The following is a 72,089-nucleotide window of genomic DNA, read 5'->3' on the forward strand; positions in this document are numbered from 1 at the left end:
GGAGGTATGCATGGTATATATTAAACTTCTGATTGTTTTCTCCAGTTCGTCTCTTTTTCATTACAAGGCAGATCTCAATAAAGAACATAGAAGGGTAGAGGGAAAATTATTTTTCCTCTCACATACATGCAATGCAATAGTATTCAGAGATATAAAGGAATGGACCATCAACCCGTGCAAAAAAAAAAAAAAAAAATAGATACATCTAACACTTACATTGCTAAATGAAAGAATACAGTCTGAAGTGTTACACACTGTATGACCTCATTTGTACGACATTCGAGAAAAGGCAAAACTGACATGGTAAACAGTTTACGGAATATGTGGTTGAAATAGTCCATATGATAACTTAGTGGTGAATACCTGTCACTATGCATTTGTCTACACCCACAAATTTTTACAACCCAACAAGTAATTTACCATCTATTCAAACTTAGCTACTTAGGATATGGGAGTGTCAAAGACTGGAATACAGAATGTAGCAAAGAATCTAACTGATTCAGAAATGTATGAAAAAACTCACTGTTGATAGTGGGACAAATGGGCTGACCTAAGTTAACTTTGGAAATGTACAGAATCTGTAGGCCAAAGACAAAATGTGCCATACATACACAGTGGACTCTGTGTTCTTTCCCATGAAGGGTAGTAGCTAACAGTACTGAAACTACTATATCAGTAATCAAATGGAACAAGCTCTGAATTTAATAAATGACAAATGGTGGAAGCCAGGTTTCTTACCACTGGAGTGGTATGTTACAGTCAAACAAAGGGAGAAGGTTACAATATCCATGTCATAACAGATCCGGTTGGAGATATCAGTATAAACTATCTTTAGCCTATACATAGTTCCACATGGAAATCTTTATAATTATGTGTATATGCGTAGGCTGCGATACATGCATATATTTCTATGCACTGTCAGCTGAGCATATTTAACTCCCACATGTAAGTTTTTAATACCATTCTCTAATAAAAGGAACAAGGGCTCTTTGAAGAAAGGGCTGATGCTAGGACTGAGACAGTAAATCTATGAAGCAGGATAATCTTAAAATATCAGAAAGTAAAGAAGTACCAAAAAATTTAAAAACCCACAAAAGAAAAATTATGTAAAATGAAAACAGGAGCAAATGGAAAAAGCTCTCAACAGCCAAAGCAAAAATTAACTAAGCAGTCTAATAATGTAGTGCTGGATTATAACCAAAAGATTACAATAATTATTCATGTGTCCAAACTGGTAAAAATAAATTACACAGTTTTTGATGAATGGTGTTAAATAGAAATCTCCTATGCAGAAAGCTTCTAAACAATGTATATAGCCACTCAGCTGTCCATCAAGGATGTGAAGCTAAGCCCTCTCTCCTCAAGTGTGGGTTCTGCATTATGACTTCCTCCTAAATAAGACACACAGGATGGACATGGGAAAAAATTAACCTCACTGTGGGAAAACTTGACAAACACTACTTCAGCTAGGTGACCAAAGTTAAGAATATAAGTGAGAAGTTTCCTTAAGAACCTGTCCTCTTGATATATAGTGAAGAGGAAGCACTTCACCTCTGTGGTCTGCTTTTTCAAAGCCAAGTCTAACCATGACAAAACCACCAAGCAAATCCCAGTGCCCGGCAGTCTATAAAATACCTGACCAGTCCTCCTCCACACTGTCAAGGTCATGGAAACAAGGAGAGTCTGAGCAACTGTCAAAGCCCAGAAGAGACTAAACAGACATGATGACCCCATGTCCTTTGAGATCCTGGAACAAGGAAAGGTATAACAAAGGGAACATGAATAGGGACTTCAGTTAATAATAAAGTATCAATATTTGTTCATTATTTGTCATGATTCTGTGTAAAATTAGACAGGAAAAATTAAATGTCAAATAAGAGAAACCTACAGTAACAAACTGGAAATCTAGAGGAAACGGGTGATTTCTTTGTAAAAACACATTACCAAAATGAACCCTAAATTAAGGAAAATACAAAAAGACCAATTAATCACTGAGGAACCTCTTCCCCATACTGGTTATCCTATCACTGTTCCAGGGTTTCCCTCTACCAGGACAGGGAAGGAACAGGGACAGAGCTGTTTGGCAGCTCCACTAACATCTGATCCCACCCAGAATCTTCATCTCCCCCAGCCATGCCTACCCAGTGAGGACACCTGAGGAAGGATCAGGGATTATTGATTCAGATGTATCAACTAGGACTTTTTCTTTTCCCAGCGACTGGACACACTCACTGAAGTAAAATAAATTAGTATTTCTCGTAAGGATAGAAATAAATTAATACTTGCAAGTGGCAAGTTGAAGAATGGATTTGGACCTGGCAGGTCCAGTGGCTCACACTTATCTCAGTGTGACCTTGCTTCTGCCAAAACTTTGTCCTGCTCAGTGCCTTTGGGGGACCCCATTCACAGGCACAGGCTCTCTCACTGTCCTTGGGCCAACAGCAATTCTAAGCTGACAACCACTTACCATCCATTTTCCGAGAAAGAGTTTCTCCTTTTCTTAGATTCCAAGAAAGTCATGGTTTTAAATGCCTTTGATCTGGCTTGGGTTGCATTCTCATCCTTGGCCCATCACCAGAAGACGGAAAATGGGACTGGCTAGATGTGGGTTGTAAACCCATCTTCGAGCTGAGTGGAACATGGGGTCATCCTTCTGCAACTGTTTGGACTGGAAGCAGGTGAGACACTTGGGCATGAGAACAGACGCTGGCTGGGAGAAAGCAACAGATTCTAAGTCAACGACAGCTCACTGCACAGCATAGAATCTGACACAAAAGGAAGAAAGAGGTTCACTTAGGGTCAGGGGCTGCAGCTACTCATCCAGTGTTCTTACTGTCCCTCCCAAGACTGCAAGAAGTTCTTTCACTTGCTGAAAACTCAGGATCATTGGTGGTGGTAAACTCAAGTCTCTTTCCTTGGGCATCAGGTCCTCACATCTCAGAGGCTGGCCCAGAACAGCCCATGTGCCCTCAGAAGACACACAGGCCTCATTCCTGCCCCTGAGAGGTGGGAGCCCTTGAGTTATGCCATTTCCCTGGCCATATTAATTGCCCATCCCTGAAAAACAATACTGCTCCTTTTCCAGTTTCTTCTCTCTCCTTTACTAAGTGAAGAAACCAAATGCTAGGGTGGTAAGGAAACTCTTGTGCAATGAAGTAATGGGAGACTCAAGAATTATTCCATGCCATGGAACCCATAATTGGCAGGCTTTCCAGAGGCCACATGGATGCATATGGCTCTCCAAGACAATGCAGTGTCACTGTGAACCTTCCATTGGGAGGTCCAGTTGCTCCCATATCTTTGATTCTTAATGAATATGAATGTCAAAAGTTTCTAACGACTGAAAGGACAAAGGATCGCAGGGCCATGGTCTGCTGTATGGTTGTTGTGTCAGGGACACACTCCAATGTTTAGAGGATTATTACTTCTCTTGGCAGCCTATGAGGCTGTGAGGGGGAGGCCTTTTTCTCAACCACATGCATGTTGGTAGTTGAAATTTCTCAAAGGAATGTCTACCCTGCCCAGGTAGCTGTTGAATTGTCTGGCATCCTGGTCAGCTCTGTAACTGTACATGAGGGCCTGACAATGCCCAGGCTGGACTGAGCTAGAGGAACACAGATGCCTGCCTGGATAGTCAGAGGTCAAGGGCTGTCCTGCCTGAGACTTGATCATCTATTCATTCCCACTCAGATGGGACAAAGGATGCCTCCAGTGCCAGGAGGGCCCCACCAGCCCTTAAGAAGGCAGCATCTGGGGGCTGGCAGGTCACTGCACCCAGTCCTGTATAAATCCACACATGTCCACTGAGTGCCCTCCTGTCTGCACTGGGCTGGAACCTGGGGCTGCCCAGGCAGAGTAGGGCCAGCATCACCCTTCCCAGGTAGGAGGGCAGAAGGAAACCATGCATGACTTCTGACACCCTCCCCAATCCTTGACAGAGGTTGAGTTGGGTAAGAAACAGTCCGAGACAAGAACAGACATTTCATTCTTCTCTCAGAGCCCAGGACTGAGGGAAGGGAGGCCAGAAAAACAGTTACTGACCTCAGCTCCCTGACTCCTGTTTGACCTTGGGCAAGTCCTATCTATTCTGGAGGCTTCAGAGAGAAGGAGAGGGGAAGGCAATGAGGGCCAATTGTGCTTAAACCTAACTCTAACCTTTACCCTAAGAACCCTAACCTCTAACCTTAACCCCCTAACAACCCTAACCCCAGACCGCTAGACCCTCGCCCCTGACCCCTAAACTCTACTCCCCGACCCTGACCCTTTAACCACAGCCCTCTACCATGACTCTCCAACAATGACCCGTAACCCTAAACACATGACCCCTGAACCATGACCCCTGAACCCTCACACTGACTCAACCCCAGGCCTAAAGCCTGGCCTAGTGGGTACCGAGGGATGACTGTATGAACTCTCAAATAAACCAAGGAATTAAATCTTCCTGACCATGAATTTAGCAATGGTTTCTTAGATTTGACAGTAAAGCATAAGAAATGAAAGGAAAAAATAGACAAATTGGATTTCCTCAAAATTACAAACCTTTGTGCATCAAAAGAGGCTATCCAGAAAGTAAAAAAACAGCCCACAGAATGGAAGACAATACTGGCACATTATATATCTGATAAGACTCTTTACCTAGAATATACCCAGGACTTTTCCCACTCATCAACAAAAAGACAAACAATAAAACTTTTGAAACAGACAAATGACTTGCATGGACTGCTCTCCAGGCAAGATATACAAATGGTCAACAAGGACATGAAAATATGTCAAACATCAGTAGTTATGATGAAAATGCAAATTAAAGCCACAGTGTGGTGCCCCTTCACACACACTAGAATAAAAATAAACTTTAAAATAAATTTTTAAATATATAAATAAAAATAATAAATGTTGGCAACAATGTAGAGAAATTGGAACCCTTAAAAGTTACTTGTGGAGATGTACAATGGTACAGTCTATGTGTACAAAACTTTAGCATTTACTCAAGAATATAAAATATAATTACCATGTGGTTCAACAACTCCACTCCTGGATATATACCCAAAAAATGGAAAACAGGTGTTCAAACAAAAACTTGTACACCAATTATTCATAGCAGCACTGTTCACAATAGCCCAAGGTAGAAAAGATTTGAATGTCCATCAGCAGGTAAATGGATAAGCAAAATAAGGTAGATCCATAAGCTGCATTATTCTGTCATATAAAGGAATAAAGTAAAATTATACAGCCGCTGTGGAAAACTGTATGGTGGCTCCTGAAAAACATGGAAAATGTATGATCCCTTGATTCCGCTCCAGGGTGTACACCCAAAATATTAGAAAGCAAGGACTGGAACAGGTATTTGTACCCCATATTCATAGCAACATTATTCACAATAGCCAAAAGGTGGAAGCAACACAACACATCCTTCAACAGATGAATGGATAAGTACAGTGTAGCATATACACAATGGAATATGATTCAACCTTTAAAACTAAGGTAATTCTCACACATGCTACAATGTGGGTGAACCTTGAAGTCATTATGCTAAGTGAAACAAGCCAGACACAAAAAAGGACAAACGTTCTATGATTCCACTAGTATGAGGTATCCAGATAAGTCAAATTCAAAGACAAAGTAGAATCAGGTTGCCAGGGGTTGAGGTGAGTTAGTGTTTAATGGCTACGGTTTCACATGGGGAAAATAAAGTTCTGGAGATGGATGGAGAGGATATTTTTACAACAATGTGAATGTAGTTAATGCCATAGAACTGTATACTTAAAAATGGTTTAAATGGGGCTTCCCTCGTGGCACAGTGGTTAAGAATCCACCTGCCAGTGCAGGGGACACGGGTTCAAGCGCTGGTCCTGGAAGATCCCACATGCCGCGGAGCAACTAAGCCCGTGCGCCACAACTAGTGAGCCTGTGCTCTAGAGCCTGCGAACCACAACTTCTGAAACCTGTGCGCCTAGAGCCCGTGCTCCGCAACTAGAGAAGACTGCACACGGCAACGAAGAGTAGATCCCCTCGCTGCAACTAGAGAAAGCCTGCGCGCAGCAACAAAGACCCGACACAGCCAAAAAAATAAAAAATAAAATAAAATAATTTTCTTTTAAAGCTTTAAAAAATGGCTTAAATGGTAAATGTTATGTGTTTTTAATCACAATGGAAAAAAATGAATGAAATAATGATCAATGTTACAATGTGGATAAACACTGAAAACATCCTAAGTGAAAGAAGCCATACAGAAAAACCACCCAGATCATGCTCATCTTGTACACTTTAAATCCAACAAGGTTTTTAAAGTGAGGAAAAGCCCCAGTGATGGTTCCAAGAAAGAAAAACTGGATTCGAATGGGAAAATACATTTCCACAAAGCTGGGGCAGCTGGTGAAATTTGAAGCAGGTCTGTGGATAGGATTATAATGTGGAAACCATAATTATTCCTCATTTTGGAGTTATGTGCTGGTTCCCTGGGAGAGTGGCCCTCCCACTCTCACAGGGTAAAACAAACTGGAGCATTTTGTGAATGTGGAAAACTTTATACTGCTATTTAAAGTTATTTATACACTTGAAATTTACTAGAAAATAAAGTACTTATCAAAACAACCATGTCGTACCAAGCCAGAAATACAGACATCAAACTCTGTTATAGAGGCCAAGCCCTACCCAGATCCAGTTCACCCACAGTGGTGATGCCAATCACCCTTGTAGGCGTCCACATACTACAAGAGGCACCATGGGAAGATTATATTGGGAGCCACTATGTCTTGGGTGCTGTGGATGACCTGGATGCAGTTGAAACAGTGGGATTTCTGAATTCTAGTTTTCCACATTCAACAACCAAAAAACTGTTACAACTAAAAAATGAATTCAGTAAAGCTGCAGGATACAAAAAAAAAAGAAAAATCAATGCACAAAAATCATTTGTGATTCTATACACTGATAATGAACCATCAGAAAAAGAATTTTTTTTTTAAAATCCCACTTACAATTACATCCAAAAAGATAACTAGGAGTAAATTTAACCAAGGACGTGAAGGACCTGCACACTGAAAACTGGAAGACACTGATAAAGGAAAATGAACAGCCAAAAATAAATGGAAAGATACCCCGTGCTCATGGGTAAAAAGAATATTGTGAAAATATGCATTCTAAGGTGGTACTTTCCTAGCCGTCCAGGGGTTGGGACTCTGAGCTCCCACTGCAGGGGGCGCAGGTTCGATCCCTGGTTGGGGAACTAAGATTCTGCATCCTGCATGTCACGTGGTGTGGTCCCCAATTTTTTTTAAGTAAAAAAAAATGTGGCACATTTATACAATGGAATATTACTCAGCCATAAAAAGAAACGAAATGGAGTTATTTGTAGTGAGGTGGATGGAGTTACAGTCTGTCATACAGAGTGAAGTAAGTCAGAAAGAGAAAAACAAATACAGTATGCTAACACATATATATGGAATCTAAGGGGAAAAAAAAAGGTCATGAAGAATCTAGTGGCAAGACAGGAATAAAGACACAGACTTACTAGAGAATGGACTTGAGGATATGGGGAGGGGGAAGGGTAAGTTGTGACAAAGTGAGAGAGTAGCATGGACATATATACACTACCAAACGTAAAATAGATAGCTAGTGGGAAGCAACTGCATAACACAGGGAGATCAGTTCTGCGCTTTGTGACCACCTAGAAGGGTGGGATAGGGAGGGTGGGAGGGAGGGATATGCAAGAGGGAAGAGATATGGGAACATATATATATGTATAACTGATTCACTTTGTTATAAAGCAGAAACTAACACACCATTGTAGAGCAATTATACTCCAATAAATTTGTTTAAAAAAAAGAAAAAAAATATGCATTCTAGACAAATTAATGTACACATTCAATGCAATCCCTACCAAAAGTCTAATGACATTTTCCATAGAAACAGAACAAACAATCTTAAGATGTGTGTGGAACCACAAAGGACCCAGAAGAGCCAAAGCCACCCTGAAGAAGGAGAACGGGCTGGAGGCATCTCGCTCCCTGACTTCACACTTCATGATGAAGCTACAGTCCCCAAAAAGTGTGGAATTGGCACAAAAACAGGCGCACAGACCAGAGGAACAGAGCAGAGAACCCAGGAATCAACCTACAGGTATGTGATCAGTTAATTCACAAGAAAGGAGCCAAGAACATACACCAGGGAAAGGACAGTCCCCTCAATAAACGGTGCTGGGAAAACCAGATGCCACACGCCAAAGAACAACACTGAACTCTGTCTACACCACACACAAAAGGGGCCAAAAACCCAATTTTCCACATCAAGCCCTTCCTCTCCTGGGTCCTCTGAAGACAGACACCCGCAGCGGTCAGCCACGCACAGGAACCTTCTGCCCACTTTTCCTCACCTTTTCCCTCAGCGGCGTCACCTCCCGGCAGGTCCTGAGGAGACCAGGGTCCTGTCAGCATGAACTGGACCCCACAGTGTCCCAAAGCTGAAGCCCCAGAGGGTCCTGAGGAGACCCGGCTTCTGTTAGTGTGGACTTGACCCCGGCTTGTCCCGAAGACCGGCCGTCAGCGTGGACTCAGCCCAGAGTGTTCCAGAAGCCAAAGCCCCAGCGGGTCCTGAGGAGACAGGGCTCCTCTCAGCATGAACATGAACAGCATGATCTGAACAGACATCCCGCCAAAAAAGATATACAGATAGTAAAAGTCATACAGAAACAAGCTCAACATCATATACCATTAGGGAATTACAAATTAAAATCATGAGATATCACAGCACACCTATTAGCACTGCTGAACTCCAAAAATATGACAATACCAAATGCTAGAGGGTGAGGAACAACAGGAACTCTCCCTCATGGCTGGGGGGATGCATGTGCAGCCACTTTGTAAGACAATTTGGCAGTTTTTTCCAAAGCTAAACAAGTCTCACGTTGGGATCCAACAATCATGCTTCCAGTATTCAGGCAACTGCTTTGAAAATCTATGTCCAAATGCAAACAAGGATGCAATTATGCACAGCAGCACTTTCATAATGGCTAAAAACTTGAAGCAATCAGGATATCCTTCAAAAGATGAATGCATAAGCAAATTAGGGTACATCCATGTCAAGGCGAGTAAAATATGCCACCCCAAAATAGGTCTCTCTGGCATAAGGATTATTGGTCTGCTTTAAAAAAAAGGGGGGGGGGCTTCCTTGGTGGCTCAGTGGTTAAGAGTCTGCCTGCCAATGCAGGGAACATGGGTTTGAGCCCTTGTCCGGGAAGATCCCACATGCCGCAGAGCAACTAAGCCTGTGCACCACAACTACTGAGCCTGCACTCTAGAGCCCACGAGCCACAACTATTGAGCCGGTGTGCCACAACTACTGAAGCCTGCACGCCTAGAGCCTGTGCTCCATGACAAGAAAAGCCACCACAATGAGAAGCTCACGCACCACAATGAAGAGTAGCCCCTGCTCTCCACAACCAGAGAAAAGCCTGCACGCAGCAACGAAGACCAAATGCGGCCAAAAATAAAACAATCAATTTATTTTAAAAAAACTCAGAAAACTGAGATTGCCGTTTTATGAAGGACATTTACAATAGAGAAATCTCCATTTATAAGGGTATGTCCCTCTTTGCACCAAAAACAGAAGAATAATTAAATCTTAAGTGACTCTTTTCAATGGAGAAGTCCTGACTTAAATGTGCAAACAATCATACCCTTGTTTACTGTGCTTTGATTGATAACCTGCCATAACTGGTCTTCCCTCCTTCCCCAGAATCTTTCTTCTGCTTTTAGCTGAAGACGGTATTTAAGGGGATGGTTTTGGTCATTTCAGGGAGTGACTCAGTTTTCCGTGGTATCCCCCCTGTATTCACAAGGTATACATGTTATTAAACATCTGCTTTTCTCCTGGTAATCTGTCTTTTATTATAGGGGCAGGGGGGCCTCAACCAAGAACCTAGAAAAGTAGAGGGAAAATTGTTTTTCCTCCCATACGCATGCAGTGGAATACTACTGAGCAAAAAGGAATGCACCATCAGCCTATGGAAAGACATGGATAAATCCTCAGTATATACTGCTACGTGAAAGCATCCAGGCTGAGGAGGCTGCACACGGTATGACCCCATTGGTGACACTCTGGGAAAGGCAAAGCTACACAGATGATAAGAAGATCATGGGGTGGGGGCTTTGAAGTGTTCCATGTGACACTCTAGGATGGATACCTGTCACTATGCATTTGTCTAAACCCATAGATGTGTGTAGCCCAAGGGGCCAAACATAATCTATTCAAATTTAGTTATTTAGAATGTAGGAGTGTTGCAGGATGGAATACATAATGTGACAGAATCTAACTGTATTAGAAATATATGGAAACAACTCATTGTAGGGGATGGGGTAAAAGGTGTTGACCTAAGTTACCTTTGGAAATGAATGGAATCTGTAGACTAAAGGCAAAATGGACCGTATATAAACAGTGGGCTTTATATTATGAAGTTCTTTCCAGGGTGTAGTAACTAACAACTCTGAAACCTCTGCACATGTAACCTGGAAAGGAGCAATGCATACATAAATGGCAGATGGTGGGAGCCAGGCTCCTTGCTGTGGGAGTGGGAAGTTACAGATAAGCAAGGGGAGAGCCTCTGCCCTCATAATCCTGCACCTGGGCTTCCTGGGCGGATGTTGACTGGCCGGGGGAAACACACAGATCTTCACGCTGGGAAGACCCTGCAGACATAGGAACTTCACGCCCCATCTTTCCACCCATACCTGCTGGAAACACTCAGCCCTCCATCATCAGTCAATTGCAGCGTTTAAGACATTCTCGCCCCCAGGCAGATAAAGGAACATGAGGGTCTTGCTTATCCCTAAGCTGTCCCAGAATCCAGGCCCTGGGGGTGGAGCCAGGTTGGGGGTTGCTGGGCCTCTGACCAGCAGGTGAGAGGAAGGAGGAAGACCAGTCCTGAGGACAGAGGTTCGCTCAAGTCTGTGAGCCCAGGAGTCCCGATGGGATTCATTCCCAGTGCGGACATGGGCAGGGCCTGCCGTGGTTCTGTGTTCCCCCTGGGCCCCTTTGATGAGGCCATGGCAGCACTGGGCCCAGACATCTACTAGCAGTGTCTCAAACTCTGACACAGTGGTTTTACAAAGGAACAAGGGAATGGAGCTGAGCCCCTGACGGCCACTCCTTTCTGGCTCTGAGTTGCTTCCACCAGGACCGCAGTCACCTGCAAGTAGTCTGCTGTGACCCATCTGTCCCCACTTTGCCTTTTCTCTTCCTCCCTGCGATGATTCCAGTGACATTTCCAGCCTGGACCCCTCTCCCAGGCCAGACGCCTCTGTCCAGCCACTGCACTCCCATCTCACCTTGGGGGCTAAAAGGCCTCTCAGAGGACCGGGATCCTGCAGCACCCCACACCCAGGAGCAGCCCCACCTTCCCTGGTTGCCGAGCCCAGGCACCGGGTGTAACAGAGCAGGACCCTACGGGGCCTTCCCAGGACAGACCCCTCCCCCACATGCTCTGCTGGAGCTCCTATCTGAAGTACCTGGATAACAGCATCTGATGCATGCTTCCTCCACCACCAAGTGGAAGAAATTAGCTACTTGATGATCATGAACAGGTAGCCCCGGAGCTTCTGGGGCCTAAGAATTTAGAGTGTTAACCGCCTGTTACCTCACCATCAACCAGAGAATTGTGCACCAGCTGATCGCATACCCTGCGACCCCCCTCCTTCAACTGGCCTTTAAAATTGCTGTGCTGAAATCCTTCAGGGAGTTCGGGGATTTAGAGCACAAGCCACCTGGCCTCCTTGTATTGGCACTTGTACAATTAAAGCTGCACTTTCCTTCACCACACCCGGTGTCAGTAGAATGGCTTTACTGCACTCGGGCAAGCGGACCCAAGTTTTGTTTGGTAACACTGGGGTCTCCCAGACTCCCAGTCTCCTTGTGCCCCATTGACTGTCATCTGCTCCTCCAGAGTCTTGTTGCAGCAAAAATAGAAATGAAGTTTTCCCTCCCCTGAGAACAAGGAAAACAAAGGGAATAGCGAACAGGCTAGAGAAGAAACATAACCTGGCCTGAAAGAGTTCATCACTCCTTGTTTTACTTTGTCACTCATTTGTAGTAACTAGATTTGTACTTTACAATACTAACCTCACTCCCTGACACTATGTAATTTAGCTTTGGCACCCAACACCCCTAACTCTGTGTGAGTTACATCCCCTGCCTCTCACTCCCTAACCTTATTATGTCCAGCACTTACATTCTATATGTCCCTCATAACAAATCACCCCCTATAGTTTTTCATTTCAGAAACAAGGTCACCGGCCGATAAACCAGAGGCAAACGGATGCAATTCTCAGACTGCCGGACCCCAATTACCGGGCGGCCTGATGCCAACTATGACTGTTTTGAAATAATGCAAAGAAAAGGAGGAATGCAAAACCTTCACTACTTTGATCCTCATCCTATACCCCGGACTGCGAGAGCCCCACGTATAAAACCTTCCCTGATTCCCAAGGAGGGGGTGCCCAGTTCTTGAGGCGCCAGCCGGCTGTGTCTTCCCTGCTGCCTGGCAGAAAAATAAAGCCATATCTCTCTTCCTCCAAAATCCCTGTCTCCGTATTTCTGTTCGGCCTCGGTGCACAGGGAAGCCGAGATTTCAACAACAGTCTGTGGCCAGTTCCCACACTAATTCCCCTCTTCGCCCACAGCCCTGGCCCAAGCCCAATCCTGTGCCTGGCTCCTCCATCAGGCCCTGGCAAAGCTCCCTGCCCACACGGTGCACCTCACATCCCACCCCAACATGGTCTTTCTGAAGCATAAACGAGACTGTGACTCTCCCCCCACTGTAATCCCCCAAATGTTTCCCCGCTTTCGCTAGGGTATCTGCTGGGAGAGACATGTGCCAAGGCCCTGAGAGTCCCCAGCATCCCCACGAGGCTGCTGGCTCCTGGGTTCCCTGACAATGAGCACCTCAGCCGGCCAGGCGACACGGCAGGAAACCCCAGAACCGCTCACCTCAGGAGGGGACTGGCACTGCCACGGCCTGATCAGAGAGAGCAGAGAAGGGCTCCCCAGCTGGGACATAAACTCTGCACGAGTGGCCTCTCCCTGAGCCATTACATCACCTCGTGTGACTTGAGGGAAGGAAGGACCGAGGCACACTTGGTTCCTAAGGAGGATGGGATAGGCTCAGCCATGTCCCCCCAAATTCACATGCTGAATCCCTAACCCCCAGGACACCAGGATGTGGCGGTATTTGGAGATGGGATTTTTAAAGAGGTGATCAAGGTAAAAATGAGGTCACTAGGGTGGATCCTAATCCAATAGGATTGAGGTCCCACAAGAAGAGATTAGGACACAGATAGGCAAAGGGGGAGACCACGTGAGGACCTGGGGAGAAGATGGCTGTCTAAGCACCAAGGAGAGAGGCCTCAGGAGAAACCAGCCTGCATACACCTTGATCTCAGACAGCATCCAGGACTGGGAGATGATAGGTCTGTTATTCAAGCGGCCCAGTCTGTGGTATTTGTTATGGCGGTCCTGGGCATACCCACACGCAGGGTAACTCAGGGCTCAGACTGGACAGAGCCCACTCTCCATCCCCCTGTACGTGAGTTACAGGATCCTCAGGAACTGAGGAGGGGGTTCCTGAGGAGAGGCACAAGATAGAATATGCTAGGCCTTAACATGACTGCACTCATGTTAAACGTGCCTGAAGTCCATTCACACGAGATGGTTTTGTCCTGTATGTACGCCCACATCGGCACCTTCAGTCTGAACTGCGGATCTTTGGCTTCACCACCTCCACTGAGAGCATTAGCTTCACCTGCTGTGGACCGTCTCCTACAGAATTTCCAGAACCACAAAGCATCGAAGCTTCACAGGACCCAGAGTCTGTGCGCTAGGATCCAGGTGACCCTCACAGCAGAGCCGCGCAGCGGCCCATCAGAACCCATTTCCCTTTTTCCTGTTCACAGCTACCCTGCACCTCCCAGCCTTCCCACCCCTTACAAACAACTGGGGCGTAGTGTCTCGTGTTACCAAGGTGAAGGGGTGGAGGTGGTGAGGGCCTTGACCAGCCTGCATCCTAGGACTGAGGGCAGGATGCCCACCTGGTCACCCCACCCTGCTGGTTGGAGCCCTCACCTGGAAGCAGGGAGGAGAAACAAGGGGGATAGAGCCTGGGCCCTGACACGCACCTGCCCTGGACTCTCACAAGAAGGGGACAGAGACATCTTGAGCTTCAGCCCAGTTTTGGGAGACACTTTGTGCAACAAACTTTGCTTTAAAAGCCAAGGTGCTTTACAAACCCCTCCCCAGCTGTCACAGAAAGTCAGGCTCAATCTCATCACACTTTTCTCAAACCCCAGCTCACGCTGAGACCACCTCTCAGGTGATGGTGCTTCAGAGCAGCCCCTTTACAAGATCCCTGGAGTTCAGCTCTCCCAGCCCTGCCTTCAGTTTAAGGGAGAAGTTTCGTTGACAAACCTGCTCAGTTTCCTTGACAACCAAGCTTCGCCATCTCCCAAATTCTTCTCCTTCAAACACTCCTATTCTAGGCTTGATGAGCCTAAAGTGACAGTGCTGTCATCATGTGCCAGAGAGTGACTCCTCCAAGCCCATAGTTATTGGTTACATGATGCTACTGATGATGAAATCCCAGAAGAGCCAGCTTTGCAATATAACCATTTCTGGACTCGGCACTGGCTCCCTTTCCACGGACAGAGTAGAGTGGCTGTTTCCATGGACCACGTGGTGGAAGAGCCCACCTAATGCAGCCAGGACTTCATCCCTTCCAGGCGATTCCAGGGTCCTCATTCTTCCCAGACCCCCACCCACATGGCTGCTCTCTATGCCAGTCTATACGGGACCTTGGTAATCTCCTAAAAGAAGGTTATTTTATACACAGGTAATGGGTTGAATGCTGGCCCCAAAAGATGTGCCCCCCCAGAACACGTGAACAGGACCCTACCTGGGAAAAGCGTCTTTGTATATGCAGTTCAGTATCTCAAGGTGAGGTCATCTTGGGTTAGGGTGGCCCTCAATCCAATTGAGAGAGTCCTTATGAGAGACAAAAGAGGAGAAACACAGACATAGAGGAGAAGCCACGTGAAGACAGAGGCAGAGATGGGAGGGATACAGCCACAGGCCTGGGGACTCCTGAGCCCCCAGAAGCTGGAAAAGGCAGGAAGAACCCTATCCTGGAGCCTCTGGAGAGACTTCCATCCTGCAACACCTTGATCTCAGATGTCTGGTCTCCAGGACTGGGGGAGGATGAATTCTTGCTGTTTTAAACCACCCAGCTTGTGGTCATTTGTTACACAAGCCACAGAATGGTCACACAGACCCTACTCTGTAGGATCCTGGAAGTGCGGGTCTCATTAAAGGCCAACAGAGGCTGGATTGCAGAGCCCTGAGAGTCAGCATTGGGCCCCAGAGATCCTAAAGCAGTGGCTGGACACCAGAACGTTGAGGGGTCAGTCGGAAGCCCATCCCTAAGGGTGCCGGCTGCACATGGCCTCCCCAGGTTTTTACGCCTGTACATGTTAGGGATAAGTATTTCCATCCTGATTCAGGACTTCTGATGTCACCGTTCACGTTGCTCATTAAGAACCCACTAGTTACAAAGATGAAAACCCTACCAGGACACTTGCTCCAGTGGTAAACAATTCTGAAGTTGGTCACAGGTGGGGAATCATCTCCCATGCAGCCAGCAGCCCCCCCGCCCCGCAAGGAGCGTCCTCATTGCAAGGCTGGGGGACCGTGCCGAGGCATCTCTGAGTAAACGTGAGCTGACCTCCCGGCCAGCTGCTCCTGAACTTTTTCCACCCTTCCCAGATAAAACACCTGAATATGTACAAAGACTTTAAAGCCCAGAGGAAAGGTCTTGGAGTCACACCAGCGACAGCACGCAGGCCGAATTGGTGCCTGCAGGCCAGGCAGGATGGTCCTGGCCCCAGGCACTCTTCTGGAAGCTTTCCATTTCCCTACCTGAGGTGCCCCTCCTCGCCTGGCCCCCACTGCTTTTTTCTTTCCTCACCTCTACCAGGGAGAAATTCCAACGGCAGGTATTGGTGACACATCCTCTTCTTTAGCAAGTGGCAGCACAGCAACTCCTGCAGAAAGTCCAGCAGAGCCCCACTCACACCGGGCCACCCACAGAGCCGTGGGCCCTACTCCCTCCCACCAGCCCATCCCCGAGACTGCTGACGGGGCAGAGAATATGGCGTCAGGCACAGCTGCAGGGGCTCTTGCTGCCTGGAGGGGTGTTTATATAGACCTCAACCCAGGCACACCTTGGGAGGGCTGGCCGGCCGGGTCAGGCTGCCCAGGTCAGCCAATCCTTGCCCCTCAGGGGCTCAGAGTTGCAGAAAATGGGCCTTGCTGCACCGGCCAGGTCCAAGGAACAGGTGTAGGGTCCCGAGAGTCAGGATAGACAAGGGGCGGCAGCCCTGGCTTGTTTTCTAATCATTTTGTCTGGTCCATGAGTGGGAGACAACTTCAAGAAGACCCTCTCCTAATGAGAGGGACCAAGGAGTCAGGGAGAAGAGGGGTGGTGGGTGGAGACAGAGGCCTGGTGCCCCGGCTGCAGTGGAAGCCTCTGGAAGACCCGGTGGAAGGAGGCCACACACAGTGAAGCCCAGGGCCACAGACCTGTCGGAGCTGCTGTTTGTTAGTTCAAGCCCTGCTCTGAGGTGCTCTGTGTCAGTTCTGAGCGACAGGTGGTCTGGGGGTGCTCTGCAATGAGGGCTATGTGCACGGTTCCTGTGTGCCCAGCCCTGCTGGGGTACCTGCCCAGGGGAGCTCCATACCCAGGGAGGGGCCTGACCATGAGAGCCCTGTGGGCTGCTGGGTGCTGGCCCAGGTGAGCTCCATATCCGGGGAGGGGCTCGATCACGGGAGCCCCATGGGCTGCTAGGTGCCTGCCCAGGTGAGCTCCATATCCTGGGAGGGGCCTGACCACGGGAGCTCCATGGGCTGCTGGGTGCCTGCCCAGCTGAACTCCATATCCTGGGAACGACCTGACCACAAGAGCCCCGTGGGCTGCTGGGTACCTGCTCAGGTGAGCTCCATATCCTGGAAGGGGCTTGACCACGAGAGCCACGTGTGCTGGGAGGGGGGCGTGTGTATGAGTGTCCTCTCTGTGCAGCCGGCACAGAGTTGCTTAGCAACTTCACTGTGGGCAGCGCTGGGATGAAATGAGAACCAGGAGATGCCACAGATTCCCTGAACCCCTGTCCATCTAGAGTGATGCGGTCAGTAGGCGGGTGCTGGCCACTGTGCTGCGTGAGGGAGGCCCCATGGGTACCTCTTGTGTCGTCCACCTGACACCACGGAGGCCTCCCCAGGACAGAGCAGACAGCCTGACTGGGGCAGGTGGCAGCTCCTGGTGACCCTGCAGGGGACATGAGAGGGATGGACCAGGCAGGAGAGGGTGGGAGCCCAGGCAGAGCCACGGGTCTCGGGGCCAAGGGGGCCTTTCTAGGTCTGAGCTGGGAGTGGACGTGCAGGTAGTAAGTGTGATCCAGGAAAGCTGCCCTGGTGACATGAAGCTGAACCTGCTTCAGAGTGACACGCCTTCCAGATGATCCCAAAACAGGATAGTGAGACGGATCCTGTTAGAAGAAGGTAAGTGAATCCCCCCAAGAGGAGGCTCTGTGAGCTGGTCCCGGGAGGGGGGCGAAGGGAACAGGTGTGGAAGCTGTGGGGAGTGGGCAGTCCCCCTGGGCGGGCGGCAGGTGCAGACCCCACTCCGTGGTCCCACAGCTTGCTTCCGGCTGGATTACTTGGCCTCTCGGAGCCTCAGCTTCCTAGTCTGCTCGTGGGGTGATGGTAGCGTGGACTGACTAGTAATTTGCTCAGAACGGGGTAGAAAGGGGTCTAGTGGAAATTCTACGGAACACCATAAGTATGGGAATCGCAGGTCCTGTTTCCCGCAGGTCTGTCTTCAGGATCAGGAGAGCAAATCCGAGCAGACTTGCAGCAGAGCCTGGGGATGGGCTCCGTTTGGTGGGTCCCCCGGTTTCCTGAATCTCGGAAAGAGCAGCTCCAGTGGGCAGTGGCAGGTTCATCCCACACCTGGAAGCATCCAGACCTCAAGGCCCAGCCGCCCCCGAGCCCTGTGTCTGGGCCCCCGGGAGGCAGATGGGACAGGCCGGCCTCCTCCTCAGCCCTCTTCCTGCCCAGAGCAGTTGAGGTCCAGGCCATCATTAGGGAGAAGCGGGGATGGGGGTGTCCCACGTGGGAAGAGGACACGGAGCAGCTTGTGTACGTGGACGTCCACACCAGGAATGCGGGTCGGTGGGACGCGGGCACCGGGAGGGGCAGACGGTGGGCTGAGGAAGCAGGGCGGGGCCGGGGGTCCCGAGGAGGGGGTGCGACAAGCTTTGCCTGTGCCGGGCCTCAGACTCCACGGGGCTTCCCTCCCCTGATCACTGGGGAGGAGGAGCCGAGCAGCGTTGGTGGGGTGACCACTCGCGTCCCCAGGCCCTGCCAGCATCAGACCTTCAGGCTCGGGGTTGGGGAGCCTGAGGAGCGCAGGTCCAGCCGTGCCCGCCAGGGAGGCCTGGAGGGGTCGGGCGGGAAGCACTGGTGTAGTCATCCCCTGTGCGGAAGCTTCCAAGCCAGTGTCCAGTGGGAGCTCTCACCTCGCACGTGGGTTTCACGTCCACAGCTCAGATCACCTTCTAGCCGCTTGGTTTGTTTTCTAGACACAAAGTCCTAATATCTCCCATGTCCCCTGCCCGTGAAAAGGCACGTCTGATCTGGCCCCAGGTGCTGCCTCTGGTCCCTCCTGACTGGACGCCCAGCAGCCAGTGTCACCGCGTCATGATTGTCAGGGGGTGTCAGGCGTGGGGGGACGACAGCACACGGTCCAGGCCCATGAGGGGCCGTGCCGTCCACGGAACTGGTGCTGTGGCTCCAGGTGTTCCCTCCCCCCACCCCACGGGCAGAGACCGCCGTCCCTTTACAGACTGTTACCAAGTGAAGTCACATGGACCCTGCTCGGGCCCTAGCCTGGCGAGGCGCTCTGCCTCAGCGGGGAACGTTTCCTTTTTCCATGTGGGTTCAAATAGGCAAATAACAAAACCAAAGCTGAGACCAACACAGCACAGGCTCTGTTCAGTGGCCAAAGAATGGAGAAGTGGGAACTCAGTTCACAGATCAACTTCTCGCCCTCCTGGAGAGAGTGGTTTAATTTTAAAGAGTAAAGACAAAGGGAGGAGGAGTGAGGCTAATGATGGGGATGAAGAGGCCTGCCGGGGAAGGGGCAGGGCTTTTTCCAAGGGGGTGGGGTACCACCTCCTTTTACCCGTTTTTGGTCATTCATGTCCAGTCATGGCCACCGGTAGGTGTGTCACTTAATATGCTGATACAGTAAATTCAACATATGATGAGACTCAGGGTCTGTTGGAGGTCACATTCGTTGCCATCTTGGTCCCAGCTGGTTCCATCTGTTTGTTTGTTTGTAGCTTCCTTTCTTATTTCTGGACCCTTTAACTTAAATACTTAGGTGAACTGCTGAAGTTGGGGGGTGGAGGACAGCCCTGTTAATGGTGGGTCCACGGGTTTTGAGCAAGGGCCTGGAGCAGCTCTGACAACAAGAGGAGGAGGCTGAGACAGGCGGTCAGTCTGACGCCTGCACTGGGGCCTGTGGTCGGCATGCGGAGGTGGTCAGCTGGGGGCACGTGTCAGGGAAGGTTCTCGGTGTTTACACAGAAGATGTGAATGTGGGTCCAGAAGCAGAGCTGCCTGCAGACGCTGCTACAGAACCCCCTGATTCTTTCCTGAGAAAACTGGCGGGGGTGGGGGGGGCATTCAGTCAACAGGGCAAACAGCTTGCTCTGGATGTTCTTGTGGGAAAATGGGGACATAGACACAGGGGCTCAGCCTACATAACCCCAGAAGCCCTCCCAGAACAGCCCCAGAACCGCTTCTGGAATGGCAAGGAGAAGTGGGTCTTCCACCTACTAGACGTGGAGGAAAGGGCTGGGGTCTGCAGGGCCGCCCTCACCTTCAGGGACTGGCTGGGAGGCTCACAGGACCCAGCACATGCTTGTGGCTTGTGTGCTCACAGCTGAGATGGGTCACAGCACGCAGTAGGGATGCCCGGGAGGGAGGGCCCCTGCTGCGGTCACCTCATGACCCTTCATGCCCCCTCCTTCCCTCGAGGGTCTCTAGGGTGTCTCTTCCCCCAGCGACGAAGGGCAGAACCATGACAGTTACCCACACCGCCGTCCTCCCAGGGAAGCTCATTAGAGACTTGGCACCTGGCTGGGGACTGGTCACGTGGTGTTGTCTGCCCTCACCCTCCAAAATGCCAGTGCCCAGAAGGGGAGCCGGGGCTCAGCATGAACCACATAGTTTGTGCAAACAGCCCAGGCGCAGGGGGCTGCCCCTAACGGGAGGAGGGAGGGTTTAGATCAGCTCAGGGAGCTGCTCACCAGCTGCATTAGCTTCCCAGGGCAGCTGTGACAAACGACCGCAAATGGAGGCCCAGAGTAACAGAAACCTGTCCTCTCTCAGTCCTGGAGACCAGACGTCTGAGGTCAAGGTGTCCCAGGGCCGCGCTCCCTCCGGAGGCTCCAGGGGAAGGTCCTGCCTGCCTCTTCCAGCTTCTGGGGGCTCCAGGCATCCCTGGGCTTGTGGCCGCATTCCTCCCGTCTCTACCTCTGTCTTCACATGGTATCTCCTGTGTGTCTGTGTCTCTCCGCTTGTCTCTTAGAAGGACACTGTCCCTGATTTAGGGCCACCCGGATCCAGGATGACCTCATCTCCAGATCCGTAACTAATTATACCTGCAAAGACCCTACTTCCAAATAAGGTTCCATTCTCAGATTCTGGTGGGCATGACTTGGACATAACTTTTGGGGGGACCCCCCATTCAACCCACTATAGCACCCAGTTCCCTGATGCCAGCCGACCTTCCTCAGGACAGCATCAGGCTGGTGATGTTCTGTCTTTCTGCACGGAGTTGCCTCTTGTTTCTTGTGGTAACAGTGAAGTTGGGTGGGGGGCGCTTCTGGCCGACCTCCGGTCATTCCAGGGACCATGCTGACGTGTCCTTCCTGGGAGGGTGCGAGCACGGCCAGGGCTCCCTGGGAATACTCTACATTGACCGCTCGGTGGTCAGACACCTGCATGGGCTGGACCGGTCCCCGGACCTCTGCACCTTCTACCACATCCACAGCCTGGTGGACTCTGTGCGGGCCTATGACCAGGAGGTGGGGACCGGCAGGATGGGTGGGAGCCCTCCTGCCTGCCACGTGGCCTCCAGCCCACCACAGACCCTCCGGTCCTGCCATGGACACCCCCATCCCATTAACCCCCAAGAGGGCTTCTGGGAGGGGTGAGAACTTGGCCATGAAGAAGACAGGGCAGGCCCTAACTGCAGCAGGTGTAGGCAAGTACTGGGGGTGCTTGGTTATTTGTCCCTCAAAGACCCCGAATGTGGGCTCTGACTTGATGGGTCCACCTCCACCTCAGCTCACCTGGGGGGTCGCTGCAGGGAGAGCATGTCCTTGGGTGATTTTCCAACTCTCCCCACCCCAGCTTCACCCTCTGGGTCCCCCTGGCCCCATTAATAGTCTTTAAATAGTGTCTCTCACCCAACAGGCCTGCGAGGGAGATTTTAATATTGTGTGGGAGTCCAGCACCCAGCGCCCATGTGTCCTGTGTGTCTTGGGAGGGGAAGGAGCCTCGCTCTCACATTCTTGCCCCAGTGCACATGGGGTCGGGGGCAGCAGACCCAGGCTTTGTTCTGGCAGAAGCTCCCTTTCTGTGAACAAGTCTTCCCCCACTCCCCTTATCCTCACTGGAGGCTCAGGAGGCCACAGCATCGGGGCACCTCCAGCACCAGGACTCCACCCTAGGGAATTTCTCAAGAGCAGAGACCAGGCCTGGAGGTGGAGGGGAGGAGGGAGCCAGCTTCTTCAGGATCCCTGGGGCTAGGATGCCTCCTACGCTGGAGGGCCTTGGACTCAGCTTAACTACCACCCAGGGTCTCCTACCCCTCCCCTGGTAGAGGGGCCCTTCAGATTCCAGGGCCCCAAGATCCTCCCCACCGACTTCTGACCCCAACTGCAGAGTTGGGAACTCAGAGACCCCCTCCACAGCTTCTTTTTTCTTGGAGGCTCCCAGAATTCCCTGAAGCTGTTATACCCAGGGTTTATTATAGTGAAGGATGCAAGATAAAATCAGCGAGGACACAAGTGACGAGCAGGGTCCAGCATCCTCGGCTGTGGCAGCCCAGGAAATCCCACCTGAATTCTGAAGTGCAGGGTTTATTGGGGTCTGTCATGTCAATGTGGGGACCACCATGTGCCTGACCTTGGCCTCCAGCCCCCGGAGGGGGGACTCAGGAAGCCCCACCGTGCATCGTGCCATCAGCACAGACCAGCCTGGACTGAGGCCCATGGAGCACGGACACTCCTGTCACACTCAAGGTGACCTCCTAGAGCCAGGACAGAGGCCCGGCCTCTCTGTGGGCAGGTGAACCTACACCGCACAGGCCCTGGTGCAGTGCCTGTTCCATGTGGTCAGCATGGGTGCACACGGGTCAGCCAGTGTCTGTGTGTCTCAGCCTGTAACCACAGACCACACTGTCCTGCTCTGCTCACAAGAGCGAGGCCAATGGAGGGACAACGGGTGTGGGAATAAAGCCGGGTCATGGTCCGGCTGGGTGAGAAAGGGTCCAAGGAGCGAGAACCCGGCTGCCCTTGCCTGGTGAGTCGAGAGCTGATGTCCACCCTGTGGGCAGCCCCTCTCCCCACATCCCGAGGTAAGGCTGCCTTTCCTTCACCCTGGGGCAGGGTCATGTCTGTGTATACAGCAGGACGCACAGCAGTGCACGCAACAAGCCTGATGCCTGCCCTTGCCATGTACTTGGGGGCTTGGTGAGGGTGGAACATCCGGACAGGACGTGGGCCGACCCCGGGGAGGATGTATGGGTGAAGTGTTTGGGAGCCTCTGGAGGGGATCCTCACCTGTCTGCACAGGTGAACTGAGGACACAGACCAAGGGTGGGCAGGTGGGGAACCCAGTCCTGGGTCATCCCTGAGGCTGGAGGAGGGATGTGGAGCTGGGGTTGATGGCGGTGGGGACGAGGGGCTGATCACAGGACAGTGAGGAGACAGATCATTTGAGGCAGCAGGGAAGGTGGAATACTGTGCCTGATGGGAGGACGGAGAGACCAGCGGGCGGCGCTGCAGGCGCAGGGTAGCAGGCCTGCTCCCTGCAGGGCGGTGCCAGAGCCCCGCACCGCTGGAAACCCCGCGGTGTCCGGACAGAACCCAGAGGATGGGGGGTCGAATGGGCGAGAAGAGTTTGGAAAAGTCACCTTATCTCCACATGTCCTGGGGGAGGGGTTCCCTGCTCCAGCCTCTTTCCTTAGAGTCTCCCCACCTGGGGAAGTCAGCACCCTCAACAGCCGGTCGTGCATGGCTTGCAATTTGTCAGGAGGATGAAAGGGAAGGTGGGGGAAGGAATGAGAAACAAGCTCTACGTGTTTGGACAACACATGCCACTCTAATTTCCAATCAGGAAGAGGAATTTCCCAAAGGCTCAGGCTGGCCCTGTAACCAGAATGGGGCTTGAAGCAATCCTGCCACTTTGTGGCCCGTTCCAGAAACAAGTTGAAGACAGTTGCTCAGGGGCACTGCAATCCACAACGCCTGCAGGGTTGTAAATGACAACTATGGTGGGAAAATGTCTTGGGGTAAGTAACTGAAAAGGACTTGAAAACAAGGCAGGATTGCAGGAACCGGATTGCAAGAGGTAGATTGGACTCGCTGTTAAAGCACATGAAAGCTGCTCAACATTGCCTATGATTCAGCTGGCCAAAAAGGGTGTACAGGTTGAAACCCATACGAACTTTGTGGCCAACCAAACATGCGGGAAATACAAATCAACACTACAAGATGTAGCACTTTTCCCCAGTCAGAATGGCCATCCTCACAAAGTGTAAAAACAAGAAATGGAGGAGAGGACGTGGAGAAAATGGAACCCTGCTATGCTGATGGTGGGAATGTCAATTGCTAACAGCCACACTGGAGAAGGGTATGATGTTTCCTAAAAATTCTAAAAAATAGAGCTACAGAGACTTCCTGGTGGCACAGAGGTTAAGAATCCAACTGCCAAGGCAGAGGACACAGGTTCGAGCCCTGATCCAGAAAGATAACACATTCTGCGGAGCAACTAAGCCTGTGCGCCACAACTACTGAGCCTGTGCTCTACAGCCCGTGAGCCACAACTACAGAGCCCGTGTGCCACAACTACTGAAGCCTGACACCTAGAGCCCAGGCTCCAAAAGAAGACAAGACACTGCAATGAGAAGACCACGCACTTCAACGAAGAGTAGCCCCAACTTCCTGCAACTAGAGAAACCCCACGTGCAATAACGAAGACCCAACACAGGCAAAAAAGATTAATTAATTAATTAAAAAACAATAGAGCTACAGAGCATACAGCACTTCCACTCCTGGGCGTATATCTCAGGATAACCATAAATCAATAGGACAGAGGCACTTCAAATATTAGTGCAGCACTTTTGCAGGAGCCTCAACTTGAAAACAATATAAATGTCCTTAGAAGGAAAAAATGGATAAAGAAGATATGGTACTTATGTACAATGGAATAGTACTCAGCCATGAAATCAATGAAATAAGGCCAGTTGCAGCAACTCGGGTGGACTTAGGTACAATCATTCTAAGTGACATAAGTCAGACACAAAAAGACACTTAACATAAGGTATCATTTATAGGTGGAATCTAAAAATGGCTACACATGAACTAAATTACAAAACAGAAACAGAGTCACACATTTAGAAAACACACTTATGACTGCTAAAGGGGAAAGGTGGGGTGGGGTGAGACATAAACCAGAAGGTGGAAATTAGCACAGATACCGATCCAAAGACCAAATAGGTAATCGACAAGACCTACTCTATAGCTCAAGAACTGCACTCAGCACACTCTAGTCACCAGAAAAGAATATATACGACTGGTAAGAATCTGAAAAAGAATTTATGGATGTCTCTCTGTAAGTGAAACAAGTGGATGTGCAGTAGCAAGAAAGACAGAATTGAAAAGCAGCTACACCCCATTATAAGAATAAATTGCAAAAAAACTAAAAAAAAGACAGAGAGAAAATGTTACAAAATACGCTCAGGGGCTGTGATGCAACCTGGATTGACCACATCTAGACGCACAGTTAGATGGGCCCTAAGGCTGGACACTCGTGGGGCTGAGAGGCATGGTGAGGATGAGTCAGCAAATGCGACGCCTTTAGAGTAATACTTCCTGGTCCCTATTCCATGGATCCCAAATCTCCAGGTGCAGGGGACCCTTCGTACAGCTAAAACATGCATGGGACACACTGATAATGGTACAATATTGCATCGGGAAGAGTTTAAGAAAAGGCACATCATCTCCTCATCTCCGGGTGCTCGGGTTCCCCCCTCCAGACTCTTTCCTAACAATCTCCCCACTAGGGGAAGTCAGCACCTTCAATATCCTGTTTCGCACAGTCTGGAATTTGTCCGGAGGATGAACTGGAATGGGGGGAAACAATGAGAGACAAGCCCTAGGTGTTTGGACAGGCACATGCCACTCTAATTTCCAATGAGGAAGACGAAATGACCAAAGGCTCACCTTGCCCTGGGAACCGGAATAGGGCTTGAAGCAATCCTGCTGTTTTGTGGCCAGTTCCCAAAGACACAAGTTGAAAAGTGGACCTCGGGGGCACTGCAATTCTCAATCCTGCAGGATTGTAAAAGATACCTAACGTGGAAAAATGCCTTGAGGTAACTGACCAAAAAGGACTTGAAAGCAAGGCAGAATTTTGGGAACGGGATTTCAGGAGGGAGATTGGTCTCACCTCGAAAGCACATGGAAAGGGGCAGAACTTCTTCAACGATGTCGTTGGCCAAAAAGGGCGTATGCATTTTACATGAATATATTCACAAAAAAACGCATATGCCCTTTTTGGCCAAGCAAGCAGGCGCGCGGTGCAAATCAACACTACAAAGAAATATCACTTCGCATCAGTCCCAAGGGGCATCCTCAGAAAGAGTAAAAACCAGAAATGCAGGATAGGGCGTGGAGAAAAGGGAGCCTTTTTAAGCTGATTGTGGGAAGGTAAATTGCCAACGGCACTCTGGAGAAGTGTATTGTGTTTCCCAAAAAAATCTAAGAAACAAAGCTATAGAGCATATGGCACTTCCACTCATGGGTGTATATCTTAGGAAAACAAAAACTCAACAGGACACAGGCACCACAACGTGTAGTGCTGGTCTGTTACAAGAGCCTCGACTTGGATACAACTGAAATTTCCATGGAAGGAAAACATGGATAAAGAAGATGTCATATGCATGTACAATGGAATATAACTCATCCATGAAATCAATGAAATAAGGCCAGTTGCAGCCACTCGAGTGTACGTAGGTATGATCATTCTCAGTGACATAAGTAAGACAGAAAGAGACTTATCATAAGATATCAGTTATAGGTGGAATATCACAATTGCTACACATGAACTGAATGATAAAATAGACACAGAATCACACATTTAGAAAACTCACTTATGACTGCAAGAGTGCAAAGGTCGGTTGACGTGACACATAAACCAGGAGTTTGAAATGAACACACATACCGTTCCATAGACCAAATAGAGAATCAACAAGACTTACTCTAAACCTCAAAGGACTGGACTCAGCTCACTCTACACACCGGAAAAGATTATATACGACTGGTAAGAATCTGAAAAAGAATTTATCGATGTATCTCCGTACGTGAATCAAGTGGGTGTACAGCAGCAAGAATCACAGCACTGAAAATCAGTTACTCCCCATTATAAAAATAAATTACAAAAAAAAAAAAAAAGACACTGAGTGAAAGGTAAATTCTTATACAATTCGTTCAGGGTCTGCAAGGCAACCTGGATTGACCATATCTAAACACACAGCTGGATGGGACCTAAGGCTGGACACTCGTGGGGCTGAGAGGCTTGGTGAGCATGAGTTAGCAAAGGCAGCCCCTTAGAGTAATACTGCCTGGTCCTGATTCCATGGGTCCCAAATCTCCAGATGCAGGCGACCCTTCGTACAGCTAAAACATTCGTGAGCCACCCTGAGGATGGTACAGCATCAGAAAGGGAAGAGTTTGGAAAAACCACCTCAATTCCTGGCGTTCGGCTTCCCACCTCCAGCCACTATCCTAAAAAACTCCCCACTTGGAGAAGTCTGCACCTATAAAACCCTCTTTCACACAGTTTGGAATTTGTCCAGAGGATGAAATGGAATGGGGGGAACAATGAGACACAATGGCAAGGTGTTTGGACAGGCGCATGCCACTCTAATTTCCAATGAGGAAGAAGAATTGACCAAAGGCTCACCTTGCCCTCTGAACCGGAATAGGGCTTGAAGCAATCCTGCTGTTTTGTGTCCAGTTCCCAAAGAAACAAGTTGAAAAGTGGAGCTCAAGGGCACTGCAATTCACAATCATACAGGATTCTAAAAGATACCAAACGTGGAAAAATGCCTTGAGGTAAGTCACGAAAAAGGACTTGAAAGCAAGGCAGAATTGTAGGAACGGGATTTCAAGAGGGAGATTGGTCTCGCCTCGAATGCACATAGAAAGGGATAGAACTTCTTCAATGATGCCATTGGCCAAAAAGGGCATATGCGTTTTTCCTGAATATATTCAGGAAGAACGCATATGCCCTTTTTGGCCAACCAAGCCGGCCCGCGGTGCAAATAAACACTACCAAGAGGTATCACTTCCCATCAGTCCGAAGGGCCACCCTCACAAAGTGTAAAAACCAGAAATTCAGGATAGGGCGTGGAGAAAAGAAAGCCTTTTTACACTGTTTGTGGGAAGGTACATTACCAACAGCACTCTGGAGAAGTGTATTGTGTTTCCCAAAAAAATATAAGAAACAAAGCTACAGAGCATACAGCACTTCCACTCGTGGGCATATATCTTGGGAATACCAAAACTTGACAGGACACAGGCACCACAATTTTTAGTGCTGGTCTGTTTACAAGAGCCGCTACTTGGATACAACCGAAATTTCCTTGCAAGGAAAACATGGATACAGAGGATGTGATGCTTAGGTACAAGGGAAAATAACTCAGCCATGAAATCAATGAAATAAGGCCAGTTGCAGCAACTCTGGTGTACTTATGTACGATCATTCTCAGTGACATAAGTCAGACAGAAAAAGAGACTTATCATACGATATCAGTTATAGGTGCAATATCAAAATTGCTACACATGAACTAAATGACAAAAGAGACACAGAATCACACATTTAGAAAACACACTTATGACTGCTAGAGTGCAAAGGTCAGTTGAGGTGAGGCATAAACCAGGAGTTTCAAATGAGCACACGTGCCGTTCCATAGACCAAATAGGGAATCAACAAGACTTACTCTAAACCTCAAAGGACTGGACTCAGCAAACTCTACACACTGGAAAAGATTATATACGACTGGTTAGAATCTGAAAAAGAATTTATCGGTGCCTCTCTGTAAGTTAATGAAGTGGATGTACTGCAGCAAGGAATACAGCACTGAAAATCAGCTACACCCCATTATAAAAATAAATTACAAAAAAAAAAAAAAGACACTGAGTGAGACATAAATTCTTACAGAATTCTTTCAGAGGCTGCGATGCAACCTGGATTGACCATATCTAAACACACAGTTGGTTGGGACCTAAGGATGGAAACTCGTGGGGCTGAGTTGCTTGGTGAGCATGAGTCAGCAAACGCAGTCCCTTTAGAGTAATACTGCCTGGTCCTGATCCCATGGGTCCCAAATCTCCACATGCAGGCAACCCTTCGTACAGCTACAACATGCATGGGACACCCAGAGGATGGTACACCATCAGATCGGGAAGAGTTTGGAAAAACCACCTCAATTCCTGGCGCTCTGGTTCCCACCTCCAGCATCTTTCCTAAACATCTCCCCAGGTGGGTAAGCCAGCACCTTTAACACTCTCTTTCACACAGTTTGGAATTTGTCTGGAGGATGAAATGGAATGAGGGGGAAAATGAGAGACAACCCTTAGGTGTTTGGACAGACGCATGCCACTCTAATTTCCAATGAGAAAGAGGAATTGATCAAAGGATGAGCTTGCCCTCGGAACCGGTATAGGGCTTGAAGCAATCCTGCTGTTTTGTGGCCAGTTCCGAAGGAAACAAGTTGAAAAATGGAGCTCAGAGGCACTGCAATTCACAATCATGTAGGATTGTAAAAGATACCTAACGTGGAAAAATGTCTTGAGGTAAGTCACAAAAAAGGACTTGAAACAAGGCAGAATTGCCAAAACGGGATTTCAAAGGGAGATTGGTCTCTCCTCGAAAGCACATGGAAAGGGGCAGAACTTCTTCAACAATAACCTTGGCCAAAAAGGGCGTATGCTTTTTTCCTGAATATATTCAGGAAAAAAGCATACGCCCTTCTTGGCCAACCAAGCAGGCGGGTGGTGCAAATCAACACTACAAAGAGGTATCATTTCCCATCAGTCCGAAGGGCCATCCTCACAAAGAGTAAAAACCAGAAATTCACGGTAGGGCGTGGAGAAAAGGTAGCCTTTTTCCGCTGATTCTGGGAGGTAAATTGTCAACGGCACTCTGGAGAAGTGTATTGTGTTTCCCAACAAAATCTAAGAAACAAACCTACAGAACATACAGCACTTCCACTTACGGGCGTATATCTAGGGAAAACAAAAACTCGACAGGACACAGGCACCACAACGTTTAGTTCTGGTCTGTTTACAAGAAACTTGTCTTGGATACAACCACAATTTCCTTGGAAGGAAAACATGGATAAAGAAGATGTCATACGTATTTACAATGGAATATAACTCATCATGAAATCAATGAAATAAGGCCAGTTGCAACCACTTGAGTGTACTTCGGTACAATCATTCTCAGTGACATATGTCAGACAGAGAAAGATACTTTTCATAAGATATCAGTTATAGGTGGAATATCACAATTGCTACACATGAACTGAATGACAAAATAAACACAGAATCACACATTTAGAAAACTCACTTATGACTGCAAGAGTGCAAAGGTCGGTTGACGTGACACGTAAACCAGGAGTTTGAAATGAACACACATACCATTCCATAGACCAAATAGAGAATCAACAAGACTTATTCTAAACCTCAAAGGACTGCACTCAGCACACTCTACACACCGGAACAGATTATATATGACTTGTAAGAATCGGAAAAATAATTTATCGATGTCTCTCTGTAAGTGAATCAAGTGGATGTACAGCAGCAAGAAACACAGCACTGAGTATCAGCTACATCCCATTATAAAAATAAATCACACACACACACAAAAAAACACTGAGTGAAAGGTAAAATCTTACACAATTCGTTCAGGGTTTGCAAGGCAACCTTGATTGACCATATCTATACACACAGCTGGATGGGAACTAAGGCTGGACACTCGTGGGGCTTAGAGTCTTGGTGAGCAGAAGTCAGCAAAGGCAACACCTTTAGAGTAATACTGCCTGGTCCTGATTCCATGGGTCCCAAATCTCCAGATCCAGGCGACCCTTCGTACAGCTAAATCATGCATGGAACACACAGAGGATGGTACCCCATCGGATCGGGGAGAGTTTGGAAAAACAAGCTCATCTCCTCATCTCCTGGTGCTCAGGTTCCCACCTCCAGCCTCTTTCCTTACAATCTCCCCCCTTGGGGAGATCAGCACGTTCAACACCCTTTTTCGCACAGTTTGGAATTTGTCTGGAGGATGAACTGGACGGGGGTAACAATGAGAAACAACGCCTAGGTGTTTGGACAGGCGCATGCCACTCTAATTTCCAATGAGGAAGAGGAATTGACCAAAGGCTCAGCTTGCCCTCCGGAACCAGAATAGGCCTTGAAGCAATCCTGCTGTTTTGTGGCCAGATGCCAAAGAAACAAATTGAAAATTGGGGCTCAGGGGCACTGCAATTCACAATCCTGCAGGATTGTAAATGATACCTAACATGGAAAAATGCCTTGAGGTAAGTCATGAGAAAGAACTTGAAAGCAAGGCAGAATTGCGGGAACGGGATTTCAATAGGGCGTTTTGTCTCGCCTCGAAAGCACATGGACAGGGGCAGAACTTCTTCAAAGATGTCATTGGCCAAAGTGGGTGTATGCGTTTTTCCTGAATATATTCAGGAAAAACGCGTATGCCCTTTTGGCCAACCAAGCAGTTTTGTGGTGCAAATCAACACAACACAGAGATATCACTTTGCATCAGTCAGAAGGGGCATCCTCACAAAGTGTAAAAACCAGAAATGCAGGATAGGGTGTGGAGAAAAGGGAGCCTTTTTACGCTGATTGTGGGAAGGTAAATTGCCAACAGCACTCTGGAGTAGTGTATTGTATTTCCCAAAAAAATCTAAGCAACAAAGCTACAGAGCATATGGCACTTCCACTCATGGGCATATATCTTGGGAAAACCAAAACTTGACAGGACACAGGCACCACAACGTTTAGTGCTGGTCTGTTTACAAGAGCCTCGACTTGGATACAACCGGAATTTCCCTGGAAGGAAAACATGGATAAAGAAGATGTGATACTTATTTACAATGGAATATAACTCAGCCATGATATCAATGAAATAAGGCCAGTTGCAGCAACTCTGGTGTACTTAGGTACGATCATTCTCAGTGACATAAGTCAGACAGAAAAAGAGACTTATATCAGTTATAGGTGTAATATCAAAATTGCGACACATGAACTAAATGACAAAAGAGACACAGAATTACACTTTTAGAAAACTCACTTATAACTGCTAGAGTGCAAAGGTCGCTTGAGGTGAGGCATAAACCTGGAGTTTGAGATGAGCACACATACCGTTCCATAGACCAAATAGGGAATCAACAAGAGTTACTCTATACCTCAAAGGACTGGACTCAGCACAGTCTACACACCGGAAAAGATTATATACGACTGGTAAGAATCTGGAAAAGAATTTTTCGATGTCTCTCTGTTAGTGAATCAAGTGGATGTACAGCAGCAAGAAACACAGCACTGAAAATCAGCTACATCCCAGTATAAAAGTAAATTACAAAAAAAAAAGAAAAAAAAAGACACTGAGTGAGAGATAAATTCTTACAGAATTCGTTCAGGGGCTGCGATGCAACCTGGATTGACTATCTAAACACACAGCTGTATGGGTCCTAAGGCTGGACACTCGTTGGGCTGAGAGGCTTGGTGAGCATGAGTCAGCAAAGGCACCCCCTTTAGAGTAATATTGCCTGGTCCTGATGCCATGGGTCCCAAATCTCCAGATGCAGGCGACAGTGTCCATATATAACAAGGGCTACCGCAGGTCATCATCTATTCGTCCACTGGAAATCAGTGTCCACAAAATACACAGGCACCCACCGCACAACAGCTATCAGTCACACTGGAAATCAGTGTCCACATATAACAAGGGCAACCACATATCAACTGCTACAATTCCCAATGAAATCATTGGCCACCTATAAAATCTGATATCACAGGTCACCTGCTATCAGTCTCACAGGAAATCAGTGTCCACATATAACACGGGCAGCCACAGCATCAATAGCTATCGGTCTTATTGAAATCACTTTCCCCATATATCAGGGGCAGACACAGCATAAACAGCTACCAGTCACACAGTAAACCAGGGTCCACATATAAGACCGGCAACCACAGCATCAACAGCTATCATTTTCACTGGTAACGAGTGTCTACATAACACAAGGGTAACCACAGTTCACATATTATCATGTCCACTAAAATCAGTGTCCACGTATAGCAAGGGAAACCACAGATCAACAGCTATCTGTCACACTTGAAATCAGTGTCCGAAAATAACAAGGGCTACCGCAGGTCAACATCTTTTGTCCACTGGAAATCAGTGTCCACATATTAAAGGACACCCACAGCATAAACAGCTATCAGTCTCACTGGAAATCAGTCCACATATAACAAGGGAAACCGCAAGTCAACCTCTATTTGTCCACTGGAAATCATTGTCTACATGTTATATGGGCACACACAGCATCAACAAATATCAGTCTCACTGGAAATCAATGTCCACATATATAAAGGGCAATCACAAGTCAATGGCTCTCAGTCTTTCTGCAATTCAGTGTCCAATATAACATGGGCAACTTCAGCATCAATGGCTATCAGTCTCACTGGAAACCAGGGTCCACATATAATAAGGCAATCACAGATGAATGGCTATCAATCTCACTGGAAAGCAGTGTCCACATTTAACAAGGCAAGCCCAGTTCAACGGCTATTAGTATCACTGGAAATCACCGTCCACCTCTCATAAGGGCAAATAAAGCATCAAAATTTATCAACCTCACTGGAAATCAGTGTCCACATATAAGAAGGACAACCACAGGTTAACGGCTATCTGTCTCATTGGAAATCAGCGTCCACATATATAAAAGGCAACCACAAGTCAACAGCTCTCAGTCTCACTGGAATTCAGTGTCCAATATAACATGGGCAGCCTCAGCATCAATGGCTAACAGTGTCAATTGGAACAAGGGTCCACAAATAATAAGGTGGCCACACATCAATGGCTATCAGCCTCACTGGATATCAATGTCCATATATAATAAGTGGAAATGAAGGTCAACCTATATCTCACTGGAAAACAGTGTTCACATATAACAAAGTCAACCACAACAACAAAGGCTATCAGACTCATGGAAACAGGGTCCGTATATACATAGGGCAACCACAGAATCAATGGATATCAGTCTCATTGGAAATCAGTGGCCAGATATAACAAGTGCAACCACAGTATCAACAGTTCTGAGTCCCACTGAAATCACTGTCCAAGTATATCAAGGGTAATCACAGTTCAAAAGCTATCAATCCCACTGTAAATCAGTGTCAACATATAAAAGGGCAACCACAGCATCAGCAGATATTAGTCACACTGGAAATCAGTGTCCACATATAACAAGGAAAACCAGAGCATAAAATGTTATCAGTCTCACTGGAATTCAGTGTCTACATATAACAAGGGGAACTACAGATAAAATTTTATCATTCTCACTGGAAATTATGTCCACATATAAAAAGGGCAAGCAGAGCATAAACGTCTATCAGTCACACTGGAAATCAGTGTCCGCATATAACAAGTGCAACCAGAGCATGAACGGCTTCTAATCTCACCGGAAAAAGCTGTCCACATTTAACAATGGGAAGCACAGTTCAATGGCTTTAGTCTCATTGGAAATCAATGCCCACCTACAATAAGGGCAACCAAATCATCAACGGCTACCAGCCTCACTGGAAATCAGTGTCCACATATAATAAGGGCAACCACAATTAAACGACTCTCAGTCTCACTGGAATTCAGTGTCCAATATAACATGGGCAATCTCAGCATCAGCGGCTCTCAGTTTCATTGGAAACGAGCGTCAACATATAATAAGACAGCCACGGGTTAACCGCTATCTGTCTCACTGGAAATCAGTATCCAAATATATCAAGGGCAAACACAGGTCGATGGCTATGAGTCTCACTGGAAATCCGTGTCTACATATAACAAGAGCAGCCACAGTAAAACGTCTATCAATCTCAATGGACATCTGTGTCCACTTATAAATAGGGAAAGCATAGCATCAATGGCTAATAGTCTCAGGGAAATCAGTGTCCACCTCTAAAGAGGACCGCCACAGGTCAACAGGTATCAGCCTCACTGGGAATCAGTGTCCTCATATAGAAAGGGCAACCACAGCATCAACGGATATCAGTCTCAATGTTAATCAGTGTCCACATATAAAATGGGCAGCCACAGCAACAACAACTATGTGTCCCACTGGTATCAGTGTCCACATATAACAAGGGCAGCCACAGCATCAACTGATATCAGTCTTAGAGGAAATCATGGTTCACATAAAACTAGAGCATTCCCAGCCTCAACAGCTATCGGTCCCACTGAAAATCAGTGAACACATTTAAACATGTACCCACAGAATCAGCCCCTGTAAGCTCACTGTAAATATCTGTCCACATATAACAAGGGCAAAAACAACTCAACAGCTATCAGTCTCACTGGAAATCAGTGTCCATATATATTAAGTGCAAACACAGGTCAATGTCTAAGCATCACATTGGAAATCAGTGTACCCATATAACACGGAACCACAGATCTACAGCTATGTCTCACTGGAAATCAGTGTCCACATGTAACAAAGGCAACCACATATCAACAGCTATCAGCGCCAATTAAATAATTGGCCACGTATAAAAATTGAAACCACAGGTCACCTGCTATCAGGCTCACAGGAAATCAATGTTCACATATAATACAGGCAGCCACAGCATCAACTGCTCTCAGTCTCATAGAAATCAGTTTCCCCATATATCAGGGGCAGCCACAGCATCAACGGCTACCCCTCACACAGAAAACGAGGGTCCACATATAAGAATGGCAACCACAGCATCAACAGCTATCATTTTCACTGGTAACGAGGGTCCCCATAACACAAGGGCAACCACAGGTCACTTGCTATCACATCCACTGAAAATCAGTGTCCACATATAACAAGGGAAACCACAGGTCAACAGCTATCTGTCACACTGGAAATCAGTGTCCAGATATAACAAGCACAACTGTAGGCAATATGTATTTGTCCACTGGAAATCAGTGTCCACATATTACAAGGGCATTCACAGCATCAACAGCTATCAGTCTCACTGGAAATCAGTGTCCAATATAACATGGGCAACCACAGCATCAACGGCTATCAGTCTCACTGGAAACCATCGTTCACATATAATAAGGCAGCCACAGATGAACGACTATCAGTCCCACTGGAAATCAGTGTCCACATATAAAATGTACTACCAGATCATGAACGGCTATGAGTCTCACTGGAAAACAGTGTCCACATTAAACGAGGGTAAGCACAGTTCAATGGCTATTTGTCTCAGTGGAAATCAGTGTCCACTTATAATAAGGGCAACCAAAGCATCAACGTCTATCAGCCTCACTGAACATCAGTGTTCACATATAACAAGGGCAACCACAGGTTAACGGCTATCAGTCTCACTGGAAATCAGTGTCCACATTTATAAAGGGCAACCACAATTCAAAGACTCTCAGTCTCACTGGAATTCAGTGTCCAATATAACATGGGCAACTTCAGCAACAATGGCTATCAGTCTCAATGGAAATCAGGGTCCACATATAATAAGGCAACCACAGGTCAACGGCTATCAGTCTCACTAGATATCAGTGTCCACATATAACAAGGGCAACGAGAGCATCAACGGCTATCAGACTCACTGGAAAACAGTATCCACATTTAACAAGTGCAAGGAAAGTAAATAGCTATCAGTCTCACTGGAAATTTGTGTCCACATATAATAAGGGAAAACGAAGGTCAACCTATGTCTCACTGGAAATCAGTGTTCACATATAACAAGGTCAACCACAGCAACAATGGCTGTCAATCTCACTGGAAACAGGGTCCATATATAAATAGGGCAACCACAGAATCAACGGATATCAGTCTCACTGGAAATCAGTGTCCACATATAACTAGAACAAACACAGGTCAGTGGCTATCAGTCCTACCGGAAGTCTGTGTCCCCATATAACAACGGCAACTAGAGTTCAACGGCTATCAGTCTCACTGGAAATCAGTGTCCATATATAACAAACACAAGAACATGTCAATGGCTATCAGTCTCACTCGAATTCAGTCTCCAAATATGAAAAGGGCAACCACAGCATCAACGGCTTCAGTCTCAATGTTAATCAGTGTCCACATATAAAAAGCCAGCCATGGCATCAACAGCTATCTGTCCCACTGGAAATCAGGGTCCCCGTATAATAAGGGCAGCCACAGCATCAATGGATATCAGTCTTACAGGAAATCCTGGTCCATATATAACAAGTGCAGCCACAGCCTCAGCTATCAGTTCCACTGGATATCAGAGAACACAATTATCAAGTATACCCACAGAATCAATGGCTTTCAACTTACTGTAATACATGTGCACAAATAACAAGGGCAACAACAACTCCAGAGCTATCTGTCTCACTGGTATTCAGTGTCTAGATATATCATGTGCCCACACAGGTAAACTTCTATGTCTCACTGGAAATCAGTGTACCCATATAACAAGGGGAACCACAGGTAAACGTCTATGTCTCACTGGAAATCAGTGTCCACATATAACAAGAGCAACCACAGCATCAATGGCTATCAGTATCACATGAAGTGTGTCCACATTAACCAAGGGCAGCCACAGGTCAACGGCTATCTGTCTCACTTGAAATATGATTCCACATACAACAAGTGCAGTCACAGCATCAAGAGCTATCAGACCCACTGGAAATCAATGTACACATACAACAAGTGCAACCACAGCATCAATGGCTATAAGTGTCACTGAAACTGGGTCTGCATATAACAATGGCAACGACATCATCAACGGCTATACGTGTCACTGGAAATCAATGTGTACATATAACAAGGACAACCACAGCATCAAAGGTTATCAGTCTCATTGGAATTCAGGGTCCACATATAACCAGGGCAACCACATGTCAACGACAATCAATCCACTTGAAATCAGTGCCCACATATCAAAATGTCAATCGCAGGTCATCAGATATTTGTCTTACTGCAAGTCAGTGTCCACATATAACAAGGGCAGTCAACACCATCAACAGCTATCAGTCTCACTGGAAATCAGTGCCCACATATAAAAAGTGCAACCAGAGCATCTACGGTTATCAGGCTAACTGGAAATCTCTGTCCACAAACAACAAAGTCAAGCAAAGTTTAATGGCTATCAATCCAACCAGAAATCAGTGTCCATATAACAAGGTCTACTACTGCATCATCGGCTATCAGTTTCACTGTAATTCAGTGTCCACATATCACAAAGGCAACAACGGCATCAACGGTTATCAATCTCACTGGAAATCAGTGACCACCTATACCAAGTGCAACCACAGCATCCACAGCTGACAGTCTCTCTGCAAATCAGGGTCCACATATACCAAGGGCAGCCACAGATCAACGGCTATCAGTCTTACTGTAAAATCGTATCCACATATAACAAGTGCAACCACTGCATCAACATCTATCAGTCCCATCGGCAATCAGTGTCCACATATAAATGGGCAAGCACAGCATCAACGGCTCTCAGCCTCACTGTATATCACTGTCCACATATCTTTTGTAGCACTTGAGCTATTCCCACAGAATGTATTGTCAGGGAACTGGAAATAGTGTAACTCCTGTTTCTGATTTAATTTACAGGGGTTGTGGGTGGTCAGACTCAGTTAGTCCAAATACTTAAGAAATCAGTTGGAAAGAAAACATCAGATGAGTTCTACTTGTTGGCACAGTAACACGGTGTGTGTCTGGGGAGTAGAGGGTATTCACATGGTGATGAGAGTAAGACTTGAAATTCCAAAGAATGAATAACAAATATGATATAGAACATACAAATATGGTGTTATGGTCCGTTCTTCAGAGATGTCACATCTGAATTTAAACACTTAAATTAAAAATCTTCAACCTGTCATTTTCTCAAATAGAGATCTTAAGAGAATCTGGATAAAACAGGGGCTACATTTGAGGTTCAAAAGAATGTTGCTTAATAATGAATCATGCACAGTTACTGGACAGGTGAGCTGGTCAGCAGTGCACTGACAAGAGGGATGAGGCATGTATGTGGGACCTTGGAAGATCCTTTTATTATAGTAGGAGGATCAAATTTGGGGAAGGGAAAGCAGATGGAGTTCTCTGATTTTTTAGAAGTATTTGACCTATATTTAGAAATTCATTGTTATTTAACTTAATATCTGAAATTTTGTTTGACTATGAAGAAAAAAAATTCACTCAAGTGTAAATGTCTCTTTCCTAATCATATGTTAGGAAGGAAACATGTCTCACGGACCTTATTTGTGGTACTGATAAGAATACATTTATGATATAACAGCAATAATTCTGTGAACATCACCATGGAAGTCAGCTAACTTACCTAAGGTCACTGCAAATCCACAAAAAGAAATTAAGGTTTCCTACCTCCAACTAAGCAGATAAGCTTTCCTGCAGTACACAGAGCCTATACTCTGAGACCCTGAAAAATGATGTTTTCTAAAAAAATCCAAGCTGAATACAACTTGACATTCTAGCTGGATTAAATATGTAACAGAGCTTCTAGTTTTACCCAACGGAAAGAAATTTTAAAAGACGGAAATGGTAGGATGATCTGACAACTAGAAAGATACTTTTAGAGTTTACAAACATTAATTTAAACCTTGGTTCATAGTCTTAATTTTGAAAAAGTTACTTAATCTCCCTGAACTTCACATTCTCCTGGGTACAATGAGGATAGTATGAGATAATTTTTGCAAATCACAGTGCCTCAAGCTCTGGTAAATGCTCGATAAATAGCACCAACTGTATTTATTAATAATAGTTAATATTTTAATCATTTACTACTCTCACCTTCAGATGACCCAGACAACAAAGCTATTATTTCTCTCAGTGACTGACACCTCAAGGAAAGCACTAACCTGATATAACAATGACTAAAAGAAGACCATTTTAGTGAACCCACACATGCCCACACATCTCCCACCACTACACACACACTTCAGTTCTCAGAAATAATTAACTGTGAACAACTACTTTATTCCAGATACACTGTAAATGCTGTAAACTGATCTACATTTCTACAGCTTCAGAAAATGGTCTCCCCATAAAGTATTAGCTAACAGCAGAGCACTGCAGGGGGAACAAAGACCTGTCAGAGTGAACAAAGCAAACTGTTAGGTAAATCCATAGTTTTATAAAGTCCATAGTTACACACTTTCTATGATCAAAACAAAAAAAGCTTTAACTTTCATTTTCTGGATTTCAGAAGTACAATTAAGGGTAAATGAACTTCAAATTGAAAATTCTGTTCTTCCACTCTTCTTAAAGCTTTCAAAAGCCTACTCAAGTAGCAAAATAAATTTTTGTTTGTTTCTAGACCTTATTTTTCCTTCTTTCTTCTCATCTTTCCCATGTATTATTGCTCAGACGATTAACAACTGTGTCTGTTCATCCTCGGTGACCCTTACCAACATGCAGATGCTGAAATTCCATCTTCGTGGTCAGAACATTTTGCTTTATCTTTTTGGGAGACAGGTCCCAACACAGCTTTTCTATTTTGCATGAGGCCTTTCCACCACAAAAGTGGATTCCTCTTACAATTCCAGGGTCAAACAGTCTGTCAGATCTGGCCTGCTCTAATTCAGATGTTGGAAGAGTTTAAAGAAAAAACAAAGCCGCCCTTTGAGGCAAGTTCATGGCCTGTTTCAGAGATAAGCCTGCCGGGCTCCACATCTCACCCCATCACCATGGAGGGAGCCAGGTTCCTGATGCAGCGTGGCCTCCTCAGAATGCCTCTGAAAACACAGCATACACAACACAGATGAATTAAATACAAACTCCTCTGCAGAGACTTAAATCTTTTGAACAAGTAATCAATAAATCTGAAGTATCCTAAAATGAAATTTCATAAGCACTGACTGGGTTGGGATTTAAACAAATGCTTTTGATCTGCCTCAAACCAGGCTGAATGCTTCCCTCTGCATGGGTCTTCTTCCCAGTGATGCACATTCATAACAATCCCAAGTTCTAGCCACTATTTTAAAAAAGCATCTAATTAGCTTTGATGTGCCAGCATTCAGTTAAATGATGTAACTAAAGAGTCCTTTGGGAAACTAACAAAGTGTGAATTGTTCAAAATTTTTGAGAGTATGAATTATTAAAAATTAGTCAAAAATTACATCTTCCATCCAGTCTCCCAAACTAGAAACCTTGGTTTTGACAAACCTGCACATCCTAAATCCAGTCAGTCGCCAAAACCAATCATCTCTAACTCAGACAGGCCTCTAGAATTAGACTATCATTCACCACAATTGCTTTCGCTCTCGGACCTAGTTGGAACGATTTCAGTACTCTCTACCTTGATTGCCAGTCTCCTGCATCCACCTCTCACCATGCAGTGAGACCTCACCAAAAGCAAAAACAAGCACTCCCTTCTCTTGCCAGGAAAATCCTTGTAGATCTCCAGTGATTCTGAGATGGAATTCTGGGTCCTGGTCTGGCCTGTGACGATGCCCTCACGGATAGCCATCTGCCCACACATCTCCTCTCGTCCTTCTCAAGTCCCCCTTTGTTCCTGCCAACCTGGATACCTCCCCGTTTCCTGGATGTGCCAGGATCCATCAGAGCCTCTGGGGCAGAATGAGTTTTTCTCTCAAAGACAGCTCAGCTTTCCACCTGACAAACTCCTACTTAACCTTCCAGTGCCGCTTTGAATGCCCGCTCTCTATGGGGGGCTTCTCCCCCTTTCCTTCCCCAGGCAGTTGAGTGCATCATCGTCTGTGTTCCCGCAGCACGTTTAGCATCTGTACCAGCATTTCCTCTGTGTGAGTATTCACTGTGCTGCCCTCTCCCCAGCGATAACATGATCTCCCCTAAGACATGAACCATGTACAATTCCGAGGCTGGTATGAATGTTAACACTGACTGAATCCTTTACTGCATGTTAGCTTCATCATGATCTAACACAAAGTACATGAAATTAAAGCCAGGCAACTCCTGGGTTTAAATCATAAATCCTAGCACCGTCTTCTTCTAGAAACTTAGCTGTGGATCTTTGTGCTTCCTCACCTGTAAACTAGTAACACAACCAGCTCATGGAAGGGTGGGGAGGGAGGGAGGGAGAACTAAGGAAGATTAAATGAGAAAATACATGAACACTGCCAGGAAACTTCCGGGTATGAATATATGCATCAACAATAACAAAGATAAAAAGGCCCTGGCACCCTCTCTGTGCTGGCATGTGGTCAACCATCTCCCCATCTAACCACTAGTACAAAGGCCCACGGAGGACACAGGAGCTGACCGATGCCACAGGGTAAGTGCCAGCAAAGCCAAGACTCAAGCCCAGTTGGGGATCTAACCATAAGCTCCAAACATTACTTCACTTACCTAAGTACCCAATAGTTGATCTGATCCTCATCAAAATTCCTTTTACTTTCCTCATTTTATGGATGAAAAAACTGAGCCTCAAATAAATAACTTGCCGCAAATCATACATAGAATTACAGGGTAAACAAGCTAGGATTCAAATCCAGTGTGTCTAAATTCAAAACACTTCAGTCAAAATCACATGGGCTATCATCGATATAAAAGGTGCAGACATACTATAAAACAGAAGACTGGCATGAACCTCAGGAACAGCACCTGTGTGGCGGTGATTCAAAATGAAGCCAGATTCCCCCTGGTTAAGGTGATCAAGACAGACAGGCTGATAGATAGATGATTGATAGATGGATGGATAGATGACTGATAGATGGTTGATAGATAGATGATTGATGGATGGATGGATAGATAGATGATTGATGGATGGATAGGTCAATGATAGATAGATAGATAGATAGACAGATAGATAGATACATAGATACCTAGATACATAGATCAGTTCATCTTAAGAAGGAAGCTTCACAAGTCACAGTACATCCCGGGGAATCTTCTTTCACATGGGAAGTAATAAGAAGATATCACAATATTTTATGTGGTTTATTTTCCAAATATTGAAGGGAGACCGGAGTTGTGATGGGTAAAGAACAGGAAGAAGAAAAACAGGCACATATGGACGTTTTGTTATTTACTATCATCTCTTGATCTCAGCCAGGGTTCATTTCCATCGTCTCCAAACCTCTCTCTCAATCGCGCACACACAGAGGAGAAGGGGTGTGGTCAGAAGCAGAGCACAGATGTAACCAACCCACAAGGATGAGATCTTTACCCTGCCTCATAAACACTGAGCTCCACACGGGGAGCCAAGCAGACTCCAGGTTCCATTTGCATGATCCACCTCCGTAAAGATCTGAAGGCAAACCTTGGCTGGAAACCAGAACATATCATTTTTTTCTTTTTTTTAAATTAATTTTTATTGGAGTACAGTTGATTTACAATGTTGTGTTAGTTTCAGGTGTACAGCAAAGTGAATCAGTTATACGTATACATATATCCAATCTTTTTTAGATTCTTTTCCCATTTAGGTCATTACAGGGTATTGAGTAGAGTTCCCTGTGCTATACAGTATATATACAATGGAATATTACTCAGCCATAAAAAAGAATGAAATAATGCCGCTTGCAGAACATATCATTTTCATTAAGGTTTTAGATTTAGCAAAGGTCAAAAGCAGGGCCCAAACTACCCAAGATCAACACACTGTGACACTGCCCAGAAGCAGTTCTGATAGCTCTTGAACCACAAGTTTATGTTCCTTCTTAAGTTGAAATGATACAGTGCTGCCTGGTGGTGCTACCCCTTCTGGAAAGTGACAGGCTCTTATGCCAAGCAACTCTGCTCTACCTCGTCTTAACTCCCATCCCCACATTAGGGAAAGTCAAGAACCAGAAAGGGTGTGCACACTCCCTTCAAGCAAGTACCTCCATCTTCAAGCAAGAGTCTGTTCTGCAAAAGCCTCTTTGGACCACCCCAGCTCAATGTAGGGCTCCCCTGCCTGTGCCCAGAACGAACTTCTGTGCTGTCAGTGGTTGGATCCAGCTCTGCCTCTGCAAAACCAGTGACATGACAGAAACACCACGCTTTGAGGCTTCCACATAAATCATGGGCTCTGTGTGTTTATTTTTTGAAACGCAAATACAAACAACACGAAACAAAAAACTAGACATGGGAGGTTTGCTGGATTTCTTATGAACTTTTGGTTGTGGAGAAGAGGCATGAAATTGGGATCTTACAGCATCTACGAACAGCAGTCAGGAGGCTCCACCCAATTATCTAATAGGTCGAACAACACACTGGACTGCAGATATTAGGAATTTGTATTCTTTACTCTGTGCCATACGTCCCAAGGTCAGGGACTGGTACATCACAACAGACTTATCCCTGTTGTCAAGGACATGTGGAAGGGTTCCTGAACCAGCAATTTAGAGAGGAATGTCTGGTCCCCCTTTCTTGGTAGGTCAAGCTGGCTGGACCAAAGTGCTCAGCTAGCAGTGGTGCTTGCCTCAAACTTGCAGAGGAGAAGTCTCCTATCAGAGTTAATCTGGAATGGAAGAAGCTACCTGGAAGTGGAAGAAAGCCAGATCCTGAGGTCAAAGAGGAAAATAACACAGTGCAGGGGGGTGTTATTGGGGCAGGCTGGGTAGATAAATAGCCAGATTACCATAAGGCAAGTTGCTATGTGCTGTAACAGAAGATCCAGGAGGAGAAAGTGAGGAACACTGGAGAGGATGGAAGTGGGCTGATTCGAGAAGTCTTCGCTTAAGAAGTGATACTGGAATACTACTCAGCCATTTAAAAAAAATGAAATAACGCCATTTGCAGCAACATGGATGGACCTAAGTGAAGTCAGTCAGACAGAGAAAGACAAATATATGATATCACATACACATGGCATATAAAAAAAATGATGCAAATGAAACTTATTTACAAAGCAGAAATAGACTCACAGACATAGAAAACAAACTTATGCTTACCAAAGGGGAAAGGGGGGGAGGGATAACTTAGGAGTTTGGGGTTAACAGATACAAACTACTATATGTAAAATCGATAGCCGCCCGTGCCCCCGGCCTGGGCCTGGACGGGTAGCGCCAGAGAAGGCGAATCGCCTCCCAGCGCTGCTCGTTCAAGGTTCTGGAGATGCCGCTGGATGTGTCTCGGTCCAAAGAACCAAACATGTATCCGGATCCCGAGACACAAAGGCCTGAAGGAGACCCACTTCACCAAGAACATGAGGCAGTAGGACACCAAGCACAGCAGGATTGTGCTGATCTGCGCCCAGCCGTCCCTGTGTGCAGCCTTCTCGGCCCAGACCCGTGGAGAAGGCCTGCGGGCCAGTGGCCTGAGGGTGGACAGCCAGAAGCAGAGGATCCATCCGGCGGTGTGTGTCCGTGTCTTCCGAGATCGTCTTCCCGTTGGAAGGCGTTGAGTTGGGGGCGGATGGCAAGGTCGCGTCTTACGCCAAGTTCCTGTACCCACCAACGCCCTGGTCAAGTTCAAGTCGGACCGCCCGGCCCAGCGGCCCCGCCCTCTGCTGGGGTCCGGATGCAACCCCGTCCCGCCCAGGGCGGCGCCGGCCGGCTCGGAACGAGGGGCCGCCGAGGGGGACGCCCTGGAGTACCGCCCCGCCTCCTGACGACCCGCAGCGGCCCCGCGGCCAGCACGAGCGCGTCCTCGTCCTCGTGTCCTGCACGCCCGCGGTGTTAGAGCAGGTGAAGCCCTCCGACCTGGAGAAGCACGTGAACGGGACCTTCCGGGAGCAGTTCCCGCACATCCAGCTGACGCGGAGCAAAATCAGGAGTTTCAGACGAGAGATGCGGCACCTGTCCGAGGAGTGCGGTTTGGAGCCCGGGACGGTGTCGGCGGCCTCCATGAACTTGGAGAAGCTGGTCCTGCAGGGCGAGCCCAACAAACAGAACCCAAACCGTGCCGGGCGCCTGCGCGCTGCTGGCCGCCGAGATCAACAGCGACCTCGCCAGAACCACGTGAAGCAACTCACGGACACGTCAGAAGAAAGGTTTCCATTCCACAGCCGGGATCCAATTGAGTTTGAGTTCACGGTGCTCGTGGCCTTGGAACTTGGTCTCCACCCTCCCGAGAACCAGCTGTCACCTCATTACGGACGCCTCCCCCCGCAGTTCCAGCCAGGCCTCTGGGCGCTCCTGGCGCTCCTGGCGCCTCGTGGGCCCGCGGGCGCGTTTCCAGGCACTGGGTGCGGACGCGCGCCCCGCCCTTGCTTCCTTGGAGGGACACGGCTTCCGTTCCAAAGCACACCACCCCGCCACGGTATTTCTGAGAGCCCTCCTGCGTTCCTCCGTGAACACAACCTGGGGGGTTGGTATTGTTTCTTCTGTTCCTGTGCCTGCGACTGGCCTGGCGCCAGGACCTAGGATGCGCGGTGGTGAATCCTGACCTTACAGCGTTTCTCCTCTGCATCACCCAGCCTTCCGCTACCGTCGCAGCCTCCGATAGCATCTGGTAGAGACCTGGGGTCCAGCGCTCACTGCACGCGCTGGATTGCAGGAGTGAACCTGCTGGCGCGTTCATCTCGGCTACTTGGGGTTTTCGGACGTGGAGACCGCACTGTGGAGCCCCACCTCTCCCCGCCTCCTCGGCCGGCTCCCTCCCTCCCCCCAGCCCCGTGTCCGCCCACTTCCCCGCATCCGCATGCAGAGCTCTGGCGTCAGCCTAAACCCAGGAGAGCAGACCCCCGGTTGGTTTTGGTCTCATTTTTCACCCTCGGGCCTCTATTCCTCCGAGGATCGCGTCACTGTGAAGTCCTGATGCCCCGGGGTCACGCACCCCAACAGGCCTCTGGGCACAGAACTAGCCCACCCCACGCAGGGATCCGTCTCCCCAGAAAAATCCCCCTTGCCCGCGACACTTGGGACCTTTAGGATGACTAGATTGCTGGCTCTTGATTTTCCTAAGCAATATTGTGGAGAAACCGTGTTTACTGTCGTGTAGGATTTGGTTGTGGGTCTTTGTTTCCTAAGGGAACAGAAACTGGTTAAACAGCGGCGTCTGCTGAAGCTGTGACTTAAACCACGCTTGACCCTCCAGCGGGGAGGAGACTGACCACTTCACAGCCCTGCCTCCCCGCAAGGGTCGGGCCAGCCTTCTTCCAGCAGGAAGTGGGAGCCGCCTTGGCCGGAGGAGCCGCCACACCAAGCCGACCCCAAGGGCTGGTCGTTGTCCTTCTGGGCAGGTCTGTGCCCAGCACACCAGCTTCTCCACGCACATGTGGCCCAGTTCCTCCGCTTGCTGCCCCACCGGCAACACTGAAGACCGTGGGCTGGAGCTTCTCTTTCACGAGTCAGCTGCTCTCAAAAAGTACCAGGTTGGCTGGGCCGTTAAGCTGCTTCCCTACTGCTGTCCCATGAACCGTCACTAGAGGGGCTCCAGGACAGCCCCACCCTGCATCCTTCCCGTGTGCACTGGTGCTTTTGCAGAAAGGAGACACCAGCCCTCGTCAGCGTGCTCAACCACCAGCAACTCGGGGAGACCCCAGCAGGGGTGCAGGACGGCCGCTCCCACCCTGCTGGCTGCTGTGGCTTCTTCCTCATCACTCACTTGGGCTAAGGGGTGGGGGGACTGCAGGATGGAGCGCGAAGCCCAAGTTTGTACCCGGCCTTATTTATTGAGGAGTGCCTCTGCCCTGTCCTCCCCAAGACGGCCCCCAAAGCCCACGTGCACCAAGGGGGGCTTGAAGGATGAAGCTGCTAGACCCCAGGCAGCTCTTCTGAAAAGCGACCTGTCCTGCCACCACAGCGTCTCAAGGACACTCCTGTTGCAGGCACCGCAAGGGACCGACTTCCAAATGTATGTCCTGGTTTACAATTAGCCTTGCGGAACACGTCTTCCTGGGAATTTCTATACAGATGTTAGAATGGCTGATACAGTCACTTAAGTTTGTGTGTTTATGTAGTGAAAATTAGTCATTCACCAAACCCGTCTGTAACCTTCCCTTTAATGCACTGTGTCCTTTTTAATAATGTCAAGAGCTGCCACTGCGTGGTAGTCAAGTGAAGCAAGTATTCAAGGCATTAAACTTCAGCCTGAACTGTCGCCCCCTAGAACCAGCCCAGACATCTGTGTCCAAGGGCCTGGGGCCACTCCCTCAGCACCTGGAAGCCGCAGCGGACTTAAATGTGCACTATGTGGCTATCTGATCTCACTGTCTAGTCACGTGTCATGGATCTGTTTGCAAAAAGTAATGTATATTTGTGCTTTAAGTAAAATTTGGTTTTGCAAAAATAAAATAAAGTCGATAAACAACCAGGCCTACTGTATAGCACAGGGAACTATATTCACTATCTTGTAATAACCTATAATGGAAAAGAATATGAAAAACAATATATATATATCTGTATGTATATATATGTATATACACAGGTATACTGAATCACTTTGTTGTACACCTGAAACAGTGTAAGTCAACTACACCTCAATTAAAAAAGAAAGTCATATTAGAACTGATAGGAAAGTATGTAGAAAGTTGCCCTGGAGAAAAGGGATACTATGGAGAAGGCTCTTTGGGCAAGGTAAATCAGTAGTATGTGTACAATCATGAGTATCAACATGTACACATTGTATTTAGGGCACAATGAGTATTTTAGCTATAGCATAGTGTACTTTATATTCAGGGAAAGTCTACTAGTTGGAACGGAAACAGGAGGGTGATGGTAGGGAGCAGAGAAAGATAAGTGGAGAGAGAGAAGATGATAAGAAAGATGAGATGGAAGGACCATCCCTTGTAAAGGCTCTGCCTGGCAGCTCAGGAAAATGGCCATGGAACTACTGAAGTTTCTAATCTGGTGACACGACTAGAACCCCTCCACAGCAAGCTTCTCTAATTCACGTGCCTGCAGGGCCCAGGCTCTTCATGTAATGAATGAAGAAGCCATGTGAAGGCGGGGATGAACTACGCCATCTGAAGGGGGCTGTGCTCCCCAGCTCCAGGGGATTTTTATCATTTGCGAGTATAGGCCAATATCCTCAGCTCTTTAAAATAATGTTTATTGACATATACTTGACATATAACATTGCGTAAATTTAATGTGTACAACATGTCAATTTGATACATTTCATATTGTAGTGTGACAGTCACTGTAGCGATAATTAGCACCTCTATCAGGTTACATAATTATCATTTCCTTTTAGTGGTTGGAATAAATAAGTTCTAGTCTCTTAGCAAGTTTGATTATTATAATACAATATTGTTGTCTATATTCACTATACTACACATTAGCTCAGATCTTTAAAATTTTAAAAAGAAGCCAGAAAGCCAGCTACACAATACTTGTCATTTTTCAATGTTGGCAACTAATTGAAAACCAAAGTTTTCAACAGTTTATTGGCCAAAATAAAGCATTTCTAAACCTGGATGTGTCTGGATCTGAGAGCATCTAGATTTTTACTCAGCACTAAGCAATGCTGTAAAGTATGTAAATTGCACGTGTTATCTGTTTTCATGGTTTACTCACATTGAATTTTTTTTTTTTAATTTTATTTATTTATTTATTTATTTATGGCTGTGGTGAGTCTTCGTTTCTGTGCGAGGGCTTTCTCTAGTTGTGGCGAGCGGGGGCCACTCTTCATCGCAGTGCGCGGGCCTCTCACTGTCGCGGCCTCTCTTGTTGCGGAGCACAGGCTCCAGACGCGCAGGCTCAGTAACTGTGGCTCACGGGCCCAGTTGCTCCGCGGCATGTGGGATCTTCCCAGAACAGGGCTCGAACCCGTGTCCCCTGCATTGGCAGGCAGACTCTCAACCACTGCGCCACCAGGGAAGCCCTCACATTGAATTTTTAAACCAGATCTGAAAACCCGAAGTATCTAACGAGTCTATTACTGGCAACTCAGCTCAGGAGACAGGCTACACGTAAGGACTCTGAGGTTAGAAGTCCAGCCCTAGAACTGAAACTGATTTATTCGGTGACCTTGAACAAGGTCATTAACCAGGGGTTCACCTCAGCATTGGGTCTGCTGTGAGAAGAGCTAACCGCAGGGATTTAAAACATTTAACTCCCCGCCAAAAAGTGCTTCAAGAATTCACGATGCTCTCTGTCAGTAGTTTTAAAGTCTTTCTCATTTGGAAGTTCCCATGAATTTTGCCAAAATTATCAGCACACAGTGAAGCCTAAAAATGATGGTTAAGCACTATCAGCTGACTGCAAGCTTTTGCAACATTGTAAAAACAAAAACAAAAACAAACCCAGATATTCCTTTTATAAATTGCAACATATATTTTCCAGGAAAGAATAGTTCTGTTTAAGTCAATTGTTTTTCAGTTCCTTAGACTCTGAAACTAACTTCCTTATAAAGCACAGTAGACAAAGGAGAATGTATTCTATATTTTAAGCCTCAGAAGCAAATAAATTGGTGGAAGAAGCTAATATTTACTTCTCCGCTTATCCACTCATATCTGTGTATGACCCTTGAGTCGAGGCTGTGAAAAGTGCTCATTTACACTGTGCCTTATTAGGGGAATGCATTCAGTCAAGTATAATGGCCTCTTTTTTACTTTGATGGCAAAGTATATTTAATATTCTTATGCTGTATTTTATAAACCTAGATGTGTGCTGCACAGATATGCACAATAATTATCATTTTAACAGGGTCAGTCCAATTAATAAATTTTATATACTCCAAAATTATTGTCTGGTACATGGAACCATACTTCCCCTATTCATCGGTATGAAATTCTCTTTCCCTTTGATATGGTTTGGTGTGGGTCTTTAGTAACGCCCCCAATCTCATCCAACCTATTAATGGCATTAAAAACTAATGCTTATGTTTCTCATTTGTGAACTTTGTGGGTTTTCTTCAGCATTAAAAATGAGTTGGTCGCCCTTCTGGAACCCCTATAGCTACTTTCTCTAAAGAACCTACAGCATCGATCTTACGAAATCACTGCGCATGCTTCACTTTCCTGCATGGTCAGTATTGTGACGTGTTCCCTCCTCACTGTTCGCCTCTGCCCCTTCCTCTCCAGCCACACGTCACCCACTCCGACAGTTCTGCCCTTGTTTGCTACATTCCTATCTGCTGCCTTTTCTCGGCCTTCCCAGCTTCACGCAGACCTGACTCATGTGGCATCTGTGTGCATTTCAGGCCCTCCAGCCTCCTACACGTGGCTCATGCACTGCTCTGCCCAAGCCCATCCTCTCACTGCAGGCTTTGCCTCCCTGGCCCACTCCACAAAACCCACCCCTGTGTTCTGTTGCCCTTTATGTTCAGAACAGCCTCCCACGAACATTCATACATACACCTACTTACTATGCTGCCCCAGATCATTTCTCCAGAACGGCTTCCTAGTCTGCAAGCATCCCCGCTCCTGTGTCTGCAAGTCACACTCTCAGCTGTTCCTGCCCTATTTGTAGCTATTCCCTTTTGTCCCTGAAGGATTTTATTTGGAGCCTTAATTTTTTTCTGGATACTTTCTTTACAGAAATAATCAGGGAAACTGCAGCAGTATATGTTAAATAAACATGCATGGCCTTCCCTGGTGGCACAGTGGTTGGGAGTCTGCCTACCAATGCAGGGGACACGGGTTCGAGCCCTGGTCTGGGAGGATCCCACATGCCGCGGAGCAACTGGGCCCGTGAGCCACAGTTACTGAGCCTGCGCGTCTGGAGCCTGTGCTCCGTGACAGGGGAGGCCGCGACGGTGAGAGGCCCGCGCACCGCGATGAAGAGTGGCCCCCGCTTGCCACAACTAGAGAAAGCCCTAGCACAAAAAAAAAAAAAAAACAGGAAGACCCAACACAGCCATAAATAAAATAAATAAATAAAATCGTGCAGGAAAATAAATACCTATTAAGAAAATGTCAGTAAATCAACTATACTTCAATAAAAATACATTTAAAAGAAATAAACATGCATAATATTTACTTGTAAGTAAGTTATGCAAACACATGGGCAGGAGTACTTTTATTGCCTGATGGTCACATGGACCAGTGAGAGCAGAACCAAATTGCTTCTCACACGGGAGAAACTTACATGTTTGCTAAATGGTATTTTAATAACCACTACTATCACAAATTTGAACTTTTTAATAAAATGCCAGGTCAACATTTCCAATACTTATTAAAATGTTTAATGTTGGGACTTCCCTGGTGGTGTGTGGTTAAGAAGCCTCCTGCCAATGCAGGGGACACGGGTTCGAGCCCTGGTCAGAGAAGATCCCACATGCTGCGGAGCAACTAAGCCCGTGAGCCGCAACTACTGAGGCTGCGCTCTAGAGCCCACAAGACATAACTACTGAGCCCACGTGCCACAACTACTGAAGCCTACGCGCCTAGAGCCCGTGCTCCGTAACAAGAGAAGCCACCGCAATGAGAAGCTCGCGCACCGCAACAAAGAGTAGCCCCCGCTCGCGGCAAAATGTTTAATGTTTGTTAAAATTTAATATTTGTTAAAAAGGCTTTTTAAAACTGCCTTTGTCATAGATGTAAGAATGCATGATTCTTAGAATCTTTGAGTACTTTCACTCTGTATAGTATATAAGACTTGAAGGAAAATGTGTGCCTTTAAATATCTTTGAAAGAAAACACTATTATTACATCTTTTTCAACTAGAGCAATTCACTAAACTAGATTTTGGAGGAACCATTTTTCACCTCCTTGCTGCAATAAAACTGCATGCAGCTTCCAAAAACTGAAATTCTGTATCTGTCTACATTCCCTGGGACCAGATATGAACTGATGCAAAAATAATAATAATCAATAGAAGTTACAAGCTTTGAACTTACTGCACTAAGGTCATAGGGCAGGCTGCCCAGCCTCTCTTCATGTAATAGCTCCCAGTCACAGAAAAGATTGATTCTAAATAAATAACTCACTGCCTTGCCCAAAGGCTCACAAAATACCGTTTGTCCTCAACTAGAAAAGTCATGAAAAGAAAATGGGGAGATTCAAGGTCTTCATTTGGTCTCCTCCAAACAATCCATCAAGCACGATCTCCCTTCTTTTGAAACTTCTGTTGCACTTACACTCTGCGTCACTCTCTCTCACAGTAAACCATACTGTCTTCTCTTTCTCTGTGTGTTTGTCTTCCTGCCACCATCTTCTGTGGAAATGCTAGCGGCAGAGACCATGACTCTATTCTGTGCTCCTCATTTCAGCATTGGTGCCATGCGAACGGGAGGAACATGAATTCATTCAACAAACATCTGCTGCATATCTACTATGCTCCAGCACTGTAACCAGAGATACAACGGTAAACAAGAAAAGGTCCTGTCCCCAGAGAACTGAAATCTGGAGGGAGAGAGACAGGCAAGCAAACAGGCAAGTACCATCAAATGTAATGTGTGGGGCTTCCCTGGTGGCGCAGTGGTTGAGAATCCGCCTGCCAATGCAGGGGACACGGGTTCGACCCCTGGTCTGGGAAGATCCCACATGCCGCGGAGCAACTGGGCCCGTGAGCCACAACTACTGAGCCTGCGCACCTGGAGCCTGTGCTCCGCAACGAGAGGCCGTGACAGTGAGAGACCCGTGCACCATGATGAAGAGTGGCCCCCACTCGCCGCAACTAGAGAAAGCCCTCGCACAGAAACAAAGACCCAACAAGCCAAATAAATAAATAAATTAAATAAATAAATTAAAAAAGATTACTATTAAAAAAAAATGTAATGTGTGATCCTTGAAGCCAGCAGTGAGGTCGTGAGAGCACATTTGGCGGGATTTGAGCTGGTTGTAAAGAGACCAGGAAGAGCTCTGGATGAAGTGACTTCTAACAAGCAATCTGGAGGTGAGTAGGACTCAGCACAGTGAACAAGGGTTGGGGGAGCAGAGGAGTTTTCCCCAGAGTTTAAATTGCATCCCAGAGGTGAGAAAGGGCAGAGCACATTAAAGGACAAGAAATACTCCAGTACACTTGGAGTTTACAGTCGTGGTGAGGATTGGAGATGGGGGATGAAGCTCTAAAAATGAGCCGAGACCAAGAGACACAGGAGGATATTTGGTCGTGCATCTTCAGTCTAACGGAGGGTTAGGGAAGGTTCTGAGAAAGCGTGTGACTAATCGCAGCTGAGCTTCGGGAAGGTTTTTCTGGCTGCGCTGCGGAGAGACGGCGTGAGGTGGGGGGCGGCGGAGATCCAGGTGAGGGCGGGGCTGCGGCGGGGATCCGGGTGAGGGCGGGGCTGCGCTGGACCAGGGCGGGGGATGGGGAGGGGTGGTTACACTCGCTTCCTATTTGCAGGTGGAGAGGGGGATACCCGTGTTTCCAGTTTAGTCAACTGCACTTAGGCTAGTCATTCTAGAGCAGGACTGCGGTTCTCAGGGTGGGGGCCAGCAGCGTTCGAACCACCTGGGAACTGATGAAAAATGCAAATTCCCCAGCTCCACTCCGGACCAAGTGAGTGAGAAATGTCTGCGGAGGAGATCGGCGACCTGCGTTTTAACCACCTTCCAGGGATTCTGGTGCGTGCTTAGGCTTGAAAACCAATGTTGTAGCTCCTGGGTCTTCAAACTGCTTTGCTCAGTACCCTAAAAAATGTTTGAAAAAATGTGTACAATTCACACCTTTTTTTAAAATTTTTGAATTTTATTTTATTTATTTTTTTATACAGCAGGTAATTCACACATTTTAAATTTGAGATCCAAACATATTCTTTTTATATGTAAATAGTTGCAAAGGACATAATTTCTAGCATATTAAAAAATATTTTATCTTTGAAATACAGTCAATGAAATCAAAATACTCTAGCACTTTGGTATCCACCATCACACATTGAGAAGATAGACGAGCTAAAAAACAAAAACAAAAACAAAAACAAGCTATTTTTTTTTAGCAGTTTAGCAACTTCAAAATGTACCTTCATTCCTTGGACATTCATATCCTTTTAATTTCCCTAACTGAAGTTTATACTGTATTCTATTAATCAACGTACCATACCTATCTGCAACAAAAATATGAATGTAATAAAATATTCATCCTAAATTTAGATATAATTATTTTAGTACATAATTGATAAAATAGCATAACGTTTTATAATTTTGATAACTATTAACATAAAAAGTAAAATATTATTGAAATATCTCTCCTAATGAGATGAGTAGGGCCTTTAAAATTTAATTCATATATCTGTGGATAAATATTACATATTAATAAAATAAGACAAGCTTGAGCATCAGTTCTATTCATAGTTTTCTTTTTATAAAGCAAATTTTAAAAAAATAACCAAACACCCTGTTTATATAATAAGTACGTGGAGGGAATGAAAGGAGTTTTATTATAGCAATTCTACGTAATTCTCTAAACTCCTTCTAGGATATATGCCAAAATATTATAGAATCATCTATCATCAGAAATGTCTGGTGGGGCTTCCCTGGTGGTCCAGTGGTTAAGACTTGGCTCTTTCACTGCAGGGGATGAGGGTTCAATCCCTGGTCAGGGAAGTTCCTCATGCCGTGTGGTGTGGCATTTTCAAGCAAAAATGTCTGATAGACCGTAACTTCTCTGTGAAATGGGAGGCCAAGTCATTCGTTGAGAGTAAAGGTGAAATGTGGGGTGGGCACGCAGAAGAGAGAGGAGTTGGGGGGGAGGGAGTGGAAGAGAGTGAGGACAAAAAACATAAGTGAATCGTTGGGCAGCATTTAGGCCCTGAAACACTGAGGATAAAAATGATCGAATCAACCAATTAATGCGAGCATGTCATTCAGTTGCCACTGTTTTGAAATAGATTTCTGATCAACTGAGCAAAGCTTAGTCACACAGAATCTGTTACAGACAGAACAATGGCCCCTCAGAGATGCCCATGTCCTAATCCCCCTGTGAATATGTTACTTTGCACAACAAAAGGGATTTTTGTAGAAGTGATTAAAGTCTAAGAACTGGAGGTGGGAAGGGTATCCTGGATTATCCGGGTGGCCTACTGTCATCACAAAGGTCCTGTTAGTGAAAGAGGTAGGCCGGGGAGTCAGAGGAAGTTTGAAGCCAGAGGCAGTGGTCAGAGCAACGACGGGGGAAGGGGCCACAAGCCCAGGATGCAGGCGCCTCCAGGAGCTGGAAAGTCAAGGAGATGAACCTCCCCTGGAGACTGAGAAGGAACCAGCCCTGCCCACACCTTGAGTTTAGGACTTCCACCTCCAGAACTGTATGATCATACACTTGTTTCAAGCAGTCAGTTTGTGGAGATTTATTACAGCAGCGATAAGAAAGGAACACATTCACCCCTTCAGCCCTGTGTAGACAGTGCTTCTCAAGCTGTAACGTGCAGTCATCTGGGACCTTGTCAACACGCAGCCTCTGATTCGGTAGGGCTGGGGGGTGAGACTGCGATTCTGCACATCCAACCAGCTCCAGGTGAGGCTGGTGCTGCTGGGCCACAGGCCACACTCTGAGTAGGAAGGACCTAGAAGGCAAAGTCGAAACAGAGAGAGAAACAGTTACCATTAGCATATAGCATGTGTCCTTCATTTGTATAGTTTCCCTGAATTCATACATTATGACTGCATTTTATAAACACAGACTTGCTATGAGGCAGGTACTGATATCATTTTCTTTTACTGACTAGGAAAGTGATACTCAGAGAGGGTAAGCAACTGACCCAGGCTACACAGCTGCTCTGGTGTATTTGGGCTGTGACAGGATCAGGACCTGAACACAGGTTCCTTCTTTCCAAGTTCTTTTCACTACAGCAAAGTCAATGTTTAAATCAACATCCAGAAACACTCAATGAATTCAGAAGCCTCAGTGCTACTCAAGGACAAGATGCACAAAGTTAAAGGCCCAACAGCAATTCCTGTGGATTTAACTGACACAAGAATGGATGAGAAGTGAGATGAGCTATTACACAATTTTTTCCCTTTGAGATTTGACCAAAATATTAATCATGCTTCAAGTCACCTCGGATACACTTGTACTGCTTTGGTACAAGTATTTTGACAATGAATGAATGTAAATTTGAGCCACTTTGTCACACTTTGCCATCTTTTCCAGAACCTTTGTATTGTGTTCAGCATTTATTGAGCACTTACTGTGTGCCAAAGCCTTATGCCAGACACTGCAGAATCAACTATAAATGAGACATTGTCCCTGTGCTCTGGAATTTCACTGCATGATTGCAAAGAGATAAATGCAAAACAAAACAAAAAACACTTTAGGGACTTTCCTGGTGATCCAGTGGCTAAGACTCCATGCTCCCAATGCAGGAGTCCCAAGTTCGATCCCTGGTCGAGGAACTAGATCCCACATATATGCCACAACTAAGACCCGGAGCAAATAAATACTTCTGAAAAACACACTATTTTGGGCTTCCCTGGTGGCGCAGTGGTTGAGAATCCGCCTGCCAATGCAGCGGATACGGATTCGAGCCCTGGTCTGGGAAGATCCCACATGCCGCGGAGCAACTAGGCCCGTGAGCCACAGCTACTGAGCCTGCGCGTCTGGAGCCTGTGCCCCGCAACAAGAGAGGCCGCGACAGTGAAAGGCCCGTGCACCGCGATGAAGAGTGACCCCCGCTTGCCGCAACTGGAGAAAGCCCTCGCACAGAGACGAAGACCCAGTCAAATAAATAAATAAATAAAAATTACATTAAAAAAAAAAAAAGTTTATTTTGATTGATACAATTATAGACATTTGAAAGATTAAAGGAATGGTTGATTTACTCTGGAAAACTTTATATGAGACGTTTAAAAAACCTCTCATATTTAACTTTGTTTAATATGTTTTCCTGAAAGGAAACTGCATCTATTCCAAAAAGTCTACTGAGATTTTTAAAATAAGTCACAGATTCAAAACCCTAGCTCTTCTCAAGGATTTAAAGTTCGTATTACTATAATCATATTTTTTGGAGCAATTCTTAACTGTCACTTGTAGGGGGGCTGTTATTAATGTTAAGTCTGGCCTATTTACACATTTTATATCTTTAAACTGCATTTGCAAACATAATACATCCCATTTCGTTTACAAGTATTTTGACCTAATAAACAAAACCTAAGTATTATATAATTCTTATAAATGTAATAAATTGAACTTATAAACACAGTGAAGTTTAGTAAAGGTCACGTAAATGTTGCAACTCAGGAAGATTTCAACTTAAAAATCACAAGTCTAAATCAATTGCTCCATCTGACATTTTAGTTATAAAGCTGAAGTTCTAATAGTGTTAAGGAACATGCATGAATTTCTTACATGCAAAATATGTATGTTCCTTAACACAATAATATTATTGCTATGGTTTTGATTTTCCTAAACATTTAGAACCTTCCCGAAACTAAGAAAATTCTTACCCACTAGGAAAGACAAGCACACGTTGCAGTGCAGGGCAGTGTCCTTGACTGTAGCAGAAGGACCACGAGGAGCAGGATGCCCATCATGGGGGAAGCTGCGTGTATTCGGACAAGGAGTATGTGGGAAAACTCTGTACTTTCCGCCCAATTTTGCTGTGAATCTAAACAGCTCTAAAAAATATAATCTATTAACTGATTAAAAAAATAATAAAAGAGCGACTTCCCTGGTAGTCCAGTGGGTAAGACTCTGTGCTCCCAGTGCAGGGGGTCCTGGGTTCGATCCCTGGTTGGAGAACTAGATCCCATATGCATGCCCCAACTAAGAGCCCGCATACTACAACTAAAGATCCAGCGTGCTGCAGCGAAGATCCCATGTGCCGCAACTAAGACCCAGTGCAGCCAAAATAAATAATAAATAAATAAATATTTTTAAAAAGAAAAGAAAAGAAAGACAGTTACCATCTCTGTTATCGAGAGATTTTGGCTGGGATGCTACATTCTGGTCCACAGTCCTCAAGCCCGTGTCCCTGGATCCAGGTCCTACTCATCCCCTAACTCCTGAGGCCCTCCCAGAAATCTACAGCCCATGAATGTTGATCACTTGATTACATTTTGCATGGTTTTGGCTTTTAATAATGTTTCTTCTTTCCATGTAAAGATCTCTGAACCTTACTAAAAACCTGCATTATTTTTATTTTATATGTTTTATAGTCCCACACAAAACAGATATTAAAAGTATATTTCTTTGAACCTTTAGTGTTTCACAAGGTTTTCACTGACTGGTGGTTGTAATTTACAAAGTCATTTTAATGACAATGCTCCCCCAACTCTAAGAGCTTATAGAAGAGATGTAGCTAAATGACAGTCCATATGGTGAAATATTCAAGTATAGAAGAAGCTCGGGTAAGACAAGAGGATGAACTAACTCTTGGTGGGGAGAGGCACTATGTATGTCTTTTCAGAGCACTTGATGACTGGGAAGAGCTTGGAATGTTAAATATGCAAATGCTAAGCAACTAATGGAGAAAGAAATTCCAGTAAGGGATGAAGTTAAGTCCAAATGCATACAGAATATTCTGGTTTAGGACATGCGTAACATATTGTATAGTGCCCGATAATCACTTCTTGAGGAAATGATGAATGAATAATGAATACAGCATAAAGTGCTCACAGACTAGAGTATAAAGTACAGGTAGGGTTATGGATTTTGACTTATAGTGAGAGAAAACCCATTCCTCCCCCTAAAAATCCCCTGTGTGCCTCCTATTTCTTTGTTCCTCCCCTGCCAGAATGCCTGGCAACCACTGATCATTTTACTTCCATGTAATTTTTTTTAAAATAAATTTATTTATTTATTCATTTATTTATTTATTTTTCGCTGCATTGGGTCTTCGCTGCTGTGCGCAGGCTTCCTGTAGTTGCAGCAAGCGGGGGCTACTCTTCGTTGCAGTGCATGGGCTTCTCATTGCAGTGGCTTCTCTTGTTACAGAGCACGGGCTCTAGGCACGTGGGCTTCAGTAGTTGCAGCACGTGGGCTCAGTAGTTGTGGCGCATGGGCTCTAGAGCACAGGCTCAGTAGTTGTGGCGCATGGGCTTAGTTGCTCCACGGCATGTGGCATCTTCCCGGACCAGGGCTCGAACCTGTGTCCCCTGCATTGGCAGGCAGATTCTTAACCACTGCACCACCAGGAAAGTCCCAGACATCTTTACTTTTAATAAATGTTAATTTTTCTTTTTTTTTCTTTCATGGAATGTACTTTGGAGGTTATACCTAAAAACTCATGACCAAACCCAAGGTCACACAAATTTCCTCCTATATTTTCTTATAGAAGTTTTATAGTATAGTGCTTCATATTTAGGTCTATAATTGTTAAATAGTAGTATATATATCTCCCCAGTTTCTGGCACAGAGTTCCTGAGACCTCTGTAATTTCCTGGATGATGAGAACATCTTTTCTTCTGATGAGAGAACTCTTGGTGGGCTCCTGGGTGGGGAGGCTGATCACCAGGAAGAGTAAGCGGGATGAGAAGCTTAAACTTGCAGCCCACCCCCCTTCTCTGGAGACAGGAGAGAGGGGAGGGCTGGAAATGAAGTTGATGTGTCATGCCTACATGATGAAGTCTCCAAAGAATCCCGAAAGTGTGAGGTTTGAAGATCTTCCAGGTCAGTGAACATATCCACATGCCTGGAGGGTAGTGCACCCCAACTCCAAGGGGACAAAAGCTTCTGTGCTCAGGACCCTTCTGGACCTCACCCCCATATCTATTCCTGTGGCTATTCACCTGTGTCCTTTATTATGGAATAAGCCTGTAAACATAAGTGTTTCCTCGAGTTCTCTGAGCTGTTCTAGAAAATGTTTGAGCCTCAGGAGGGGGTTGTGGAAACTCTGGTTTATAGCCAGAAGCACAGGGGACATCTTGGACTTGGAGCTGGCATCTGAAGTGGGGACAGGCCACCTCATGGGGTCTGTGCTGAGTCTGGCTGGCGTCGGAATTGAATTGAATTGTAGGACATCCAGGAGGTGTCGGAGAATTGCCTGATGTGGAAAACCCACACATCTGGTCGCAGAAGTATTGTATGTGTGAGTAGAGGGAAACTTTTTTCTTTACAATAATCCATTTTGAGTTAATTTTTGTGACTGGTGTAAGGTCTGTGTCTAGATTTTTTTTTTTTTTTTCATATGGAAGTTCAATTTTTCCAACACCATTTGTTGAAAAGACTATTTGTTTTTCTCCACAGAATTGCCTTTATTTCTTTTCTTTGTCCAAGATCACTTGCCTGTATTGAGGTGGATCTGTTTCTGGACCCTTCTTTTCCATTAATCCATATGTCTATTTTTTTTTAACCAATACCACACTGTCTTAATTGCCATAGTTTATAGTAAGTCTTGCAATCTGGTAGTGTCAGTCTCCCAACTTTATTCTTTTTTAGTATTATGTTGGCTATTCTGGATCTTTTGCCTTTTCACACAAACTTGGGAATTAGTTTGTTATTATCCACAAAATAGTTTGCTGGGTTTTGACTGGGATGTGTTGAATCTATAGATCAGGGTGGGAAGAATTGACATCTTAACAATATTTAGTCTTCCAATGCATGAACACAGGGTATCTCTCCATTATATAAATCTCAATTTAAATACATTAAATAATGAAGGAATTTATTTACTGACATAATGGAAACATTTCAAGGTAACATAGCCCTCAGGCATAATTTCATGCAGAGGTTCATGATTTTATCCCAGGACACACGTGTGCCCCACAGAGGCCATATTTGCTGCCTTCCTGGTGCTAAATTGGCTTCCAGCATCCCCGGTCTCTGGTGCATCTACCCAGATACTTTGTGCAAGAAATTCCAGCCACAGTCCCAGATCCATTCTGATTCAAGTAGCAGAGGTCCTGTGCACATTTTAAAATAGTATTTCTGTATTAAGTCATATATTCCATTCCAGATACTACATACCAGGCAGGGCAGAAGTCAGTTTCCCTAGAAGCCTGTGGATTTCCTAAGGTGTTGGGGGAAACAATCACATATACAACTCTAGCACAAAACTGAAGAGTTAGGGTCCAGATCATTCAGGGCCTTCAATTAAAGCTGGTGAGTAAGGAGTGGGTTTTACTTAGAGGTGGTATATGATTAGATTTGCATGTTAGAATTTTTTTCTGTGGTCTGCTTGGAATGGATTGACCTTTACATGCCTTCAGGTAGATGAGTGAGGAAGCAGTGAGAGTGGTCCTGGAGAGAGAGCCTGAGGGCTTAGAGCTGAACCATGGCTGGGGCAGGGGGGAGAGAAGATGTAAGGAATGTTTAGGAATTTAAAAAAGTTAACCAGCATTTAGAGTGACTTTCTGGTTTCTCTAACCGACAACCTCATAAGTGAGGGACTAAAGGATGCTAGAGCATGAGATGCGAGGTGGGGTGGGGATTTGGAATGTCCGAGTCAACCTAGAGGCAATGTGAAGGAGGCAAGTGGATTTGGGGTGCGTTATATTTAGGCTGAGGCCAGAGAGAGAGTTATCATCTTATAGGGAGAAACTGAAACCAAAGAGCAGGATTAAAATACACTAAACTTAATAAAGAATGGGGAGCTAACTTTAACAAAGTCTATATGTTATTTATTCTCTAAGTTAATGGTTTTTAAAAAAAATTTTCTATTGGAGTATAGTTGATTTACAATGTTGTGTTCGTTTCTGCTGTACAGCAAAATGAATCAGTTATACATATACATATATCCACTCTTTTTTATATTCTATTCCCATATAGGTCATTACGGAGTACTGAATAGAGTTCCCTGTGCTATACAGTAGCTTCTTATTAGTTATCTATTTTATATATAGTAGTGTATATATGTCAATCCCAATCTCCCAATTTATCCCTCCCCCCTTTTTAAGTTAGTTGTTAAGTAAACTGGGGTTCTGATTCTTTAGTGTAGGTAAATCAGTCTTAATCAATCCTTGTTATCATTTTAATGTCGCAAAGTGAAAAACCACCTTATGTAGGATTTTGTATAATGTCTGAATCAGCTGTGCTCCAAATTAACAATTGCAGTCAAGACTCTGGCACCCAGCACAGGAAGACAACAGAAGCAGCACCTTTTCCTAATAGTCTTTTAATAAGGCTTTCCCCTGTATTCATAGAAATACAATTTGCGAATAAGTAAGGCCTAAAGGCTAAATTTTAAGTCCTTCTGAGGATAATCCATGCAGTGTGGGAATTCATTTTTTTAAACATTGCATCAGTTTGCTAATGCTGCTGTAACAAATTGCCACAAATTTTGTGACTTAAAATAGCACCAGTGTATTGCCTTACAGTTCTAGAGATCAGAAGTCCTAAAACCAGCATGTCAGCAGGGCCCTCCCTGAAGGATCTTGGAGAGAGTTCATCCCCTGGCCTCTCCCAGCTTCAGGACTTGGGAGCGTTCATCTCTGGAGCCACTGTGAGGCTCCTTTGGGCCTGAGTGGGGAGCTGAACTTGGGCACCCAGTCAGAGGCTGCAGAGCAATGGGACACAGGCCACTTCTTGTCTGGAAATTACGGCCTCCAAGCTGAGGCCCAAAGTGAGAACTACTCACTTTTCAAATTAATTTTTTACTGATGGTTTTCTGGAGGTGTCATTTACATACCATAAGTTCACCTATTTTAATTCAATGATTCCTTAGTTTTTTCACAGAATTGTGTAACCATCACCACAATCTCATCTTAAAACATTTTTTATCCCCCCCAAAATGAAACTCATTTCCATTTACAGTCGCTCCCCCTTCCTACCCCCAGCCCCAGGCAACCACTAATCTACTGTCTGTCTCTATAAATTTGCCTTTTCTGGACATTTTATATAAAAGGCATTGTAAAAGATGTGGTGTTTTTGTCTTGCTCCTTCACTTATTATAATGTTTTTGAGGTTCATTCATATGCTAACATGTATCAGTACCTCCTTACTTTTTACTGCCGAATAGTGTTCCATTGTATGGATAGACTACTTTTGTCTATCCATTGACTAAAACTATTAATTTCTACTATTAGATCATGAAAATGTACTGTAGCTCAGAAAATGTATTCTGAGGAACCTCCCAGATGCAGTCAGATCTGGGGTACTGGGTAGATTCCTGTCTGGTTGGGAATTCTGTCCCTGAAGTGGACCCAAAGCTCGGCTCAGACAGCATCTTCTGGTCAGAGTCCTGGGTACACTGACTCAGGGCTCAGGCTCTCCTAACCCACGCCTCTGAGGCTGTGGTGGATAAAATCCAGCATCTGGGGCAGGAAAACCCTGGGCCAATCAGAAAAACACTCAGCCCTTGGCACTCATCTGAGGGTGGCATAAGTGAAAGGTCTTTGTTGACAAGATGACAACAGCTCAGAACACCTAAGCAACAGAACTTGAGAATGTCCAGCTTCTCATGCCTGGCACGCTTCCTCAGTCTTGGTGAATTAGCAGTTCTGCCTCTCTGTGTTTCTAGGAGGCCTGGAAGAGGTTGTAAGACATCTGGACGTATTTGGACTACATAACTGACTCGTTTCCTTTGTTCTACATTTATTGAGCACCTAATATATGCTAGGCCATTTGTACACATTATCTAATTCAATCCTAGCAATGATCTTATACAATAGCCGCTATTATATTTATTTTACAGATGGGGAAATATAATCTCAGAGAGACTTTTTGTCCCAAATCACTCAGGATAAATGGTAAAGTCAAGATTCAAACCCATTTTCTCTAAGGCCAATGCTCCCTACACACTGAAGCTACTTTAAACAAGTAGCATTAAAGAAAGGAGGGGGGGATTTAATTTATTATCGTAGAATGGTGAGGGTGGAAGTAGGAGATGGTTAAAATAGGTCTTTTCCAGTGGTTTTAGGGACAGAAAAAGGGCAGAGGCTGGATACCTATCAGAATGGGGGGGGGGGCGGTGAGAGAGTCAGTTTGCAGGTGCCCCCATGGTGGGTCCACTAATCTCTGCTCCCCCATTTCATATGGTCACTTGCCTCATACCCTAGCGACATAAATAATTGCAAGGATCAGATGGTTCTTAAAGGGCATTAAATGATTTATACTCCATTTTGTTATGCTGAAAACAGGTGGTATATGGAAATTAAATGTTCAGAGACGTCCCAGGAACTCAGATGCCCTGAAAGTGGGGTCATAGACTCTGAGGCACGGAACCACCTCACCAGTTGCTGTTACCAGTAAACTGCGGGGCCTACCTACCCTGATTCATACTCTTTCCTCTGCCCAAATACTTTTCTCACACGTTTTGCCTGCCTGAATCTTTCTCCAACTCCATCTCTCATTATGTGTATCAGGCCCCTGGAGGGGCCTTCCTTGACTTATTCCCATTCGTAGACAAAGCACCTGTTCCTAACCTCCAAGTCCGCAGGCATCACAATTTGTAATTAGGTAGTTTATTGGCTCGTTCAGTGTCTGTCTTGCCTCACCTGTTACACTGTAAGTTCCTTGAGCGCAGGGAGCAAGTCTGTTAAAGTCAGCAGTAAGACAGGTCAGGCTTCAAGGAATGCCTTCGCCACCGCTCACAAGCTCCTTGAATATCGGAGGAGCTGCCGCTTTGCGGGGTTAATCCATTTTGGAGACCAGCAGGCTGGGGGTGCACGGGAGCCGAGCTGCACTCGGCCGACTTCCATCTGCAGCTGAGCTTGGCTCAGGAGGACGAGCTCGTTCCAACCTCCCTGAGGCCAGTAAAGCTGTGGGCTCGATGAGGACAAGCTGGCACACCCTGGCCTTTCTCCCCGGGCTCCTCAGATTCAACAACCCCACTGAGTCCCAAGAAGGGCCACTGTAAACTGTGAAAGGAAGCACTCAACTCTTCAACTGCTATTTGAATTTTTGTTGTCATTTTCAATACTGTATATATGCATCTGCCTTAAACGAAGTCCCAGCAGCTTTCATGGGGCTGAGGAAGAAATGCCTAGAAAATGTTTCCCAGACTGGGAAGCTTCTAGAAGACAAGAAGAGACGAATGCACGGAAAAGCTCTGGTGGTCTTTTTTTTTTTTTATTTACATTTTATTTTTGGCTGCATTGGGTCTTCGTTGCGGTGCGGGGGTCTTCTCATTGCGGTGGCTTCTCTTGTTATGGAGCACGGGCTCTAGGTGCCGGGCTTCAGTAGGTGTGGCACGCGGGCTCAGTAGTTGTGCCTTGCAGGCTCAGTAGTTGTGGCACATGGGCTTAGTTGCTCTGCGGCATGTGGGATCTTCCCGAGGCTCAAACCCGTGTCCCCTGCATTTGTAGGCGGATTTTAACCACTGTGCCCCCAGGGAAGTCCACTCCAGCAGTCTTTAATGTAGCATCGGGGGCAAGGAAGGGCAGACTTCCCAATCCCTTTTCTTTTCCTGCCTCTCTAATCCCTGAGGTAGGCAGGGTTTAAAGTGTTGAGGTAAAGACATAAATTAATTCCCAGTAAGCAAGTAATGGAGTCACTTGGCCTTGAAACTCTGATGACAGTCCTTTCTATACTATTACTGTTACTATACTATCACAAGAAAAACGAATAATGTTGTCAAGGGTAAAATTTTCCCCTTCCCCAGTGAGCACCCTGAGGTCAGGTTTGTACAGCTGAAGCTCCAACACAAGCGAGGGGAAGCAAAGCTCCCGCCAGCCTTTATCTGCTCCCCTGAGGAAAAGGAAGCTGATGCAAAGCTTTTCAGAAACCGCTACTTTGTGTTGCAAAAATAAAATTGGCAAGTAGCCGTTCCCTAGTGAATGTAAATTACCTGAGGGCAGTTCTCTGGAAGGATCTGCTTTGAGAGATGGCAGATTTGCTTTGGATTCCTTTCCTTTCAAAACTTGCCTTGGATTCATTTCCTTTCGAAACAAGTGCGCTTAATTTCTGTGTGGAAATGCAAAGGTTTTGTAGTGAGCAGGCAAGCCATTGCCCCTAAACTGAAACATTTATTTTCTCTCCTTCACTCTTTTTGGCCTTTTCCCATATTATGATAATTAACCAAGTTGACTCTTACATTCTGGGAGAAAATGTTGACATTTAGAATTCCATGTAAACACATCTTTTAATATTTCAGGGAGCAATGTGATTTAAACCAACATTAAGATCATCTTCTGGAATGGACAAACATTTATTAGGGAAAAAAGTGTGTGCACGCTATTGTGGAGTCTTGGCTTAATGAAAAGTCATGTGTTTGGCCCAATGTTTGTGGGCAGCTCTTATTTTAATAGTCAAGGCAGAGGAAAGATGACTAAACTTGGAGTTCTCTCTGGAATATTATTTCCTCTCTTCTTTTGACTGAAAAGAAACCCCACACGCACAACACGAGAACAGTGGGTTTCGGTTTTATGCGGGGACCTTACTGAGGATTCTAGTGTGGGGGACGCCCGCCTCTCCATAACTCTGAGGAGCTGATCTGAAAAGGTGGGGTAGGGCCAGTTTCCATACGAATTGTTTTGGCAGGAAGTACATGTAGTCAAGCGTTAGTAAAAGACTGGCTTGACCAATCACAAATATCGCAAGTTAATGATTTTAATGCTTTTCTGTGTATGGGAAGATGCGAGAATCTGGGACCATTGAAATTCTTCCTTGGACATGCATCTTCACTATCTAGGGGCCCATATATCCAAAGGCGCAGGAGGCTTCACTGTTTTTCCATCCTGAATTCCCCCCCAGGGCGCACCGTCTGCAGTGGATTGCGACTTAACCCCCTTAAAAGGGGCTGATGAGTGACACTCTTTGTTCTTTTTATTTCTATTTCCATATTTACACTGGAATCTCTTCCCACCGTCCTTCCGGTTCTGTGAATTCTTATTTTCGTGATGGCAAGCTCTGTTCAGAGCAAGGACTTACTCCTATTAAAACCCTAATAAACTGAATGGTTAAGAAAAGCATGGTAAAATATTTTTCCCACGGTGGATTAAATAGGAAATATTATGCTTACCCGTGAAAATATATAGAACTTTAATATCTACTATTTAATATCTATTTTTAAGTCCATCAAAATACACAGCACTGTTTTTAACAATTGAATAACAGTTTGAATCAGCCTTTGCAGATTCTAAGAGTTGCTCCAGAAGCTCTGAGAAATCAAAGGCAAGGCCTTATTGTCCAGAAGGACCAGCCATTCGCTGCACGTGGCTGCCGTACAAGTGAGTGCAGCCAGTCTGAACTGAGATGTGGCCGCTAGTGTGAAATTGATGCTGGATTATTTATTTATTTATTTTTTTGCTTAAGTCAGTAAAACAAGAACCAGACTTTATTAGGGCTGGTGATTAATAGCAAAGGGGTTTGAAAAAACTTGACTGCACCGGTGCTGCAGAAGCACCTCTGTTCTGAGAGATGGTTTTGTTTTTTTTTTTTAATCTTGAATTCTTCTTTTTTTCTTTTTGAATTTTTTTAAATTATTATTATTTTTTAATCAGTCATCAATTTTATACGCATCAGTGTATACATGTCAATCCCAATCGTCCAATTCATCACACCACCATCCCCATCCTCTGCTGCTTTCCCCCCTTGGTGTCCATACGTTTGTTCTCTACATGTGTCTCAACTTCTGCCCTGCAACCTGGTTCATCTGTACCATTTTCCTAGGTTCCACATACATGCGTTAATATATGATATTTGTATTTCTCTTTCTGACTTACTTCACTCTGTATGACAGTCTGTAGAACCATCCATGTCTCAACAAATGACTCAATTTCATTCCTTTTTATGGCTGAGTAATATTCCATTGTATATATGTACCACTTCTTCTTTATCCATTCGTATGTTGATGGGCATTTAGGTTGCTTCCATGACCTGGCTATTGTAAATAGTGCTGCAATGAACATTGGGGTGCATGTGTCTTTTTGAATTACGGTTTTCTCTGGGTATATGCCCAGTAGTGGGATTGCTGGGTCATATGGTAATTCTATTTTTAGTTTTTTAAGGAACCTCCATATTGTTCTCCATAGTGGCTGTATCAATTTACATTCCCACCAACAGTGCAAGAGGGTTCCCTTTTCTCCACACCCTCTCCAGCATCTGTTGTTTGTAGATTTTCTGATGATGCCCATTCTAACTGTCTTTTTGAATTTTTGAATTTTATTTTATTTATTTTTTATACAGCAGGTTCTTATTAGTTATCCATTTTATACATATTAGTGTCTATATGTCAGTCCCAATCTCCCAATTCATCACACCGCCCCTGCCACTTTCCCCCCTTGCTGTCCATACGGTTTGTTCTGCGAGATGGTCTTGAGCAAAAGCCAAAAGGGCAGAGAATCAATGAATCTTCAAGCAGAAGTCAACCCAATTTTACTAACAAGGTGTCAGTGTAAATCTCCACAAACATTTCAACTCACAATCTTGATTCTGTGGAAACTGCCAATGTCTTTTATGCCTTCAAAGTGTCTTTCCTCACTCGGTGTCACTCAGGGAAGTACCTTCCTGTATAGGAAACAGAATGCCTTCCCCCCTTGAGGGTCACAGATGCTGACAGTCTTGGGGTTCAGGTTGGATTTTTCTTTAGATTCTAGAACTTTGAACCCTCCACCAGATAAAGAATGTAGTCAAGCATTAATTTTCACCACTTGTCAGACACCGACATACTTAACAGTGAAAATTTCCAGATTATGGGATAAGTATAATACACAGAAAGGCAGTATTTTACCTCCCTTGATTCACAGGATGAACGGGTCTTGGAAAGTTCCTTTTGGAATGCCACTCCAGATTCTCGTGATGAATTTACCCAATGGGCTATCCTGTTTGTTTTTTGGCCCAGAAAGAAAATGCAATGTCTCCTGGACACACATGGTTTGTACTGGAGAGTTAGGCTGGATTTCATGAGAACAGAGATGGCAACAGAGGTAAGTGGTTACTTACTGCGATAGATCATTTGTAGTCCAGGTGGGAGCTTCCACAATGGAATCGGAATCTAAGATATTAAAGGAAATGCATTCAAGGACACATGGAACATTCTCCAGGACAGAGCATATGCTGGGCCCTAAAAGTCATAGAAAGGATAGAAATACAAAAAGTATGTCCTCCAACCACAATGAAATTAAATTAAAAATCAATAAATTTTGCAAATTCAAATATCTGGACGCACTCCCTAGAGGCCTTTCGCGTTGGGAATTCTTAGGCAATTTGCTCATTGTGTCTTCATGGTGTTGCCGGGTTGCTACCGCCTGTAAAAGAAAAGCAGGCAGAGGGGTGAGCACGTGGTCCTGGACAAAATGATACCAGAGTCAGATGTAGACCCGCGAGTCCAGTCTCTAGGCTGTGCTTCAGGACTGAAATTCGCAATCAGTTTCCCTGGGGGTTTGTCTCAAATTGGAATTGATGCTGGGACTTAAAGACTTAGTACGAAAAAAAGAACGTAAAACACCTCCTTAGTAATTTTTATTGATTTTTTTTCTTGAACTATTTTGGATATTTTGGGTTAAAGTATATTATTAAAATACTTTCATCTGTAAAATTACTTTCCTTTTACCTTTTTAGTGTGGCTACTATTAAATTAAAAATTACTGATAAGGCTCACATTATGTTTCTACTGAAGAATGCTACTCTAAGGCTAAGGATTGGCTTCCTCAACCTTAATTTCTCCTGGGCTCTGTCTCTAGGATGCTTTTTGTAGCTTATTGCCCCTGAACTAGGTATATTGTGGGCTGAGACACTCAGGGTGGGCTTTCTATAGTTCATTCTGAATGGTTGTTGACAACGTACTTAAGAGTTCCCGAATGATCCCTTTCAGGTAGAAAGGCCAATTTCCTTTACAAAACTTTTTAGCTTTGCAGGAGATTCCTTATGACAGAAGAACAAAATAAATATTTTCATTTCTTCCAGTCCCTGGAAAAGTAAATTATGTAGTGTTGTTTGTTTTAAAGAATTTGGGATCTAAATTTGTAGGTTCAAGTATTACTCTTGCTGCTATGTGACCTTGGAAAAACCTTAGTCTGACCTTGTTTATTAATTAAGTTGGATTGAAACTACCTACCTACCTACGGAGCACACTCATTTGAGTTTCCAATAAGCTTTTGCATGTAATAGAGCTTTGTCATCTGCGACCTGCTACACAACTGTCATCTGTTGTTTCACAAAGGATGTGAAAAAATCAGCAGTCTTCTCTCTCAATTTCCCTTTCTTTCTTCTTCCCTCTTTGCCTTCCTCTCTCCTTCTCCTCTTTTCTCTTCAGAACTTGTAGAATATATCTCGGAAAAAATAGTAAGGAAACAGATAGTTCCGAATTAAAGATGTCTTGTTAAAGAAAAAGCAAAAATAAAGAACGATAGTACCTCAGTCCTCGAAGAAGCAGAAAATTTTTACAGCCTCAGGCAAATTGTGCCCTGTGAGGAGCCTGGATTCTGGGAGAAAGTGGTCTTGCGAAAGACCTGAAACAAAGGCTTTTCAAGTCCTCTGGAATTGCTCAGAGACTGCAATAGTCCCTGGCAAAGTTATTAAAGTTGATTTCTCAGAACTATTTACTCAAAAGGGCCACCTGCCCTTAAGTTAGCATCTATTTTTAAGAAAATAATTCAAAAAAGGCTAGTAATTATTGCTGCATGATGCTTTTACATCAAAGAGTTATAGGACTTTAAAAATAGGTTTTTTTGGATAAAATGGTTAAGGAGGGAGGTTTAAAATGTTGGTTCACAATATGCAAAGGAACATTTGCATGCTGCATTTAAAATGCATCACGTAACATGTAGTACTTTTTCCTCCTTTGGGTTTATTTTTTTTTTTTTTTTAATTTATTTATTTTTGGCTGCGTTGGGTCTTCGTTGCTGCATGCGGGCTTTCTCTAGTTGCGGTGAGCGGGGGCTTTTTTTCATTGTGGTGCGCGGGCTTCTCATTGCGGTGACTTCTCTTGTTGCGGAGCACGGACCCTAGGCATGCGGGCTTCAGCAGTTGTGGCTTGCGGGCTCTAGAGCGCAGGCTCGGTAGTTGTGGTGCACGGGCTTAGTTGCTCCGCGGCATGTGGGATCTTCCCAGACCAGGGCTCAAACCCGTGTCCCCTGCATTGGCAGGTGGATTCTTAACCACTGCGCCACTATGGAAGCCCCTGGGCTTACTTTAAAAACACTAACATGTTAGCTAGGTATCCACATTTTCAAAGTGATTAACAATTAACTTTTAACTTAAATAGTTGTATCATTACTGATTAATGCCACTTTAATCATATTTTAATTTACCGCTTGGAGCTTCTTTAGATGCCAATGATGTTTAAAAATGCCTTTAAAGGGACTTCCCTGGTGGCGCAGTGGTTAAGAATCCACCTGCCAATGCAGGGGACACGGGTTCAAGTGCGCCCTAGAGCCCGTGAGCCACAACTATTGAGACCGCGTGCCACAACTACTGAAGCCCACGCGCCTAAAGCCCGTGCTCTGCAACAAGAGAAGCCACCACAATGAGAAGCCCGAGCAACGCAACGAAGAGTAGCCCCGGCTCGCCACAACTAGTGAAAGCCCACAAATAAATTTATTTAAAAAAAAAAAAGCCTGTAAATATGATGCCGAGCAGGGCCCTGTGGGGCTCCCGGGCACGGAGGCCTTTCTGTCCCCCATTTCTTGTAGGCAAGGCTCCAGCCTCCGTGACCTTCTGAGTTCCAAAGGGCAGATTCGAACAGTTGCTAAAAGAGAGGAGCAGCCAGGAAACCACCTGAGGCGAGATTAAAGGGACCAGAGAAGCTCATCAAGATTAGAAGACCGGCCACCTGAGACCTTGCACACACCCACATCTTGTCAGCACCCCCACCCTTCTGAAACGTTGCAGAAGAAAGAAGAATGCAAGACTGTTACTGCCTTGATCCTTATCACATACCTCTGACCACGAGTCCTGACTATATGACCTCTCCCTAGTCTCCAGTGAAGGGGGGC

At 45.7% G+C, this 72,089-nt stretch overlaps 1 pseudogene; it reads left to right on the forward strand.

Annotated features, from left to right (window-relative positions):
* The first annotated feature begins 20,725 nt into the window (after positions 1–20,725).
* LOC132350471 (CDK5 and ABL1 enzyme substrate 2-like) lies at positions 20,726–47,131 on the forward strand (annotated as a pseudogene).
* The last annotated feature ends 24,958 nt before the right edge of the window (positions 47,132–72,089 follow it).

This window comes from Balaenoptera ricei, chromosome 16, assembly GCF_028023285.1.
Source record: "Balaenoptera ricei isolate mBalRic1 chromosome 16, mBalRic1.hap2, whole genome shotgun sequence".
Classification (NCBI taxonomy): Eukaryota; Metazoa; Chordata; class Mammalia; order Artiodactyla; family Balaenopteridae; genus Balaenoptera; species Balaenoptera ricei.